Source organism: Myxocyprinus asiaticus, chromosome 7 (assembly GCF_019703515.2).
Source record: "Myxocyprinus asiaticus isolate MX2 ecotype Aquarium Trade chromosome 7, UBuf_Myxa_2, whole genome shotgun sequence".
NCBI classification, from domain to species: domain Eukaryota; kingdom Metazoa; phylum Chordata; class Actinopteri; order Cypriniformes; family Catostomidae; genus Myxocyprinus; species Myxocyprinus asiaticus.
This window is the reverse complement of record NC_059350.1, coordinates 43800681-43872769: the sequence shown is the minus strand read 5'-3', so window position 1 is coordinate 43872769 and position 72089 is coordinate 43800681. Positions and strand designations below refer to the sequence as shown.

The following is a 72089-nucleotide window of genomic DNA, read 5'->3' as shown; positions in this document are numbered from 1 at the left end:
GGATTGTATTCAACTGTTCTTTCCAGTATCAGGATCAATCATTAAATGAGCTCCTCATTCCTGGACCCATACTTGGTCCATCTTTGCTTGGTGTTCTGCTTCGGTTCAGACAACACACTGTAGCTGTAAGCGGAGATGTGAAAGGTATGTTTCACCAAGTTTGCCTACTGCCAGACGACAAGGCGATCCTGCGCTTCCTCTGGAGAAACACGCAAAAGACTGAGCAGCCAAAGATTTATGAGTGGCAAGTCCTACCCTTTGGCACAACATGCAGTCCTTGCTGTGCTATATATGCACTGCAAAAAATAGCCCATGACAATGGCGAAATTGATCCCATTCTTGTAGAATCAGTTACCCAGTTGTTCTATGTAGACAACTGTCTTCAAAGTATAGAATCAACTGAAAAGGCTAGAGCTCTTGTAGATGGCCTACAGCAATTGCTGCTTACTTCGAGGGTTCAATCTCTGCCAATGGGCCAGCAACAAACCAGAAGTCATTGAACACCTTCCTTCAGAAGCAAGGTCACAAAGCAGTGAGCTATGGTTATCCCAAAAGAGTCCAGATCTTTTAGAGGGCACACTTGGATTGCGATGGAACTGTCTCGCCAAGTGGAATGCCTCAAACCAACCTTGAAAAATATCTACAATGTACTGGCCGCACAGTATGACCCTCTCGGGTACCTATTTCCATTCACCACCCAAGCCAAGATACTTATTCAGGATCTGTGGAAAATTCATGTTGGATGGGATGATTTCATTGAGTCTGACAGTCTAAGAAATAGCTGGCAAACCTGGGTACAGGAACTACCTGATTTAGAGCAGCTAGAGATTTCCAGATGCTACACTCCATTTCAAGTGCACAATGAAACATTCACCAGAGACCTACACATCTTCTGTGATGCCTCTGAAAGAGCGTACAGCTCAGTATCTTAAAGATGGCCATGTACACATTTCATTCGTGCTGGCCCATTCACGAGTAGCACCCAGGAAACAAATGTCAATGCCACGACTTGAACTGATTGCAGTACTTGCTGGAATGCAAATAGCTAAAGTCCTCCAAACAGAACTCACAGTCACCATCAGGCAAGTCATTCTCTGGTTAGATTCCACCACCGTCCTTCGCTGGCTGCAGTCTGACTCCTTCAGGTATAAGGTCTATGTAGGAACTCGAGTTGCTGAAATTCAGTCCCTCACAGATGTTAGTTCCTGGAGATATGTGGATTCGGGGAATAACCCAGCAGACGACATAACCCATGGCAAATCCTTAAAGGAGTTGACACAGTCATGTCACTGGACTAATGGAGCAGACTTCTTGTATCAATCAGAAGCATCCTGGCCAACCATGCCAGCTGCTGATCCTGAACCAGATACCGAATTAAAGAAGTCAGCACTCTGCCTGCACCTATGCACTAGTCCTGATGTACAACTCCCAGATGCAAATCAGTATAACACCTGGAAAGACATGGTAATGGCCACAGTGACATACCTACATGGGGCGCTCAATCTTCCACATCGCAAATAGATGTAGCTGAGCATTATGTTGCTGCAGAGAGTCTCCTTCTCCAACAAACCCAAAGGGATTCATTTCCAGAGGAGGTTAAGGCTCTTTCATTAAACCGACCCTTACCATCCAATAGCCGGTTAGTGTCCCTGTCTCCTGAAGGCACATCAAGCCTCAGAGAGGCATTTATTGGAAACAACAATAAATGTAAAAAATGTCCAAAAGGGCTAATAAAGTGTCAAGGGGGAATAGTGTTCATAATAATGGGGGAATATGGCATCCTCGCGGTGAAACGGGGCTCCGTGAAAGGGCGGGGTAGGGTCCATAGGATAGCCCAGGCACAAGCTGGGTCAGTCGGCCGCTCACGCTCCCCTCCAAAGTCCATGGCGTGAGGGGCGGCGGCGTCACAGGCCCGCGGCAAGCATGAGGGGAAGGCAGCCCGGCATCTAGCCCGTCGCCATCAACATGAGCTGTACCCCCGGCGACTCAGTAACACATCCGGGGTCCGAGGAACCGGTCCAGAAGCGTGTCCATCTCGTCCAGCTCCGAACGCTCCCAGCTCTAGTCCTGGGCGTGCGAGGATGCCAGTGTGTGCACACGTGGAGATTTGAAGTCAGCTCCCCGAGAAGAGGTGCGCTCTGCGTTTTAAAGACAGCGGTGATGAAGCATTATTTCCATCTGGTGTGCTTCATTCACCACTGACTTAACGAGGCTTATTAATTATGCACCTCTTTTCGATCTCCCGCCCAACTCCCGTCGTGAGCCTGGCTGAAGGGCGGCCCTAAGAGGCGGGGCGACGATGAGGGGTGGAGGGGTGGATCATTCCACCACATCCACCCAGAAAAGTAATCCCACTTCAAATTGACGATTTAGAAAATGTTCTCAAATATCACATTCTCTTTCTAGAGAGCATTTAATTGGATGAAAATCTTTGTATGAGTCATCAATATTTTTGGTCTGTTTTCTCAAAACAGAAAGACTGTCAGCTTTTAAGAGTACACAAGGATGCACTCTGCTCTATCCTCCTGTATCTCTGGAGCACTCAGGTGCATGTGTGTCAACCAGGCTTCCCTCAGTATGTGAGCTCAGGTGGCATGATAGTGCTGAGGAAATCACATGTGTGATTAAACAGGGCTTTCCTCAATATGGTGTTGCAGACCACAAAACTTATGTGAACAATTTTAATTCCACATGATTTTAGGGATGCATCATTTTTGGCCGATACTTATACAAATTTAAACAAAAAACTATAGGCCGATACTGATATTTTTCAAAATGATTTAAGAATGCTTACATTTTTTTTTGCAAAGAAGTACAAAAAAATTTTCACTGTTGTATCAAGAGGTAAAACACATGACTGTCCAAAATTTTAAAGACAGCCACAGAGAAAAATACATACAAGATAAAAAGGTAAAAAACATTAAAAAAAAAAAATGACTAAATATGATAACATGATGATTGATATGAAAGGTTATTTTGTACTTCTAAAACATTTTTTCACTTCTGTTGTTGCAGTTTAAAACACAGCCTTTTAAGGTTTAGTCATCACGCAAGGCCTTACTAATTGCAATTTTTAATCTTAATTCAATCAATCATGCAGCATTAATGGATATCATACCGAGATCTCTGAAGTGTAAGTCTGCTTGTTTCAAAGAGTTTTGGATGGTTTCATCATGTAGCCAAAAAGTAATTGTCACATTTTCATAGTTATAACCGATATGCTGATGGTTTTAATTTGGTCAATAATTGGCTGATAAATATCAGCAGCCGATACATCGGTGCATCCCTTATAATTTCAATTTTAAAGCGCTATGCAGCAATTTAACTATTTCAAATGGCTAGATAGTCCAGACATTCTGAAAAACATTGGGAAAGAGAAAACACTGTGCCCTGCACCAGCATCAGTTACAAAGTCTTTTCACTTCTACACATCAACCCCCTTTCTTACATTACACTATGTAACACAATTTTTGTTCCTGGGTAGTAAGTGTTATTTCCTAATTGCTTATGCCTCAAAAGTATAGAAAATGGCTATTATTCCCCACAAACTTTGCTTTTGTGAAAAGGACTGTGATATTTTGAAAGTTACCAATTTCCAATGAGAAAACAGGCGAATTTGTCTTTTCGTTCACATAAAGTAAAAACAAATAAAAAATGAATCCAAATTAACATGTTTTTATAATGAAGTAATACAAAAATGACTACAAAAGATTTAGCAGTGAGTAGTTTTTTGAGATTTATGATTATAGTGTAAATCACTTTCACGAATCAGCCCCCAAATGTACTCATCATACTTCAAGGCGTCCAGCAAGTTCTTGATGCTGTTGTAATCCTCTTTGAGGTGCACCAAGTGAGCCAGGGGAAGAGATGGGTACTTGTTACCATTATGGAGCAGCACAGCTTTGAGGCTTCTGGATGAGCTGTCAATGAAGAGGCGCCACTCATGTGAACAGACTGGTCACATTGTGGCAGAAGCAGAGCCCATTTTGACATGTGAAGAAGCTGGAAAAAGGTTGGTGACGCTTCCTCTGATCTGCGACTTGCGCACTTTCAATAAACAAGTTCCACTGCTTGTGCCTAGATGTCAAAAGCTCGGCACTGGACTTGGTGAGACCAAGATCTCTAATCGAGTCGTTGAGGTCTTTTTGGTTGGGGTAGTATGGGTTTCTCTCCTCAGCTCCACCTCTGAAATTGTCATCTGGATCTACAACATATTCCTCTCTCTCTGACTTGCTGCTCTCTTCTAAAGACAGCTGCTCTCTCTCCAGAGTAGTGGGTATGGGGAGCTCATGGCAGTGTGACACCGGGGCGATGGATGAAAGAAGGTCCGGATTGGTGCATTCTTGCCTGTCCGACGTTTGGAGGGGTCCACCATGCAGAAGTAGCAGTTGCTTGAGTGGTCAGTGGGTTCCCGCAAAATTCTTGGGGAACTTCATGGCTCTCTTTTCCCCTGTGTACCATCCTACAAAAATACATTTATTTCACCCATGACTAATGTGTAAGAGATTCTTGCAACATTTTTCATATATGATATATTTTTTCAATAACATTGAAAATTGTAAAACATTTTACATTTAAAAACTTTTACAATTTTAAAAATTAACAAATTTTATAACATAAAATTCCGAGCAACAATTGTCCAACTTACCTTCCAGAGTTTTTTTGCAGTGTTCGCAGGTGAAATGAGGTGCCAAGGGTTTGTCTTGATCCCCGACAGGCATGCCGAAATATGCCTTGTAGGCCTCACACATCTTAGCAGATGCTTCCACGGAGTACTTTTTCGCTCTTGTCTTGATAAATTGGCCGCAGACATAGCAAAATGCGTCTGCCGGATGCTTGCAGCCTCTTGATGCCATCTCAGAAAAATGCAGATATGTATCAACTTAGGCAGCTGTAACTAAACTGAACTGGTGGGCTTAAGGCCCCTGTGTTTATACTAGTATTTATATTACTGGAAAGTTCTAGAAAGTTCTAGAAGTTACTCCAAGTTTACTCAGCACTGAATCTATCTGGAATGTTCTGGAAAATAGGTACATTTCAAAATATCACTGTCCTGGTCACAAAAGCAAAGTATGTGGGGAATAATAGCCATATTCTATACTTTTGAGGCATAAGCAATTAGGAAATAACATTTACTACCCAGGAGCGAAAAAAATAAGAAATAATTTGTTACACGGTGCGATCACAGTAAATTGTAACATAATTTTTAATTACAACTATGGCAGTTGTTGTTAAAAAAAGTTATGTTTTTAAAAGTGTTTAGGCTACTATTTTTTTCCATAACAAATCAGCAGTTTATTTTTAAGAAAGACTAACTGCCTAGCCACTGTAATGAGGAGCCAGCCATACATGGTCTTCCCTGTGATTATGGCATTACAGATGCAACTTTTAAACAATAGAACTAGGGTAAACATAAGGACAAATACAATTTAGAATAAAAGTCTGGACCTTTATAAATTATGAACAAATTCATGTGTAATATTGTAATATATTGTATTTCCTGTTCTAATGATTTTTGATATTAAGAAACATACTGGCCTGGTTTGCCTTCAGATATTCCTAGAATCAAAACGATCCCTAAATCATAAAGAGTCTGATAAAAGGAAAACAATATCTGTTATGGAGTAGGAAACAAACATTTTCACTATGGATGCAAGGTCCCAAATAAGTAAAGTGGTTTACTTATTACTATTATAACTAGCCCTAAAAAAATAAGGTGTTAAGTTTGTTTGATTTCCCACAGCACCTTGAAGTAAACAAAAAAACAAAACAAAAAAAAACTCTGTTGCTTGATGATCAGATTATCAAAAATAAGTCATCAATACAAACACGAAATGCAACTAAATATCGTAAATATTAATTTATTGCAATTATGTTAAAAAAAACAAAAAAAACAACTACATCACATATGTGGATGACCGTGTACCATTTTTGACCCTGGAAGAACCCTGGCATGTTAAACGGAACGCTCTCCATGCTTCTTTTCATCATAAAATAACCATAGCACAACGTAAAACCTAAAGGAGAATTGTTTAATTTCTATATCACTAACAGCAAGAAATGGAATTGTAAAAATATTGATTGTTTCCAAACAAGTTTCCTAAACACTCTTACTTCTCCTTCCATCATGCCCCTGACATACAGCTAAGTCCTGCATCAAACTCACACCATTGGTTGAGCATGAGTTGACATGTTGGTCTGCATAATCAAACACAGCAGTGTTGGAAGCTCTGTAGAATCACAGGGTGACACTTTTTGGAAAGTCAACTAACAAAAGGCTCCTTATAGTTGTCTCTGCACATGGAATAGGAGTATTAAGTATTTTAACATCGGAAACAGTACACCTTAAATGTGTTGATATTGTGCAACACTTTGTTAATAAATAATGTTTGTTTGGTTTTTCATTTTTATTAGTTTATTTGTAAATGTTGTATTTATAACTTGTGTGTGTGTTGCTTTGTGGCTTTATTGATAATGTTAAAGTGGTGAAACGCTCTCTGGATGTGTGGGGCAGTGAGGAGGATCTGGAGGAAGCCAAGGAGAGCAGAGAGGAGAACAAGGAGGTGCAGAAGCAAAAATGCTTCAACAAGAAAGTTAAAGGTATGAAAGCCAAACGATCTCATGCCATTACTCATCGGTGGCTGGATAGACAGTTGTTGAAGGTGAACCCAAGCATTTATTCCAGTTATAAAAGCTCATAAACGAATAATACTCTTTGTCAAATATATTTATAATGACTGGATGAAGACTTTCTAGTGTCTAGAAAAAGAACGATTTAGTGTAAATAGCAACAAAAAGCACATTCTATGCACTAAGTGCAAATAGTGTTAGATGCTATTTGCACCCCTAATTAAATACTAACATACAGTATCACTGCACTGTGTTTGTGTTTATTTAGAGTCCCACAGAAACCCTAAACCAACCCCTACCCCTAAACCTAACCTTCCTTTACAAAACTGTACCATAATTTTACTACAGTAACCATAGTATCACCCTGGTATTTTGTAGTAAAATCATAGTAGCTACAAAATTAAACATGGTTACTCCAATATTGCTATAGTAAAATCATGGTAATTTTATCCAGAACAAATCACTGTGAGACAATCAACCTTTATATTAATATGTATTTATTATTATTATAAATATAATTAAAGAAAATTTTAAGAGTGGAAACAGGATGAGAAAAAGTGGGAATAGAACCCAGGTCATCCACATGAATAAAGCACATCCACACAGTCTAGGTGCTATTTCACTTAGTTCAAAGAATCACTCCTAAAAACTAAACTAAAAACTGTGAGTAAATATTCCATTCATTTCTTCCATAGGGGAATTGATTATTAATGATAAAGATAACTTACAAGACAGACTGACCTACCATGAGCTCCGCTATTGTTAATTAGAACAGAATTTTTGATGAAGAATGTCATTACTCATGATCCAGCAGAGAAAGATCCACCAATCCCAGTGGCAGCTGCCCAATCTCATGACGCACTGTGAATGATGCAAATGTATCATTCTCCCGAAACTCTCAAACTATTTATATATTTTTATATTATATATATATATATATAAAGTGTGAAAATAGTTGTAAAAATGTACACAGCAAGGAACAAAACTACCAGTTCATGCACAGCAAAAACTTTTATTAAATTATTTGGGCGTGGGGGTGGGGGTGATCTTTTTAAGATTGTACTCCATCTTTTTTTATGGTTACGGCATCTTTTTAAGATTGCTCTCCCATCTTTTTTTATTGTTGCACTCTTTCTGGTTCATGCAATTCTATGCTGACCATTTTCTCAAGGACATGGTTTCACTTGGCATCTATTTTTTTCTCCTGAAGATTTTGGATAGGGAGGCTCGGATACGAGAAAGCAAAGAGCGACCTCTCTTTGCTTTAGGTGTTTCTTCTCTGGGAGCCGGACTGGGAGATCTTCTCTCCTCACTGAGATCTTCATCTATCTCTCCCTGATCCAAATCTTCTCGCTCAACCAGGTAAGTTCCAGGCCTCATTTCAATAGGTGAATCGTCACTGTCAGTTATTGAAGCACAAGCCTGGATCAGTTCTTTCTCACTGTTTACGGGACTGCAGGACTCAGCCCTTGACCCACATGGTGTACAGTCATTCTTCTGTGCCTTCACACGCACCATGGTGTAGTCAAAGACGACTGCTGACAGAATAACTGTCATATAGGCAACAGCCATCTCATCCTCATACCATGCTGCCCTCAAATACCTCTTTTGCGCCAGGATGTCATGGGCTTCATTTACAATGTTTGAAATAGTAGTATTCTCGTTGGTAGACCAGTGTTGTCTAGACCTGCAATGAGTAATACTCTTTTCTGTCAGCTTTTCCAGTCCCTTTACCAGATTATCGACAAGTTTGTCACACAGGTAGATGCCAGGGATGTTCACATCAAATGTAGTCTCAAGCCGTGAAACAAGTCCATCAACAATGCCCTCTATAAGGTGGTATGGCAAAATGAAAGAGGCATCAGTGATTTCTTCCATTGATGTTTCAGGTCTCGTTGTGGAAGTTCTGTTTTCCTCAGCTGCCCAATACTGCCAGTCTGGCTGACAGTCAAGACCCTGGTCAACATTACTGTGTAGTCTACTTTCTTGGGCATGTTGACTGCTTCTCTCAGTGGGAGCTGGAGATTCATCCTTCCCAAGCAATTCCTCAAGGTCCATCTCTTCCTCTTTTTCTTCAGCTTCGTCCTTCCTTCCAGCACTTGGACTGAGCATATCATTCTCAGGCATCACATTAGGTTCGGGAGTTCTTCTTCCCAACAGTTCTGCCTCATCCAGCTGCTCAAAGCAGTTGGAAGCAACATCACTGGATTGCATACCTGCTTTCATCCCTAAAACAACATCATGAATTGATAAACAAGTCATTTTAGATTACAATTTACTTAATAAATTATACACAATGACATCAAGTGGATGAAAAGTATAGTACATGTACCTTGCCTGACTATCTCTGCAGTCCGTAGAGGATTGTCTGTGACTTCATTGATGATATCCATCACTGTGCCTGTCACTATTTTGCTGAGGGCATTCAGTGTAGTCTTCTCAGCTTTTGTGATGGTTGTGGAGCCAGCAGAGTCCCAGATCAATTCCAAGGTGCTGGAGCCATCCAATTTTAGGAATATTTTCAGGTTGTTCTTTGCGGTGCACTGAGAGAAGTGATGAAGCACGTCCATGTAGAATTCCTGGCGTACAAACATTTGAGTGGGCCCTTCAAACATCAAAAGCTCAGATAACAAGTAATCTTCATGTAGTGCCTTGCCCATGTTGTTAGCTAGGAGTTCACTGTAAACACAGTTCACCAGATCTTTAGTAAACCTGATGATTATCTCCTGATTGAGGCACTGCTCTGATGCTCTAAAGTTGTCTGATAGCCCAAGTACTTCCATAGAGCGTCCTCGAGGCATCATTGACTCATCTTTGCTGTGCAAGAACTGCATCATACAGGCAAAAATTTTCTTCCCGATGATGCGTGCCTGTTCCGCAGAGCTCACATCTGAGATTGCATGATTGTCAATAGAATCAGTGTTAAGATTGATGCCACTGTTGAACTTCCACTCTTCAGCTCTCTTTTGAAGTACCTGAGCTTTCTCAAGCAGACTTTTTTCCTCTACCATGCAGATGGAAAAAGCTGGAAGGACCACATCCATGGAAACTGTTTTTATGCACTCAACAGTTTCCTGTATCACACTGTACAATTGTGATTTGCTAATGCGTTTTTCTTTCAGGGTCTTCTTAACAATTTTGCGGTATCTGGAAGACAAGAAAATTGGTTTATGCTTAAAATTACAATTATAGTTATTCTATTCTATACATTGTAATTGAACTTACTTGTTGGGCAGCACCAAGTATGGGTCAATCACTTCCCATGATGCTGGTAGTTGAAGCCGTGTGTTTGAATCGAGTGTCCTTAAAGTGCTTTTTCCACGGAGAGGTACTTGGTGTGAGGCGAGAGCTGACACCTAAGCAGACAATGGCATAATAGAGAGTTAAACTTGTACTGTCAACATATTACAGGGTTCTCACACCTTTTGACCCAGGAAATATGAAAACCCAATTAAAATGACATTTCCATGATTTTTCCAGTTGTTTGTGATTACTTTTTAAGTATTTTTAAAAATCTTTTAATAGAGATTATACTGACAAAGAGCAATTTCTAGCCAATTAAATATTTAGATATTTACAAGTTATCCATGACCATAGGAGCTGTGATATCAGAAACTAACAAAAAAATATATATGTACAAAACTATTAAATTAGTCGTATTAGTGACATTATATATAACTCTGGGACTCACTGTACTTGCAGATAGTTATCATACACTACTATTTCTAATATTTATATATAACCTATCTATCTATCTATCTACAAAAATAATCTTGTTTTATATATAATTATGTATTGATATATATTTATAAACAATTATATTACGTGATATATATTTTGTTTATATATATTCTAACTCTTACCGGAGCTGTAATCGGTGGAAGCATGGAATTTCTTTCGAAATCCAGCGGGGTTAGAACCTCTTTGATTGGGGCCATTGACCCATGAAATGTTGTCTTGAAAGTTTTATTCATACTGTCTGAAGAGCGATAAAAATCCATCACTGTAAAAATACAGACTGAAGCGGCGCATCACTCTCTACTGCTTTTATTGGCTTAATGCGTCAGCGAGTTCTAAATCATTATGACGTAATAATGCGAGTTCGCAAACATCAGCACGCTGCTTAGCATCCTTTCGTCCCTTTCATTGCCTATTAAATCAGTTGCTTTAGAATTAACTCATTTAAAAATGTCTGAAACTGTGCTTGAAGTATTTATAGATTGTATAAATGTTATGAATCCAAGAATGTACAATATTGTTACATAACTATTTGATTTCTTTTACTGATTAATGCTATAATTTTGCACTTTGTGGCCAATGGCGCTTCACCGTGTGTCATTTAGTAGTTGTTTTGGTGAAATAAACAGAATAGTATTTTGCAATGACTTTGGGATAGAAAGAGAATAGTATTAGCCTATTAATAATATTTACACAACAATGAATGACGAAGTTCCACATTTATAAAATGAAAAGGTCTGTCTCCATGTCTTTTTTGTTTTATTTTTAAACAATACTGTAGTATTTTGTAAAAATGTAAAAGCAAACAGGCTATCAGAGCCTGTATAATGAAGTATTATATGGAAAGATGAATAAATATCACACTTTCCTCTCTTTGTTTCGTTTCGTTTTTTTTTTGTTTTTTTTTATTATTATTATACTCTAGCACTTTTTCTTTGCCTGTATGTTATTGTTTGCGCAATTTAAGCCATGTAAACATGGTAACATGTTGTTCGTTGTAGACAATGAATGAAAAAAAAATTATTATTATGCAAATTTGTAACGTAAATGCGCTCAATCTCAATGTTTTCCACAAAATAACAAATAGATGGCGATGTTGATCTTGTGCCAAATTTCCAGAGAAGAAAAGCAGAAACACAACATTTCATTCACAGTTAATCTCTTGGTTCATTGCATCACTCGTAAACATCAAACTAAAAATCCTGACTAACAAATTTCAGTCACATTAGATCAACCATAAGAAAACAGTTTCGAGGTGTGAGGTTTCGAACTCTTTTCTTTATTACAATAGTGGCCAATGATATTTTCTGACAAAATACACAGTCACTATAATTATTGTTACCACTGTGAAATCATTTTAAACTCAAATTAATATGAAATATTATTCAAAACGTGTAAGAAGCCTTCAGAATTGCTCTGTTCGTTTGTATAACAAGTTACCACCATTTTATTGTAGAAACAATGACTGTAGTTAAGAATTTTCGCTTAAACTTTAGCTAGCGTTGGTTGTTGACTAGTCAGATCACAGTTTGCTGTCAGTAACCAAGACTTTTTCTTATGATGTGTACAGTCAGTCAAAGGTTTGGCACACTTGACTGTATTTATTTTCTTGTTTAGGCATTTTATCTAAAGGCTTGTGCTTAAATGCTTGAAATCAGTTTTGTAGACAAATAAAATTTGCACTTAAAGGTGCACTTTAGTCTTTGTAACTTTTGTCTTTGTGTCATCTTGGACTTACTGACACCTAGTTACTTGGATGTAGCATCATTTAAAATCAATAGTTTTCCGTTTTAGATGCCATTGTAGAAATATTCACAGTCAGCCATGATTACTTGAATCAATGAGTGAAAGTGTCAAATAACAGGATGGTTACTGAGATTAAGCCAGTAGTATTCAGCTGGTCATGTGATTCTAACATGGCAGCCCCCATGTGCGGACCCTCTCTATGTACAATAAAACAGCTTTTATAAGGTTACTGATATGACTGGAGTCTTCATTTAATGTGAGTGGTCATGATTTCCTACATATATTGCAAAATGACAATTCATGTCTTTAGGAGTTACACTTTTTAATGAGAAAAAAATGACTGAGTGCACCTTTAAAAGTAAAAGCTGTCAATCCTTTCATTTAGTTTTAAAAGCATCCCAGTTGGCACCTTATGGAGTTAGTTGAAAGATTACAAATCTCAGAGATTAAAAGAAGCTAAAATATTAGATTGTTGATTTGCTTTATTTTTCTGGTCACTACATAATTCCCATACTTCTACTTGTGTTGTTTCATATCTTTGATGATGTCATGTGTAATATTGTAATATATTGTATTTCCTGTTCTAATGATTTTTGATATTAAGAAACAAACTGGCCTGGTTTGCTTTCAGATATTCCTAGAAACAAAATGATCCCTAAACCATAAAGAGTCTGATAAAAGGAAAACAATATCTGTTATGGAGTAGGAAACAAACATTTTCACTATGGATGCAAGGTCCCAAATAAGTAAAGTGGTTTACTTATTAATATTATAACTAGCCCTAAAAAAACAAGGTGTTAAGTTTGTTTGATTTCCCACAGCACCTTGAAGTAAAAAAAAAAAAAAACTCTGTTGCTTGATGATCAGATTATCAAAAATAAGTTTTTAATACAAACACGAAATGCAACTAAATATCGTAAATATTAATTTATTGCAATTTTATAAAAAATAAATAAATAAATAAAACACACACACACACACACACACACACACATACACACACACACAAAACTACATCACATATGTGGGTGACCGTGTACCGTTTTTAACCTGGGAAGAACCCTGGCATGTTAAACAAGTCAGAATGCTCTCAATGCTTCTATTTAACCATAGCACAATGTAAACACTAAAGGAGAATTGTTTAATTTCGATATCACTAACAGCAAGAAATGGAATTGTAAAAATATTGATTGTTTCCAAACAGGTTTCCTAAACACTCTTACTTCTCCTTCCATCATGCCCCTGACATACAGGTAAGTCCTGCATCAAACTCACACCATTGGTTGAGCATGAGTTGACATGTTGGTCTGCATAATCAAACACAGCAGTGTTGGAAGCTCTGTAGAACCACAGGGTGACACTTTTTGGAAAGTCAGCTAACAAATGGCTCCTTATAGTTGTCTCTGCACATGGAATAGGAGTATTAAGTATTTTAACATCGGAAACATTACACCTTAAATGTGTTGATATTGTGCAACACTTTGTTAATAAATAATGTTTGTTTGGTTTTTAATTTTTATTAGTTTATTTGTAAATGTTGTATTTATAACTTGTGTGTGTGTTGCTTTGTGGCTTTATTGATAATGTTAAAGTGGTGAAACGCTCTCTGGATGTGTGGGGCAGTGAGGAGGCTCTGGAGGAAGCCAAGGAGAGCAGAGAGGAGAACAAGGAGGTGCAGAAGCAAAAACTCTTCAACAAGAAAGTTAAAGGTATGAAAGCCAAACAATCTCATGCCATTACTCACTAGTGGCTGGATAGACAGTTGTTGAAAGTGAACCCAAGCATTTTTTCCAGTTATAAAAGCTCATAAACGAATAATACTCTTTGTCATATATGTTTATAATGACTGGATGAAGACTTCCTAGTGGTCTAGAAAAAGAATGATTTAGTGTAAATAGCAACAAAAAGCACATTCTTTGCACTAAGTGCAAATAGTGTTAGATGCTATTTGCACCCCTAATTAAATACTAACATACAGTATCACTGCACTGTGTTTTTGTTTATTTAGAGTCCCACAGACACCCTAAACCATCCCCTACCCCTAAACCTAACCTTCCTTTGCAAAAATGTTCCATAGTTTTACTACAGTAACTATAGTATCACTCTGGTATTTTGTAGTAAAATCAAAGTATCCACAAAATTAAACATGGTTACTATTTTAACACCATATTACTTAAGTAACACCATGGTTAATTGCATTAAATCTATGGCTTCTGCCAAAATGGTTACTCCAATATTGCTATAGTAAAATCATGGTTAATTTGACCCAGATCAAACCTTTCTCTCAACTCCCCGACCTTCATTGCGAACAAATCACTGCGAGGCAATCAACCTTTATATTAATTTGTATTTATTATTATTATAAATATAATTAAAGGAAATATTAAGAGTGGAAACAGGATGCGAAAAAGTGGGACTAAAGGGGGAATTGAACCCAGGTCATCCACATGAATAAAGCACATCCACACAGTCTAGGTGCTATTTCACTTAGTTCAAAGAATCACTCCTAAAAACTAAACTAAAAACTGTGAGTAAATATTCCATTCATTTCTTCCATAGGGGAATTGATTATTAATGATAAAGATAACCTATAAGACAGACTGTCCTACCATGAGCTCCGCGATTGTTAATTAGAACAGAATTTTTGATGAAGAATGTCACTACCCATGATCCAGCAGAGAAAGATCCACCAATCCCAGCGGCTGCCACCCAATCTCATGACGCAATTGTGTTATTCTCCCGAAACTCTCAAACTATTTATATATATATATGCATGATTTGTTTTTCCATCAACATGCCAGCCAATATGAATAATGAAGAATAACCACTGTCTTACCTAAAGCAGCAAAGTCCAACACTTGAACCTGTATCAAATGTCATCATGTGATAAGTCTGATGAATAATTTAATATTTTTCTCTTAAGTCATCTCAGTGCAAACTTGATTTGAATTGATCCAAGGTGCGTACAGACACCACAACTTCAAAGGTGCATTCTGATACAACTTGAATGGAATTGTTTTTATTGCTACCAAAATGTCATAAAAACGGTTTGTTTCATGAATCAAACAACTTTATTATAAAACAAAAATGTAGAATATTTTTAGAAACTAAGACATGTTCTCTGCGTACACAGTCGATGTAGAACATTGCTCGGAGCCACTGATCCAGAGTCAGATTTTCTCATCCCATTCTCACAGATACAGGGGAGCTGTAACACGGAGCAGTTCGGCTGCATAAGTTAATGAATTGAGTGAGTATTTCATACTGTGTATCATGTCATGGCCAGTGAAAAGTCTTATAATCTCTCTGCTTAAACGCGTTTACTGATTTTTTAATGCAATGTGCATTAACACATGAATCAATCGCGTTTCGCTCAACCGAATGTTGACCTCATATTATGCTAAAACACGAAATGCGCATGCACGCTAGCGAGTTGATTGACAGGCGATGTCTGTATCTAAAACGTGATTGGCTCTTTTACCTGCAAGGCAGGACTTCCTTTCTACATTGACTGTTGGATGCTAGAGCTTCTTGGTTGGGCGTTCCAATTTCTCCCATTAATTTAAATAGAAGTGACTCGTCTCTGCTAAATAGTCTCTGGCCTTACACTCTATAGAAATACAATGCCCATCATGCAATACATCTCCTCCCCGAAGTTTGCACAATTTTACTTCTGATTTCTCACATTACAGGGACAGTAGAGCTGTACAAAAGCATCGAGTTACTTTATTTAAAAAGTAACTCCGATATTATGGTCTAAAATAAAATAGATTGCGTTACTTTAATCTTGACTCGAAAAAGTAATCTGATTGCATAACGCGCGTTACTTTTATCGTGTTACCCCCAACACTTTGTGTGTGTGTGTGTGTGTGTGTGTATATATATATATATATATATATATATATATATATATATATATATATATATATATATATATACACTACCGGTCAAAAGTTTTGAAACACTCATTCTTTATTATAAATTTTTTTTTCTTCACATTTAGAATAATAGTAAAGTCATCAAAACTATGGAATAACATAAATGGAACTATGGGAATTATGTTGTGACTAAACAAAATCCAAAATAAATCAAAACTGTGTTATATTTTAGCATCTTCAAAGTAGTCACCCTTTGCCTAGAATTTGCAGACATGTACTCTTGACATTTTCTCAACCAACTTCTTGAGGTATCACCCTGGGATGCTTTTTAAACAGTATTGAAGGAGTTCCCATCTATGTTGGGCAAGTGGCTGCTTTTCTTTATTATTTGCTCCAAGTCATCAATTTCAAAAACTTTTTTTTTAATTAATTTTAGTTTTATAATGAAATAAATTAATATGGTGGCACAATTATATTTTTGTCTACAAAACTAATTTCAAACATTTAAGCATACGCCTTCAGATCAAAAGATTTTTAAGATCATGAGAAACATTTCAGTCAAGTGTTTCAAAACTTTTGACCGATTGTGTGTGTGTGTGTGTGTGTGTGTGTGTGTGTGTGTATATATATATATATATATATATATATATATATATATATATATATATATATGAATATTTTGCAATAAATCTAAAATAGATTGTTTCTTTATTTATCAACAACTTTAGATCAATTATTTACAATTTTCTTTAGTTTTTTATTTGATTACGTCATTCCCAACGCTTCATGGGATTGTAGCTGATACCCTCATGTAAGATGGTGTACGGTCTTGTTCCTTCTCTTTTTATCTGATTTTTAAAAACTTTTTTGCATCAAATCAAAGTTTGCATTGTTTTGATTCACCTAAGATCTGGTTGGTTTAGTTTAGAACTCTTTTATGATATCCCTGTGGAAAAATGAATGGGAAAAATACCTCTGGATTCTGGAACCAAGACAACTGAAAGAGTGGGCGGACTCTGTAAACAAAGCAACTTAGCACACCATTAAAAGGATGAATATGATGAGACCGTATTTGGTCACATTTTTGATTTATGCATTGCACTCAATCTGCATCTGGCTTTCAGAGCTGAGGCTGGCGGTGAGGAGCAGTATGTTAAAGAAGGATATCAGCATTCACCAGCATGAGTACGGCCCTGAGGAGCTAGGTTTGTCGCACCTGTGGATATGAACTCACTTTTGAGAAAATGTAAATCTGTCTTTAACTCCTTGCTGCCGTGGTGGCTACTGCTCAGGGAAGACGAAGGGTCCATTTTGAAGTTGAAGAGTAAACCTGATGACCATCTTCTTGTTTCTGGTCCTCCTTCCAACAGTAACATTCTCTTGGCTCTCAATCCAGTAATCAAGGGTTTGCATCTGTTTCCATGAATGGATGGCTTGAACTTCTGAACTTCGATAAAGAGACGTTTTTGTGAACCAAGTAGTAGCCTCTTGTTAGCTGTTGCCTTTTTTGGCTTCTGGACAAGTTGAGAACTGTCAGCATTATAGTAGTGTTTTGGAGATTAGAGTATGCTGCCATGAATTTCATCACAAGAGGTCACCGTAGAGCTGCTATATTCAGAAAACGGTCATCAAAAACTAGAAAAGGTGTATGGTTGTGTTCTTGGACAGAATTTAAGGAGAACACCTTAATATTGTTAGAATGTTGAGCATACTCTATACCCGTGAAATCATATAGGAAAAAAACAAATGAAATATATTGTACCCGATCAACTGCATATTTAACATAAAGAACACAACTACTATTTATCAGACATTATCACACCATAATGTTAATGTCAGCTGCACCAAACTGTTCCAGAGTTAAAACTGGAAACATAATCTAATTTCTCAGTCTTCTACCTCATGAAGTTCAGTGCCTGTTTGTTCGCCGAGGGATACTGATGATTTCATTTGTGGGGTGATGCAGCTACTGAGAAATTCTCTCACAGAGTTCTGTTTCAGTCTGTCTGTGTGACCACTTAAAGTATCAATCCTCCCATACTCACTAAGAGCACAAACACACTCATTCCTTCATTGTCACTCTTTTTCACAACTCACCTTCAACAAAGCATGCCAGATGTGGAGTAGATCATTTCTGTTGGATAAAAAGTAATGAACTTAGTCTATAAAAGTTGTGTAAAAAGGACCTCTTGTATTTGAAATAAACTTTAGACATATAAGCAAAAGCTATTTTTCTACTCTGTTCTATGTTTATATTGAATGGTTATTATCAGCTTTTATAATTTAATGTCAGAATGACCACAAACACGCATATAATTCTTCAGTGACTGACCCCATATGTTAAGAGACCAGACCAGTGACCACATTCCCACTTTTATCACTTTGCTGTTGGAATCTTGTGTGTATGTAAGAGAGTGAATGTGTTGTGTTCATTTTGTCATATAATGTCCACAGGGGCAGGGTTACAGATGCCTTGCATTGCTGACATTATTGATGTTAGCCCTATATCTTGTTTGCTGCTTTTTTTTTTTTTTTTTTTGGTTGTTTTTTTTTTTTAAGTGTCGACCAACCAAAGGATATTGTGACTACAACTAAGAAAATACATAGTAGAATTTTCCTATAACCACCCTTTTAGTTTACTGTTAAAATACTAAAAATACATATGTGCTATATGTATTATATGTAAGCATATGTACATGCATCTATGTAAAGTACATGCAATCTCATGAAACCTATCAAGAATTTGTCTTGGTCATGTTTCACACCTAAAGAATACATAAGAAATAAGAAATATTTATATTTTGCTTAAAGAAAATTAAGCCTATTTTAGGACCATTAATATTTTTTGTATTGTGACATTATATTCATTACAATTAACTATCCACCCCTCCCCCGCCCATTCTCAATGCCCTTACGCAAGAAAGATACAGTATATTATTTCAATGGTAAAGTATTTATACATCATAGTAGTAGTACTTGTTGTACTGCCTTTAAAGGAATAGTTCACCCAAAAATGAAAATTCTCTCATCATTTACTCGCCCTTATGCCATCCCAGATGTGTATCTATTTCTTCTGCTGAACACAAACAAAGATTTTAGAAGAATATTTTAGCTCTGTAGGTCCATTCAATGCAAGTCAACAGGAACCAAAACTTTTAAGCTAAAAAAAGCACATAGAGGCAGCATAAAAGTAATCCATATGTCTCCAGTGGTTAAATACAGGTCTTCAGAGGTGATATGATAAGTGTAGGTGAGAAACCGATCAATATTTATGTCCTTTATTTACTATTAATTCTCCTCCATGCGCAGTAGGTGGCGATATGCACGAAGAATGCAAATCGCCAAAAACAAAAGAAAAGAATGTGGACATGAAAGTGAAAGTGGAGATTTATAGTAAACAAAGGACTTAAATGTTGATCTGTTTCCCACCAACACCTATAATATCACTTCAAAAGACATGGATTTGATCCCTGTCGACATGCATTGTATGGACCTATAGCTGAGATATTCTTCTAAAAATCTTTGTTTGTGTTCAGCAGAAGAAAGTCTTACACATCTGAGATGGCATTAGTGTGAGTAAATGATAAGAGAATTTTCATTTTTGGGTAAACTATTGGAATTAAAATTTATTATGTAAATTACAGTAATTAAAATGTAAGGAGAATCACTACTGGGAATAAAATAAAATAAAAACTCCAAAGTAAAATGTCAAAATTATGTCAACATGCAAAAAACTTAATTCATGCAAATTTAATAATGGAAAATTCGTGCAAAACTGTTTTTTTGATTGAAAATTGACCTGGACATGTTTTCATGAGATGCACCCACAGAGCTGTTCATTTATAAGCCACATGTTTAGACCATAAATGTTCTGCTTCAGACCGTAAATTTAACTCTTATTGAGTATATGAAGTGCATAATAATTTTTATCAAGTTTTATCCAGTGTCCTCAAACTTATGTAAACTATGGACATACTAAGAATGTGAAGTTATTTGACAGTTTTTACATCACAATGGCTAATGAATTTATTGGTTAAAGTTTGATAAGCTTCTTAAATGAAGGTGAATTTTATTCCTGTTCTTATGCCAAGTGCATTCTTATGACCTGATTGTGAAGTCTCAGCATAGCGGTTTTGAAATCAAACCCTCCGCACTCTAATCATCACTGACACTGACCCAACTAATGCACACAGGGACATGTGGCAAGCTGCCTGCTAAATTGTGCAGTTGGAATCACAACCATAATAATAGACCAGAAGGCCTTTCTACACACACTTACATTACTTTATAGTTCATCTACAGTCAAAGGCAATAGACATTTTGTCATTGCCTGATTTGTGCACCTTACAGTAGCTTAATATTATCATGAGCACAGCTTATTACATTTTACATGCATGGTCTACATGCAGGGTTGGGGAGTAACGGAATACATGTAACGGTATTACGTATTTAAAATACAAAATATAAGTATCTGTATTCCAGTACAGTTACAATTTATATCATTGGTAATTAGAATACAGTTACATTCAAAAAGTATTTTGATTACTGAAGAGATTACTTTGCATTTTATTGTCATTTGTTTCATGTAATATTTAGTCCTTTCAGATGGAAAACATTTATACATATAAATGATGCGATCCAAAGTGCATTTGAACAGCAGTGAAATATTTTTATGATGTGTTACTTCAAACTTATTTCTCTGTCTGCTCGTATGAATGTAAGTTTGGAGCAGAAGAAATAGAAATAAACCTTGTGTAAATTGTCAGCTTTATGCTAAGCTAAAATGCTATTTCTAGCCATTTTACATGCACATGTTACCAGGCACGATCATAATTTTTTATCAAGAAAATTAATGTTCGATCATAATTTCTTTTTTTCTAGGAAGACCTTTGATATTAGGGCAAAAATCGTATTCTTGATAATAATTTTTTTATTGTTTTCCTGTAAAAATATCTAAAAATCCTTAAAACAGGATCAATTTGATTTATCTTGTTTTAGAAACAACACTGCATAAGATATTTTGGTTTTTCAGAGAATGTATTTTTAACATGTGTATTTTGTCTTACTGTACTGGCAGAGTTTTTATAGTCAAAACAAGTGAAAAAATCTACCAGTGCTGAAGAAGTAATCCAAAGTATTTAGAAGACGTTACTGACCTTGAGTAATCTAATGGAATACGTTACAAATTACACTTTACAGCATGTATTCTGTAATCTGTAGTGGAATACATTTCAGAAGTAACCCCCCCAACCCTGTCTACATGTACCTTGTGCTGTACCACTGCTGCTTTTTGGTTGATCAGTGGTTTACTGTCTGTGCTGCTTTAACCCAGCTGATAATGTCCTATAACATGTATTGACCTTTGGGGTCAACGGAAGGGTGAAAGACCAGCACAGCAGAGTGAGTGAGAAAGAGAGAAGGACATACCACGATAATGTCTGTGTTTTGATTAATGGCACTCATGATTTGCCACCTGCTGTTTTATATGGCCCTCTGTGAGTAACTGATCTGGAGGTGCTTGCGTGAGTGGCGTCCACATTTTAAATAGCTGCCTAAATTTATCTGCTTTGTGGAGGTCGTTAAAAATTCGGACACCTACAAGTTTGTAAGCAGTTTGCAAGCTGGTGTGAATACGACCACTCAAAACCATTACCATTGTGCATTAGATAAACAACTGTCAGACCCATCTCTCAGCTTTTCTAACACATGATGGTAATACATGAGATGAGGGCGGGCCCATTTACTCCGTATACAAGTGCTTTGGGTTATAACAGCGGGTGTCCTAAATAGCCCTGTACCCGGCTCCTCCACAGCTCCCTGTAGGATAGATTTACTGCTGACTGGGGTGGTGCACATGCAGCTTGGAGCACTTTTGAATATTCACCTCTTTCCCCGTGTTGATAGGCTTACATTTTTCCATGAACTTCTCAACTCTTAAAATTCTCACATTTCTCAACTATTATTCTGCAACTATTCTTCAATCTAAACAGTGAAAATACATCAGTTCTATTGGCCTATTAATGCACCAATCATGTAGGTTATTATATTAATATATTATATTATCTACCGTACAGTTAGAACTGATCAAAATTGCTTATTGTTGTAATTATTATTAAAAGGATAATTCACCCCAAAAAAAAAAAAAAAAAAGATTCTCATAATTTACTCACCCTCATTCCATCCCAGATGTGTATGACTTTCTTCTGCTGAACACAAATGAAGATTTTTAGAAGAATATTTCAGATCTGTAGGTCCATACAATGCAAGTGAATGGTGGCCAGAACTTTGAAGGTCCAAAAAGCACATAAAAGCAGAATAAAAATCTTCAGAAGTAATATGATAGGTGAGGGTAAGAAAAAGATCAATATTTAAGTCCTTTTTTAATATGAATTCTCCTCCCTGCCCATTAAGTGGTGATATGCACAAAGAATCTGAATCACCAAAAACAAAAGAATGTGAAAGTGAAATTGGAGATTTATCCTAAAAAAAGTCCATTCACTTGCATTGTATGAACCTACAGAGCTGAGATATTCTTCTAAAAATCTTTGTTTGTGTTCAGCAGAAGAAAGAAAGTCATACACATCTGTGATGCATGATGGTGAGTAAATGATGAGAGAATTTTCATTTTAGGGTGAACTATCCCTTTAAGCAATATGCAAATCAGAAAAAAATACAAAGATAAGACGATGTAAATGTATTTTATAAGGAAGAAAGAAAGTCATACACATCTGGGATGACATGAGGGTGAGTAAATGGTGAGAGAATTTTCATTTTGGGGTTAACTATTCATTTAATATTAAATTAAATTGCTTATTTGGCGATTGGTTTCTTTTCTTTTTGGTTTATCGTATTGCTGTTGCATCCATTTACTAATAAGTAATAGCCACTCATCGCCGTGGTAAAATCACTGTAAAGAACTTAATGTCTTATTGAGGCCTAGTGATATCTGGAAGTCATAAATCATTATTAGTGCCTCTTCTCAGTTATTGCAAAAGTTTGTATTTTCTGTTCGATTTAATTACTTTGTTTGTACATTCTGCTTACAAACAAAAATGCTTAACCATTTATGTACATACAGATATGAGTAACCTATATATATATATATATATATATATATATATATATATATATATATATATATATATATATATATAGAATAAAGGCTAAATTAAAGTGTTGGCATTTCAAATTATTTAAATGCACATGAACTAATGACGTATGTTTTATTTATTATGCAGGGTAGCCCAGGGCTGGTGTACTCCAGAATATTTCTGAATATTTCACAGGTTAAGTTTATTTTTAAGAAATTCAGTTTTTGTGTAGGAACCTTCATTAACAAGTCTCAGCTACATAAAAGCTATAATGCATTAAAAATGATATATAAAATGTAAAATAAAATTCTATATAATAAAATGTGTGTGTGTGTGTGTGTGTGTGTGTGTATATATATATATATATATATATATATATATATATATATATATATATATATATATATATATATTTCTTTTTATTTTATGTTTTACCTATAGACTATTACACATCTGTTATTGCCCTGGAAAAAAAGAATACAATTCCTTTTACACTGCACCCTATAGTGGATGATGTTGTTATGGGGTAAGTTTTCACAATGAGAACCTATTTATTGACACTGATTTGAGAAGAATAGACATAGGCTACCTATATATATATATATATATATATATATATATATATATATATATATATATATATATATATATATATAGAAAATATGAGATACAATCTAAAGTAAAGAAGAATCTTCCACAACATATGTGAATTTAAAAAGTATTAATATTCCAACAGTAATAATTAAACAAAACAGCATAAACGCAAACGGTATGCAAATATATATATATATATATATATATATATATATATATATATATATATATATATATATATATATATGTATATACTGGTTTTGGCAACAGAAATTGTAATTAATGAATTACGTCAAATTGTAAAACTTGCCCTAAAATGCAACCTAACTTTTATGAAAAAAATACTGCCTTGTCCAATTCGGTTAAAAATTCATTAAAGGCTAGTTGACTATGCCTATAGGCCTATCCCAGTGTGGTTTTATTATACTCGCTTACTTACCTAAAAGTTACTACAAACATAGGATAATATTGGAATAATGGAATAAAATTTACAAAAAAATATGTATTAAATGTAAAATATATATATATAATAATTATATGTGCTATAGATAAAACAAGCATTTATGCAATTGGTCTTTTGACTCAATGTGGCCTGTTTATTTAATATTTATTTATCAGAATTTAAATTGTCATAATTATTATACGTTTCTAAATTGTCCCGAATCACAATGCGTTTTGAAGGCTATATGCACAGCGTGAAAGAGCTGGACATCACCATCCTCTTCCTTGCCAGCTTCTTCCAGCTGTTGAAAAGATTATTTCAATAAGTTATTAAAAGTTAGTATAGTTATTAAAATACTTTACAGCCTTTTTTCTTATTGGATGGCATCTTGATTTCCGTCTGGACAGTGGCGGTGCGTTCAGACGTACTCATGTCCCTCACACCTCCGCAGTTGTTCTGCTCTCTCTTTCTTTGTTGGCCTGCGGTTCTCATGTCTCTTGTCCAGGGCCAACTGGCCTTCTGTGTGGTTGGCAGCAAGGCATTCGCTCTAATACTAGCGTGCAGCTGTCGCGGGCCAGAGGCGGACATTGATAACATTCAGTTGACAACAAATGTTTCGAAAGCGTTATGTGTATGTTTATGCGCTTCTGGGAGGCGCGCTTACAATAGACCGGTGTGTTTTGTACAGTATGACATCATGTCTATTCATGCTTGAATAGGCCTACACCATATTAATTCAAATGGCAATTAGATCTAGTCATCATGAATTACGATGTAAAACCATGTTGATTGTCATTATTATGAGTGTGATTAGTGATACGCATAATTGTAGCGTACCAATTACACTATAGATATCCGGGGGTTAGCAAGAGGTCGTGCCTGTGTTTAGGTAGAGCACCCCCCCCCCCCCCCCCCACTCTCTCTCTCTCTCTCTCTCTCTCTCTCTCTCTCTCTCTCTCCCCTCCCTCTATCATCACAGTGTCTTCCCTCGCTCACAGTTCCAGTGCACTCACTCGTGCAATCCGTACTGCGGTCCGGTGTCATAGACAACACCATTGATCTCCGTGCGGAACGCCGTTAAGAGCAGATGGAGACACTTCAAACGGCCATCGCGAGCAGAGAGGACACCGGACCGTTCAAAAAGCCGCTGGAAAACAAGAAAGAGCAATGCAACGGTGGCGATCACAACGAAACAAATTATGTAGACTTGGGCAATCCGGTGGACATGAAGACGGATAGCACAAAGACGGTAAAAGTCACTTTCACAGGCGAAGGAAACCAACTGGCCATATTTAAATGTAAAGGCGATACGTCCGGCTCCGGGATTAAGAGTCCTGGAGAGCGAGTAGGGAACGAATATGCTGATAAAAGTCCATCAAACGAGAGTCGCGCGGATAACGTCGGAATTGAAAAGTGCTATTCTGAGAGACTTCATGGAGAGCGCGCACGCCATATAAATGTTCCTTCGGAGGATGACTTGCCAGGAGATGAGGTTAATAATAAGGATGCCGAAACGAATGCAAAACCCGAAAATCCCAAATATGAAACGGAGGAGTTACAGTACACGGACATGTACTTGAACAGCCGCTGCGAATCAAAAGATGGCACGAGCGCGGCGGACGCAGAGTCCCGCTACATAACAACGCACGAGATTCAGCTAACTGAGTTGGATCACGATGTGGATTACGAGTTTGGCCGCGGATCCTGCTGGGATTTCGAGGATGATAATCTAGTGTATTCATTTGTTGATTACGCGTCATTTGACAGCGACGAGACGACGCTTGGAAGAATTCAAAGCAAGTCAAAGAGCAATAAGGTTCAGCACACCTTACGCGCAGCGAAGCTCTCCGACACTGGTGCGCTGGTCAGCACCGAGAGTGAACTTTACGAATCCGACAAATGCGCCAGCTCGGATGAAGGCGCGAGTAAGATCCAACACGACCGCAGAAATTCGGCAGGACATATTCAGCTATCAATCAAAGCGTCCTCGCGGGCTATCAACGACAATGCCGCTGTCCTAGAAGAGAAGAATGTCCGCTTTCACACCAGACGCGCGGGTGAGCGGGGTCATTATTCGTTCAGAAGCTCTGACTCCAAAAGCGAGACCCCGTATGACCGCTACTTCATCCCACCTCCAGGTCGCCAACACCTAGCGAGCAAACTGAGAGGTAAAGACATTAACGAATATTCCAGTGGCGCGTCCAGTTCCGTTAGTGAACTGGATGACGCCGATAAAGAGGTGCGCAATCTCACCGCCCGGTCCTTCAGGAGTCTGGCGTGTCCTTACTTTGATGCAATAAATTTGAGCAGCTCGAGTGAGTCCTCAATGTCAGAACACGGACTGAGTATTAACAAATGGTCTGCTTTCGTCGACTTGAATTACAGCAGCATGACACAGGGACGCGAGCAGAACAAGCTGGCGCGCAAGAACTCTTCGCCTCTTTTGGAGGGGAATAAAAGCGCCGAGTGTAAAAACGTGAAAGATTTGGGTCATACTAATACGCTACACCCACAAACTAAAATATTGTCGCTGAAAAATAACTTGAACCCTCAGCAGGCGTCCTCTGGGTCGTCTAAGAAAACAGAGATACTAAGCAAACCAGGTGTCAGTGAAACCTTAACACTAACTGAAACCTTGAATTTCAGCTGCAATGTCGGAGCAGGCATACCTGCGCGCGAGAGGCGCGCAAAACGCGCACTGAATGCCATAAGGTCACGTTCCACACCTGACGTCATGGCAAGCAAGTTGGGATGTGAAACAGAAAGTCAGCCCCGTGAAACGGCTGACACCTTGGAAGATTCCCACAAGAAAGCCATCTTTGCCTCTAGTCTTTTGAAAAACGTAATCTCCAAGAAAATGCAGTTTGAGCAAGAGCGTAAAATAGAAAGAGAAATACGCGCACCACTGTGCGCTCAATCTAAGGATCAAGAAGCTAAGAAAGAAAAAGAGATTGTGCAAAGACAGACATCAGAAACCCCAGAGGACCTCAGAGATGACCAGTCACAAGAGAACCCGTGTTCCCAGACTGCTGAGTCACCCTGTGACCCAGGCGACGCCCTAAAAACTCCCCTGACCCCTAGTGAAAAAAGTGCTTTCAAAACCTGGAAAGATGAGGAGGAAGAATCTAAAGCTAACGGTGATGGAGAATGTAAGTGCGCACTGGAGGAGACCCCGCCAAACACCTCAATTACACCCGTGATGGAAAGCAGTGAATGTGTTGAGGGCGAGAATAGTAAGATGATTAAGATGTCTCACTTGTATGTCCCTAGCTCGCAGCTTATGCCTAATGAAAAGGAAGCGGCCGGGATTTCATTACATAATCTGAAAGTGACTGGAGATCTTGACGGGGGAGGGTGCGGACAACTAAACTCAGGCCAGCTTCAGTGCTCTGCGGACAAATATAAAACCTCACAGTGTCAAAAAGCGCCCGAAATCAAAATACGCCTTCGAAGTGTCAAAGAAAACCAAAGCAATCAGTTTAACATCGCCAGCCTATTAACTCCTAACATACATTGCAACGTCAGCCCCAAAAAGGTGACGAACGAGTCTAAAAGCCTAACCATATCTGACAAAGTACCGCATTTTATGGTTAGGGATATCAGAGATAGTAAATGTAAGTTCCAGACTCCTATTCACCAGGTTCGAGACGTGCGTAAATTGGTTAAAAGCTCATACCGGGTTGTAGCGCTGGAAAACACCACGGCAGAAGCGTTACGCGAGGGGAGCAAACCTTTAAAAAGGGGACCGCTTCCTACACCAATGGTCATAAAATGTCAGTCTGTGAACACAAACAGTGCCACAAAACCCAGTGAGCCTGTAAATCTGGCCTCTAAACGCGAGGAGGGCGAGAGTTTGACATCGGAATGTGCTTTTAAAAGAGTCCCGTGCGCAAAGCAGCCTTTGGCTGAACAGCAAGAGTTTAGCTTAAAAATCGATGCCAAAACGGCAAAACAAAAAGCGGAAAAAGTAGTAGCCGCCAGCGAGAAGAAACCGGAATCTAAAGTCAAAAATCAAATAGCGCTTGAAAAGTTAAAGGCAGCTGTGAAAACCATGGAACAGCTGTACGTTTTTGATAGGAACGAATGGAAGCGCAAAACGCAAGCGCCGCGACCAATAACGGACAGTCACGTCCTGTCCCTAATCACGCGAGAGGAGCAAGGAGTGGCGACCAAAACGGACTATGATAACGAATATGGAAAAGCGGACAATGAGAAACTCGCTGGCTCGGCCACAGCCTCTTATGCAGGTGTGGTGATGGATGAGGATAAAATGTGTATTCCAGCAGCTAAATTTGTAGCCCAAAGGGCAGATTCTTTCAACCCCAAAGCACCTACCCATATAAACACAGTGAATGAACATGCTCAACAAATGTTTTCTAGCAAGGACTATTCTTTTAAATCTCATAAAGTGCCTTTGTCATTGAAAATCTGTCCTCCTAAAGTAAAAAGTGAGGACACAGGTAAAGACAGGATTTCTATTTCAGAGCACCAGCAGCCTCCGCACTCAGACTCTGACGATTACCTAACCATCCCTGTTAAAACTCAAGCTTTTGATTCCAAACTTATGCATCACCCAAAACCTCCCCTTCAGCCTTTGCAATGCTCACCAATCGAGTCTTGGTCCCCAGAGAGTCAGACGGCCACGATATATCACCACGCCACGCCCGCTGTACCTGCTGCCCAACCCCAGGTACTCTGCCTCACACCTCCTGCAGAGCCCCCACCCGCCCACATTCAGCGTAAGCTGCTTCTGGACCCCACCACGGGCCAGTATTACTTAGTGGAAACCCCTGTGCTCATGCAGCCAGCCGCTCAGCGGTTTTACCATCCGGAGAGTGGTCAGTACTTGGACATTCCTTTATCAGTCCCCCCAGTGCCCATGTCCATCTCCCCAGTTACCCTCAGTCCTGCGGCAGCTTATCCACCTACCTACCTGGTCTATCCCTCAACCTTGCTGCCACCACACCCAAATCCCCAGTCTCACTCTTCCACCTTCTCAGAGGGCGAGGACATGGTCGAGACGGGCAGCATGTATCTGATACCGCCAGGCCCGGCAGCAACCAACAGCACCAAACCTGTCATTAGTATTACATCACAGCAAGGTGCCCGTATAGTTGCCCCTCCCTCCTTTGATGGGACAACCATGAGCTTTGTGGTGGAGCATAGATAACTGAATGTAAGTAATCACTGCATTATACATCTATGTATAGTAATCTAAGGTTGCCCATATACTGTAGTTCTCAAATTCTCAAAGCACACTGTGTATGGAAGTATATTTATGACAAATGTCTGTGGAACAAAAAGCATGCTGAATTGCACTAATTGAAAAATAAATGCATTGCATTAATAGTGCTTGCATTTTTGGGGAAGCAGCTTCATGTGGTTGTATATTTAAGCTTTGAATATTTCAATTGAAAACATTTTGCACAAAATTTCATCATTACAAATTTAATGCTAAATATTAACCTTCCAAAGTTCAGTTCCAAAATATTCTGTTTTTTCCCCATCATTATTATTCGACAGGTAATATTCTGTTCATTCTATTTCGCTTTGCAAATTTGCCTCTAAAATTTCAGTGGTTAAAATTTGGTAGGAAATTCAACAGTGGTAAAGCATAGTAGCAGCAAGTGAAGATTGTGCATCAGCACGCTGGTCCACCCTCTGCCCATCACCGGGTAAGAATAAATAACCACTTGACCACTGATATATATAGAACTGGATTGCTCATGACGTCATATAAGTGAAGCCACTGCGCCGCCATATTGCTATGCCCAAACGTTCCATTGTCCCTATTAACTTAATAGGAAATCATCTCATTTCAGCGAGTAAACATTAATCATTCAATCACCGATTTTATATCTGAAATCTGCATGCACATCCCTACAACGCAAACGTCCTACACAAACACAGATTTGTTCTGTATCTTGAAAGCTCTAGCGAGTTATGTGTATTTATATCAAACAGTCTACCTCTAACAAACTTCATCAGCGAACAGATCAGCTGAATGTAAACAAGTTCACTGAAACTGAGGTTAGATACAAACAGACATTTTCAGACTTATTTATTGTGAACATCAAAGTGTTTGTTCAGAGTTACTTGTTTTATGTTTTCATCAAAAAGTGCCTTTTTCTCGCGGTCACTTGAATAAGAGCGCGCACTCGCTCTCCCTCACGCGCAGTGCCTGAGGGAGACACGCAAAGCAAAGCTGGTTAAAATTAAACTGATACGCTAGGTTTAAATGGCAATCGAACACGTAATTTAAGGCATGCATCAATTTATGACAACAGTGAGCACTTTAATATGAAAACAGCCAATTCCCGGGCAATTTAGGCGAATTAAAAATTCCGGTTTGACTTTAAGGACCCTCCGAGGCAAACGGACACATTGTCACCCCAAACAAGCAAATATTACAGATTTTCATATTTACATTACAACTTGTGGACAGTTTGCCCATTTCCTTTGGTGATCGCTGTGCTGCATTGATAGGCTGAACACCGGGGCATGTGAATGCTCTGACATCACAATCCGCCTATATCTTCTCCCTTGTAATGAGTAATATCCATAACGAGCAAATTAAAAAATGTAACATGATTGTCACTAAAAAGGGGGCGAAATGCAACTGTCTTATTCACAAGTCGGAGACGGTGAAACGGGGGCGTTTTCGCCTGTCAGTCATTGATGCCAATGGCAGTTTGGGCATACCAAGATGGCCGCTCAAACACTTCCGGTGGCTTCACCTCCTGCTGGCAGTTTAACTCTGCATCAGTGATCCAGTTCTATATATACAGTATATCAGTGCACTTGACTTGACAAAAGCAAACGATTCTCTAGCGAGCAGATCATAAAAATATAACGCATCTCTCTACCAGCTGAAGCAGCAATGACGAGTGTGTTGCTGATTTGCTCAACGAGAAAGAAAACTTTCGAGACATTTCACAATCTATTTCAGTTCATCTGCTGGACAACATGACAGTATTGTCATGAATACACTGTCTGAGGGGTGAGTATAAATAATCGAGTGTAAAAAATGGTGTAATGGTTAAAACGTTATAATTTGGAACAATATTAATTATATGCCACTGTCACGCTTACTGTATATACACTTGTGTTAAGTACATTTGTTTAAAATCATTGCATAATGTACACTAATTATGACTGTTAAAACAAATCTTTGACTGTATCTTATTGCCATATACATCTGTTTGTGTTATATTTGCTCAAAATCCTGCATGTGAAATTTAAATGCTCCAAGAATGCAAGCAATAAATCACAGATCTCACCCAACAAAACCTGTCTTCTGCTGACCCATTATTAGATGCTTTAATGCTGCTAACGACTATTAAAAATAGCACAGCAATAACGATTTGGTATTTGGTATTCAAAGGCACACAGAGTACAGTGCAAGTAACAGCAATAGTATTAATATTATTAATATTTGGCGAAGAAAAACACTTATGAACCGTAAAGTTGTTTATTAAAAAAGTGATACAAAGGCAAAGATGCAGCAATGTTTATTAAAGCTATAAGAGAACTGCAAAAAATAAGATTAAATGCAAAAGAAAAACAATGCAGCTGGAATAAATTATGAAAAAAATCCACATAAGATCAGATCATTTTTAAAAGGGGGATGCAAGGCAGTGATGCAGCAATATCATTTACATGTTAAGAGAACCCATATTAATTATTATTATTATTAGGGGGTCAAGTAAGGAAGCTGCTGGAACCCTCTTGTATTTGTACTGATTTTCTTATTATTAGGGGGCCAAGCAGCGAAGCTGCTGGAACCCTATTGTAATTGTACTGATTTTCTTATTTTTCTTCTTATTTTCTTTTCTGCCCTAAAAGTGTCTGGGCATCAGAGACCGTTAGTCATGGAGACACCAAACTTGGCAGGAAGGTTCCAAATCCCCCCCACTACTCAGGCACACAAACGCACACCCATCTGACCCTAGGTGATGCTATTATACACTTTTACGTTTTGGCTCATATCTCTGCAATCGTAACGGCTAGAATAAAAATATTTTTTTCCTCTGATTCCTCCGATTTCACTTCCTTCTTAATTTTTTCTGCCATTTTGAATTTGTTAAAAAACCTACTTTTTCTAACTCCTCCTAGACCGTTTGTCCGATCGGCACAAAATTTGGTATACATCATCCCCCTGACAAAAAGTTATAAAAATAATTTTGATACGTCAAATTATTCTGAAGATATTAATGATACAATTCCTTCGGTTTAACTCGATTTGAGTAATTGATCAATATCTACTCAACGCAAACTCCAAACGTATCCAAACTCGGTACACGTAGTCAATAGGATATTTAGAAAATGTCAGCAAAGTTTCGTACAACAACTAAAAAATTGTGGTAACTTTGCAGCCGTTTGATCGACAAAGTTCAAACTAAATATGCATCTTCTTTGGTTCAAATGCTAACATATTCTAAAAAAATGTATTCGACAAATGAACAAAAATGGCCAAATGCCGCCAATGGCCAATAAAATTTCAACACCGTATAACTTGTATTGGGAATGGCCAAGGGTTACGGAAATTACTATATACAAGCAGGGTGTCAATTTGAAGCCGCATATCACATTTTGTGACAATCGGCCACACGGTGGCGGTAAAATTAGCTAATTTGCATTTTTGCTCATAACTCCGGAACCGTATAGGCTACAATACAAATTTGTAGCTTCTCTGAATCCACCAGTACCCCACAATTATATGGTTACTTGAATTTCCATTTCCGCAAGAAACTTCTTTTTACAATTTCAATTTATTCAAAAAATAAAACAATTTCGAACTTGTCCTAGGCCGTTTGCTGGATTCTCACGAAACATGGTATATATCATCTACAGACCCTCCTGACAAAAAGTAATCAAAAGAATTTTGATGCATCGAATCGTTCCAAAGATATAAGCAAATATGTTTTGGGTGTGGCCTATGATGACTAATTAGCCTACATCTTGTGAGCACAATTTTCAAACTTAACAAAATTTGTACACATGGACAAGAGAACACTCTGAGGTAACATGCCGAGTTTTATTCATTTTTGATGCTAGGGGGCGCTATAACTTAAGAAAATCCTATTTTTGCAACTGCTCAAAGCAGGTAAAATATCATACCAAAATAGCTGTCCACAGCATCCACAGGATCTTTTCTGTCAAATTTGATTATTTTGGTCATCTCGCCATATGTGCTTGCCCCCGACAATAGTCGCTTGCGGCTAAATTTTTTTATTATCAATATTTATTTATTTATTTTTGAGTTTTTAAGGCATTTAATGCAAAAGAAATATACATCCTCACTGCTGGTTCAGGATTTCGGTGTTTAATGTCAGTGGTGAATAGCTTTCTGTGTTTTAGCCCCATCAGTTGTGATGGTTCTGGTAACAGCAATGGCTTCTGACACGTGATCTAAAGCTTATATATTATTGGTCAGGGCTTTTCTTCACTGAACAAAGAAAAAAAAACAACACACTCACCGTAAATAAAAGATTCGCTTTGTCGCTGCGCGATTCGGCGCGAATGTTCACTCCAGGTGAGAATGGCATTAGGAATCCATCAGGAAATTGCACTGAACATTAACGTTTGGTGCAAAGGCCTTAATACTGTTGAATTTCCAACTTAATTTTAAACACTGAAATTTAAGAGGCAAAAAAAATTATATATTTTGGAAACTTTGGAAGGTGAATATTTATTATTGGATTTTTAATGATGAAATTTGTGAAATGTTTTCAGTTGAAATATTCACAGCTTATATATCCAGAAATATTAAATTGCAATTTAATGTTAATGCACTGTTAATGCACTGTTAATGCTTTTTCTTTTTCAAAGACGTTTGTCTTCAAAATACTTCCAAAGTTTTTCATGTTGGTTTCAAAGACTTTGTTCAAAACCATCCTAAATTTGAATATTTTTTGTGAATTCTACCCTCCAAAGTACATTGTTACTATCACCATATTTTTGTTATAGATCTTTGGTAAACAAGTGAACATAATCAGAACACATTGGCATACATTCAGGCCTTTGTGTCTGTTTATCTATGGGTGTTTCTAAGGGTCTGTTGTATTCTGCACATTTCAGGAAATGTAGTAGATTGTCTGGTTACTCCATGCATACAGAATATTTGAATACTGTGCACATTATGCATACTATATACCACAAAAATAGTACGAGTTTGGTATTATGCTTTTCCGAACATAGCTCAAAAGTGTGTGAAAAATGTTCTCACTCAAAGTACTTGTTGTACTGTCTTTAATATGCATGTGTGTGCTTTTGCATGAGCTGATCAATGTGAACATGAATGGCCATTTGAGATTAGTTAGTTCTGAGGTTTTTGTGTAGTTATTGTATGTGTTTAAACATGACATTTATTCACATTTGCATTTTTAACAGGAACACATTGGCTAAGGCAGAGTGTAGAAGGAGTAATACCATCCGTTTAAATGTCATATAATTACTGTTATGGAAATAAAACATACTGACAGTGTATAGTATTTTCAATGTAAACGTTCTGCATTACATTAAAGTATATTAACTAAAATTGCATGGCTTTTTGAGCTTGATTTTTGCCTCCTCACACAGACAAAAAGTAAACGACAAAGGTGTGTTAAACACGACATTGACAGAATCATAGAAAATACCAAGCATTGCCGGCACTTGACTGTATGCATCTGTGTGAATGTGAGCTGGACTGTGCGAATGTCCATGTGTGTGGAAAGGTCAGTAGGCGAGTGAAGTATTTGTTGTGCTGAGGCAGTAGGATGACAGCTGCTGGGGCCGATCAGAAGACTAACGAGCTGCAGCAGGGTCAAATCTTTTTATAGAGAGAGACAGAGCGAGAGAGGGACTTTGTATGTGAACATTACAGATATTAGACTATTGCATTGCTATCACCACCAATGAAAGAAATTTGGCCATAAAATTCCATAGCGATTTTGGGAGCGAATTCTTTTTTACATTTACATTTAGTCATTTAGCAGATGCTTTTATCCAATGTGACTTACAAATGAGGAACTTAGCAAACAATTTGTCATACAAACATAATCAAACTACACTGGTATAAGGTTTTAGGTTGATCTTATAGGAGAAAGTATTTTTGATGAAAGTCAGATTGGGTCATATTGTCACATTTTTGGTAGTGCAGGCTGTTTTAAATGTCATGAATTCATACAGTTTATCAATTACAATATTTGTTGGCCAAACAATATTTTGATATAATATATAACATTATAACAAATATAATGGTCCTCTTTGGCCCTTTAATATAGAAAAAGGTGCTGAATGCAATAATGTTCTGAATAAAGGCTTGATTTTTGGTTTTAAAAGATACATGCATTTTTAAAGTTCACACAGTACAAGACAAACACTGTGTCTGCACTTATAGCAATTTGCCTGTTTCAGTCATCTTTTCTTTCTTTTTTGTGCAGTCTCAAAGAAAAGATGAATATAATTTGAATTTCTTTTCATCATTGATGTATCTGTAAAATGACATGACTGTGTCAGCTGGCTAGCAAAAAGAAAATACACAAAATTATTTACTGCCCTCAAGTTGTCCCTCATTGTTTTTTCCTCCCAGTAGAACCTTAACACAATATTTTCAAGAATCCTAACGCTGGGGGCCTGGGTAGCTCAGCGAGTATTGATGCTAACTACCACCCCTGGAGTCGTGAGTTTGAATCCATGGTGTGCTGAGTGACTCCAGCCAGGTCTCCTAAGCAACCAAATTGGCCCGGTTGCTAGGAAGGGTAGAGTAACATGGGGTAACCCCCTGTGGTCGCCATTAGTGGTTCTCGCTGTCAATGGGGTGCGTGGTAAGTTGTGCGTGGATCGTGGAGAATAGCATGAGCCTCCACATGCTGTGAGTCTCCACGGTGTCATGCACAGCAAGCCACATGATAAGATGTGCAGATTGACTATCACAGAAGCGGAGGCAACTGAGACTTGTCCTCCGCCACCCGGATTGAGGTGAGTAACCGTGCCACCACAAGGACCTAGTAAGTGAGTAAAAGTACATTTTCCATTTTTAGGTGAACCACTCCTTTAACTGGTGGCTCATTTTTTGAGCACAAGCCTGACAAGACGTACTCAAAATAAAATGGTCTCTTTTAAAAGTAGATTCTTAGGAGATGCTGTACAAAATTCAGAATTAAAGACATAAAGAAATTATTTTAAAAGTCTTAAATTGATTTTAAATTATTACCTAATAATATTTGCATTAAGAATATATGACACTGTCCTTGCCAAAATCTAAAATCACAATAGAAGTCACAAGTCACAGGTCTTACCATGTTCTAGTTCTAATCTGAGGGTGATGACACTCTGTGTGTGTGTGTTTTTTTATAGATAATTTTCTTAGACAATGTCAAGAGAATTTTAATGTTAATGTTTTCACATTCACAGTAATGAATGACATACAAATCACACAGTGTACATGACATATTTTAAATTCAAAATGGCGAATTTCGCCAAATGGTGAATAGTTTGCACCCTTGGAAATTAATGTCGGTCGGTACAACATTTCAATCATAAAACAGTGGTCAAAATATTGCAAGTTTAGTTAGATACTTACGTACATCTCACATGACACTAACACTCTTAACCTGAACTGCTTGATTATGCGCGGCACTGGAATAATCCACGAGATTCCCGCTTAGCATCTTAAACTTGAGTCCTACATTCATCGATTTGATTGGCTATCTCATATGACACTGACGAGCGGTGTTAGACTACTGAGCATGGTAAAAATGAAACTTTTTTAAACCATTATGTTATTCCTGCAACAACTTAATGACAATTAGACAGCGGTGCATAATGAACTGCAGCAGAACAGCAACAAGGATATCAAATATTGCGGGGACAATCTGGCCATATCTGATTATTGTCAGGGACCAATTGTCCCCCTCAAAGTATATTGTGGTTACAGCTCTGCTCAAAACAATAAAACAGGTTACTTAAAAGGTGTAAGTTTCATGAACTCAAAACAGAGAGAAAGTTCTAAATACTCATCAAGGTTCATTTATTTGAACTAATGTTAATGATTTTAATTTTTCCCTACTCAAAACAATTAATTATTTTGAGCTTTAGGGTTTACAGTGAATCCGTCTGAATGAATGATTAGCGAATCAGTCTGAATCAAAAGGATTTTTACAAATCCAAACATTTCCAGAAATTGCAAATCACTGGAAGAATGACTGACATTCATTGATCAAAAGGGTGGGAACTTTTATTGATACATTTCTAGTATTATATTTAATATTTTTATGATGTATTCGAGTTTCTGACTCTCATATTTAACTTCCTAGCTTGTTGTTTTGAGATATATAGTAGCAAAATGTGCTTTCAATAGCTAGTGTCTGATATACAGTAAATTATCAAATGCAGTATTAAACAATATATAAAATGCTGTCCACTCTAGGCTTCTAGTAATTTTACACACTCTAAACATTTATTTTATTGCATTTTGAAAAAATACATTTTTCTTTAGATTATGTTTTTGACATTAGTTCTTGATCTTTATTGTTTCTCTGATTAGTTTCTTCTCTCTCTTTTTCCTTCTCAGGATGGTCTGTGTGTACAGTATGTAGGACTGTGTCCTTTTCCCTTCCACTTCATCAGAAATTCCTCTCACGTTTCAGTTTCCCACACTTGTCTTCATCAATTCCTACCTGCTGTTGTCTCCTGATCCGTGGCTTTTGCAATGTTTCCACTGAAGATGAATAACTGTAACTGAAGCAGTTTTACAAACTTTTTGAAAGAACATTTGCTTTTAATGTATTAGGCTATAGTCTGTAGACATTATGAGACAACTGTTTTTGCTGCCCATTCAACCTTCTTGAAACACTACATAATTAAGGGATATTATGTTCATTATATATTTCATTTTATATATAGTGTTTTTATTCTTGCATTTTAAGCAATTGTTATAATTATACAGTACATGAATGGGAAAATGGCCAATTCTGTACAATGTCAATGTGCAATGATTGTCATATTATCATAATGGAATTTAGGAAGCAATTCAAAATTGTTGCTGAATCTTCATGCTGCAGATTACCTCAGTTTGTAGTGCTGGCATGGTGCTATCTAGTGGTATACTTTTTTCCCCCCCATCTGTCCTCCCTTTCATTTTTTTCTATTTGTCTTTTTTGTAACATTGATTATACATTAAATGTATATGGATCTGCAGGCCAATCTATGTACCACTTCTAGAAGGAATGGATTGTTATTTTTGTCAGTGCTGGCAAATATTTTGTATTATAAATGTGTTATTTAAATTAATTCCATAAAGATGATGACATCTTTATCTTATATAATAATGAAAAATTCTAAAGTCTAAACGTACTGGGATTTTTTGATGTACTTTTTGTTCTAACACAAGGATACAATTACAAATAGGATTTAGGACACAAATAAAATGTAATACAAATTACATCCTGCTACATCAGAAGTAATAAATTATAATTAGTGCTGTTATATATTCGATACATTTTTTAAATTGTGATTAATCAAAAAATATTTGTAGTTAATCGTGATTAATCACAGATTTTGAAAGTGCTGAAATTTGACACTATACAGTATACATTTTCTTTTCCTGTCAAAATGCATTTATTTCACTCTTAGGAAAGAAAACTAAACAATATGTAACAATATTATTCCTTAACATTTTCCAAACAAAGCCTTCCACAGTATAAAGATAGAAATGCACTAAAATAGCACCAATTCAAGTAACATTAAATGTTTCCCAAAGTCTAAGTGGGAGTTTGAGTAATTAAAAGAACTAATCTCCCCATAGGTTGCATATTCATTGCAATGGACATTAAATCTCTTAAACTCTCATCATCCACAATATTAATACGCCGGTAGACTGTGGCTATCTGCTTTGTTACAGCAATCATGAAGCCGCATTTATGATTCGAGTCAGGGCATCAACCCCAGCATCACAAGGCGCTTTCAACTCCACATGAAAAGAGCTTGCAGACAAAAACGTCTCATTCTGCATTTTGGTGATAGTTAAGAATTGCTGTGCTTCTGTGGTAATTAAAATGCACCTCACTTAGGCAAAAAAATACTTGACTTCTATCACAATTCCCATCTGGGCTGGTTTTGTACATCAAATAGCGTTAAGAGCTCCTTTCCTCATCACTTTGTCTCTGACATTGAATCACTGCTGTGTTTTTTGTGGTGTGTAACGATGGACACGTCGCAAAGGTTCCACCCTTCCAACAAGTGTCTATGCTGGTTTATACTTTACTAACAGTAAATCAAATACGTTAATCGTCTTAAAGAAAATTCTGCACGTTAAACATATTTAATTAATCACATGCGTTAACATGTTAATTCTGACAGCTCTACTTATTCATAAATTCTTATGTTAAATATATTATATTGCTTAAGTTATGTTAAATAGTTTGATATGCACTTCTCATGTTAGATTGAGTATTTAGTTGTATCTTGTATTTTGAGGAAAAATACATAGTTTGATCAAAAATAAAAACTCTCAAATTTACATATGCACTATGAATATATAATAGGAGTATCTCACTAAGTATGTAAATTACCTTAAATATGACACCAACTCATGTCAAATTATTGGCACAACAGATTAACTGTATTAGCAGTTTTGATTTTCACTAACCAGATCAGACCAGTTTTTCACACAAAGTAGTATGCTGAACAGTAAAAGTTGACGTACTTCGATATTTAGAGAACACTTTGCAAAATCACTTTGAAAAATTATTGTATGAATATGATTCATTAATAATGAATCATATTCATTAAAATAACAACAAAGATAAATCAAGTAGCCTCCTCAACAACAGTATGCATTGTTTAAAACACTTCTGGCTTGCATGTATGATGGGTACAACCTGAAACTCGACTACTTATAATTTAAAACACATTCAGTGGAACATGTACATCATTGCACTATTAAAATCTGATATATGTCCATTTCCCAGTGATGTTATTAGCACACCAGTACTAGTGTAGGAAACTACTGGCCCACTCAGCTGCCTGTTGTTATAGAATTTGAGGGCAGCTGAAAGGGCAGTGTAAATAAGCTGGCATTTGGATGTCCTGTTACAGGTTGAGAATTGCATGTTGAGAGAGTTAGTAAATATTTCTGATTTCATTATTTCAGCATTTATTCAATCAGCTTCTGACACCTACAGTATAATTTGCTTGTGTTTGTTTACAGGTGTCTTTGCAGGACTTTTAGAGGTAAATAACCATTAGGCCCATTGCTCCTATGAAAGTTTTATGAACCAACAAAAAATATGTAAATATTTTAATGCAATGATTGTTTCAACTTATTTAGAGACTTAAAGGGATAGTTCACCCAAAAATGAAAATTATCTCATCATTTAATCACACTCATGCCATCCCAGATTGTGTGACTTGCTTTCTTCTGAATAACACAAAGTTTTTTTTAGAAGAATATCTCAGCTCTGAAGGTCCACACAATGCAGGTGACCAACATTTTGAAGCTCCAAAAAGCACATAAAGGCAGCATACTGCTGGTTTAATCCATGTCCTCTGAAGCTATCTGACCGGTTTTGGGTGAGAACAGACCAAAATGTAACTAATTTTCACTGTCCATCTTGCCATTGCAGTCACTAGGCATGAACATGATTTCAAACTCATTTACACCAGTGCTTGATGCTAGGAAGTGTAATTGTGCTTGAAATCATGATCAACAACTACTGCAGATGCCAAGATTTATAGTCAAAAAGGAGTTATTTTGTGGATTGTTCTCACCCCAAACCGACTGGATTGCTTCAAAAGATGTGGATTAAACCACTGGAGTTTTATGGATTACTTTTATGCTGTCTTTGTGTGCTTTTTGGAGCTTTCATTATATGGACCTACAAAGCTGAGATATTCTTCTAAAAATCTTTGTTTGTGTTCTGTAGAACAAAGAAAGTCATACACATCCAAGATGGCAGGAGGGTGAGTAAATGTTGAGAGAATTTTCATTTTTTGTTGAACTATTCCTTTAATGTAGTTTAGTGTGTTAAAGGTGAACTCAGTAATTTTTCCTCATTTTTACTCCTAAATACGCAAACTGTAATTTTGCAATATATGTACAAAATCATGACCACTCACATTAAATGAAGACTCCAGTCATATAAGTAACCTTATAAAAGCTGTTTTATTGTACATGGAGAGGGTCCGCACATGGGGGCTGCCATGTTAGAATCACATGACCAGTTGAATACTACTCTCTTAATCTCAGTAACCGTCCTGTTATTTGATTCTTTCACTCATTGATTAAAGTAATCATGGCTGACTGTGAATACTAAATTTCTACAATGGCATCTGAAATGGAAAACTATTGATTTTAAATTATGCTACATCCACGACAAAAAGACAAAAGTTACTGAGTGCACCTTTAAAGCTTATTTCTTGCATAAATTCTGAGTGGAATCAAAGTGTCTCTAACAAGCCAGTCCACTGTCGGCCATTTTTGGAACGCTCTCGGGAGGCTATTTCCTGTCAGTGCAGCTCCTATCTACTTGAATGGGGGAACACCGAAATCTCAAAAACGGTTAGTCAAGATTACGATGAAAGAACATATTTTAAATAATCAGTAAAATCAAATAACATTTGTATCTTAAATTGTGCTTCTTTACCTCAAAAACGATATTCTATCGGTTTGTTTTGCTAATGCGCATGCGCATTCTCGAGTTGAATGACAGGCGATGTCTGTATCTAAAAGGCGATTTCCAATTTCTTCTTTTCATTTTAATAGAAGTGGCCCGTCATTGCTAAATAATATCTGGTGGAATCTCTTCAGAATGTATGATGGTCGTGATTCCCTCTCTAATTTTAAAACACATCATGTACTTTTTCTCACACCCTCACAAGGCGCTATCGACCTCATAAAAGGCCCGAAGTCTTTAACAGAGACACATAGTTGTTGTGGGGCCCGTTTGATTTACACAGCTGGCAGAGGGTCGTTTGACTTGCTGCCAGCGTGCTAGGTACGTTTTCCGTGAGCTCCTGAAACTTCACCCGCCAAAGGCATTAGCTCGAGATGACAGTTTGCGCGTTTATTTACGCGGTCGCCATGACAGCAACGCCAGTGACAGACACGCGCGCTCAGCTGCATTAGGCCTCGCGATAGGAATGTCCGTGAGAGCGCAGTTGTTGGTTTTCAGTTGCCAACTGCCCCCAAGCGGAACTCACATTATTCGAAACGTTTGACCTAAATAAAAAAAGAAAAAAAAAAAAAAAAAAAAAAAAAGAAAAGTGAAATAAACTTTTCCAACAAGGAGTTATTTTGTCGTCTTTTAGAGGAGACCGTGTAAAGTTGTCACAATTTTAACTCCAGTAAATTTCTTAGGGTAAATTTATTTATGAAAGCTAATTTCTGTATAGACAAATACCTTTAAGTCTTAGCTACACAAAAGCTTTGAACATTTCTACCATTATTGCCCAGGAAAATAAGTAGTTCAGTTAACAAACGTTAATGTATGTTTTTGTACTATGGGGTAAGTTGTCACAGCAGGCACCTACCATTAAAATACCTATTATAGGTTTTTCAGCCAAATTTAAACAGTAAAACAATTATGAAACAGCAAAAACACATACCAAAGAAATATCAAACTATTGTTTGACCTGATCAAATTTTCTGAGAACACAGTTCAACCTTTGAATCTACCTTCATTATATTTTTGACCCTTGGTTTTATTATAGTTTTGTTGTGTTCACTTGTTTAGTCAGAGCTATAACAAAAATATGATGATATTAACAAACTTATTCTAATTTAAGAACGTTTTTAATTAAGTGTTTAAAACTATACAACATACAAAACCACTGCTAGAGAAAACAAGCATTTTTATACTCACAACCTTATGTATCCTTGTGTGACAACTTGCCCCAGTCTCCCATACATACTTTTCTTTGCAAATTAATTGCGTGTAATTTGCATATAATTTAATCCCTACGTACGTTATGCATTTTTGTTTTTATAAACCTTTGCATGCAACATTTCTACCGTCTCACAAATTTCATATATTAAAGCTTCATCAAAGGTTCAAAATGTAGCTTTATTCAAAGCCATGTTTTTAAAATACATTTAGACACACTGTTGAAAGGACTAACCATGTTAATTAGCCTACTTACATCCCCATTATGGGTTAATGAAGCCTTAAAGGTACTATATATTGTGATGCATCAGTTTTATATATCAATATTATTAAAAGTTACCCCTTCAATATTTACACCATCCCATACAAAAAGATGGTGACAGAAAATAACTTTTCTTCCCCCTGAAAAACAACAACAAAAAACCCTTTATGCATGGTTGATTATGTTCCCATGTACAAGACTGCCATAAATATTTGCAAGAATGTAAACATCTGATGTAATCATGGAAACCAGGCAGTCTGAACTCCCTGAAGAGGGGATAATGTGTGTCTTAAAACTCTCTGATTAAATAAATAACACAGTAGCACCTCAAATACACATTCTTTCAATGTATCAGTCATAATGCATTTATAAATATTTTATAACAGCAGATGCCATTTTTTGTTTTGTTTTATGGGTTGAATAAAACCATCAGATGAGGAGAGTGCCATTGGTTATACAGAAAATTTGATCAAACTTATAAAAATGTATTCGGGTGTCTATAGACCAAAAAAAAAAAAAAAATATGAATTGAATTTGTGCTAATCATTCATATAGATATGTATATGCCCTCAACATGCCAGATTGACTCAAGGTTTTAACACATATGCCCAACCCAAAACACACTTATGCAAAATGTATATCGGTTGTTTGTGTAAAAACCTTTTACGTTTGCTAAAGCGTCCGGTGCAGGCGCAGCAGGTCTACCAGTCTTGCTCAAAGACCTTTTTGCACATGTTAGAGTTCTCCTGGTGTAGAGGGAATTCTGAGCCTGGCACCAGCTGCTCTCTACTCCTTCTTGAGGAGAAATTCTGTCCAGAGGGCAACTTCTCCTGCTTGGACACTGTCTCTCTATAGTGCATGTGAGACAACAACAGGTTAGTTTTCTAAAACAAGAAATATGGAAGTATGGAATATAATTTTCTGTGCAGAATTTGTAAATGGAGATTTTCCCCTGTTTTCTTGTTATTTGACACCAGTATGGATTGACAATGTTTTATATATTATTTTTAATAATATACATATATTTACAAAGTAAGCCTGGGTGAGAATAAAGGAACCATACCTGAAGGGGAAAGTAGTTTTGTCCATCTGCATGCAGACGAGGAAGGGGTACTCAGAAAACTGCACAGTGGTGATGAAGTCCAAGGCGGCTTCTGTCTCAAAACTCACCTCCACCCCAGCGCTTACAAAGTCCATATCCACTGTCATGTTACCGATGACAACCAGTGCTCCCCTGTACATACAATCAAGGATGAGCTTAGTTAAGATGTTTTTAAGGTTAATGCTCTATTGAGTTTTAAATAAACAAAACCTGACTCCCTACCCCAAACCTTAAGCCTAAACCTAACCAATAGTGTCATAAAAGCAAATGTGAGATGAAAAACAGAAGATGTTTTTAAGATTAATACTCTATTGAGTTTTAAATAAAAAAAATGTGACTTCCTACCCCAAACCTTAAGTCTAAACCTAACCGATAGTGTCATAACAGCAAATGTGACATGAAAAACAAAAGATGTTTTTTAAGGTTAATGCTCTGTTGAGTTTAAATCAACAAAACCGACCTCCCTACTCTAAACCTTAAACCTAAACCTAACCGATACTGTCGACTATGGGACAATTTGTGGTAGTTCTATGACAGTTTAATTTCACGTCATCTTATGTGCTCTTCAGTTGTTGTACCCTTTGCAATGGAAGTGCAGCACTCTTTCAGTTGACGTACTGCAGCTTGGTTGTGCTCATAAAAGCTTGTAAATGTAGTTTGTTATGTAATGCAAACGTTCAAATGTATTGCCTTAAAAGTCATACGTTAAGTGATTTGATGTGATAACAGCATTGTGTGTGGAACAGGGCAAAAAGTAAGTGTTTATGAACTGATAATCTGCCCTTTTAGTCGTGATTTGTGTGAAAGCGAATAGAAGTCATTGTTGTCGTAGTGCCTCTAGTGTTAATTTCACCAGGAAACTGTTGCGATACGTACAAGGAGCCATGTAAAAGCTGCTTTGTAAAAATAGTAGTTATAGTAATGTGATTCTATGAGACTGGGTTAGATAAAGATTTATCACCATTTCAGTCTCTGCTCAGTCACATAAGACATGGCTCCATGCTTTTATCCTCCACCTTAAATTATCTATTAAACATGGCTGCCCCTGATGAGTGGGCTGAGTGGAGGCATGCTAATCTTGTGTGCCTGAGAGAGCTGTGGTTTATACTGATCCTATACATAGACTGCCTCTCTGTCTGACTGTGTGTGTCTGTGTGTGTAACTATCTGTTTGTCTGATTCAGTGTGCCCAAACGCACGTGTTTACGTATTAGGTTGTGTGTCTGTCAGTGTGTCTTTGTCCATCTACTTGTGTATGCATTTTCATAGAAGGTAAAGCTTGCCCCCCTGATCCATACACCTGTCTCTGCCTGTCCTGAGGATTGGCAGATGTAGAAAACCAGATGCCGCCCAGAAATACCCGTCGTAAAACAAAGACCAGCAAACCCATAACGCAATATGCAAAACTAAGAGACGTCCACACATAAAGCTTCACAATGGTGGTGTAGATATAAAGCTATATTTAACATCATTGAGTCATGTTCCTCGCTTAGCGCTTCAGCTGTAAAGATGAAATATAGAATCTTGGACATATTAAAATCTTTTTCTTGAAGAGGATTTGTAAGTAGTCATTTAGACTTTTTTATTCAAAGGGACTTACAGTACACTTCAAACAGGGTCAGACTCCCTTAAGGAATCTGGGGTTACTGACTGAAAACACTGTCCAATCGCCAGTAGATCGACAGTAGATTTGCTGCTGAAATCGGCCTGTTCTTTCTGAAATTCGAATCACTGCCCTCCAATTGCCGAAACTGGAATCGTTCAACATATTGGCACGTGTGAGCTCCAGTTTCCATGTGAAATGTCCACAGAGGGGCGCCAAAAGCGAGTTCTACATTTAGTTGTAAATGATGTATCAAGTCAACAGGAATGCATATTTTATTAACAGGAATTTATAAACCTTAACCCAAACCCCAACCCTAAACCTAACTGTCAGTGGAATAAAAGTGTAATTTTGGAGCAAAAATGCAACATCTGAATCGCGCTTATCATTGTTTATGTGAACGTGATTATATCCTGGTTTGCATAGGACAAGAACCTGTGCGTTGGAGGTTGCTTATGCTACATGCTATTAGTAACGCTAGAGCAAAATGTGATCACAATGTGAATTGATGCAAAAATGTCTGATGGGGGATGGTGCTCATCAGTAATTCGGCTAAAAGGGTTTGGTTTCAGGGTACATTAATTTTTGGAATGTTGATTTCCTGTGTGATCATGCTGGGGGTTAAAGGAATAGTTCACCCAAAAATGAAAATTCTCTCAACATTTACTTACTCTCATGTCATCCCAGATGTGTATGACTTTCTTTCTTCTGCTGAACACAAACAAAGATTTTTTTAGAAAATTCTCATCTCTGTTGTTCCATTTAATGCAAGTGAATGGTGGCCAGAACTTAATATAAATCTCCCTTTTCAATCTTAAGAGTTCTTCTTATTTTGTTTTTGGCAATTCTCATTCTATGTGCATATCATCAACTACTGGGCAGGAGGAGAAGTTATAGTAAAAAAGGACTTAAATATTCTCACCCACACCTATCATATTGCTTCTGAAGAAATGGATTTAAACACTGGAGTCGTATGGATTACTTTTATGCTGACTTTATGTGCTTTTTTTGAGCTTAAAAATTTTGGACCCCATTGACTTGTATTGTGTGGACCTACAGAGCTGAGAGATTCTTCTATAAATCTTTGTTTGTGTTCAGCTGAAGAAATAAAGTCATACACATCTGGGATGGAATGAGGGTGAATAAAAGATGAGAGAATTTTTATCTTTGGGGGAACTATTCCTTTAAGTGCTTCACTCAAGGTTAGCTCCTTGTAAGGATTGAACCAGCAACCTTCTGATTACAAGCCCTGAGCTTTAACAACTATGTCAATCCTATGATTCTGCCAGCATACACTAATTTTACCCTCAACCCCTGATATTTACTCCTACCCCACCATTTTTCCATTGCTCTCTTTTCCCGCCTGTCTCATTTCAGCCAAGGTGCCGTTGCTAGCATCCACAAACGAACAGTAAGCAAGCAGGTGCAGATGTGGCTAAAGATGAGGATTAGCAGCATCAAATCTCTTGGAAGAACTAGTGATGTTATATTAAGATGTACGGTCTCATATTTAAGACTGGTATTTTGAAAAGCTAGTAGAAAAACATCTGGCTGTGGGTTCTACTTTACGTTCACCCCACACATTGTAAATATGAACCTCATTTCAGATATAAGTGACAGAAAAGCTTTAATGTAGTAAAAAACATTAGTGTTCAATTTGGGATGATACTACGCTTTGAAAAATGTATACACTACATGGCAGAGTGTATAGTGAATAATTTAGGACACAGCTTATACAATTTTAGTCCCTACACAAGTCTATGGCAGTTTTTTCACCTATTTATTTGTCCAGCTAGCGTAAATCAGATTGTTTCTTTTAAAGAAAATAGCATACCTCTGCCAAACAATTAATAAGCCAAATGTTTTTATGTATTATTCATGTCTTTAGGCAATATGTGCAGTAAATGAATGAATCCTTGTGGTCAGTAGACTGTTCAAATCCCTTACCCTAAGCAAGAGCATTACTAATAGTGATTCTTGCTTTACCTGTTGTTGACGCTGGTCTTAGACTCTCTGTACCACAAGCTGAACTCCATTCCTCCAGAGATATCGATGGCAAGGCCACCTTGGAACTCAGCACTGACTCTTAGACCAGACTGCAGTGGAATAACCTTAGAGAAAAGATTATCAAATTATCAGTTACTAGGGCTGTCACCCATCTAGGATTTTCCAGAATTGTCACGGTTTTTGGCCATCTGTCCTTGAAAAATTGAATTCCATTCCAGGATACAAAATGTCCCGGAATCGTAATATTTTGAACCTTGGTTTATAAGCACACAATGCAAGGAGGAGAATCAAACGCATGCTTATATGAATCATAAGAAAGTCCAATTAAATTTAGTGAACTGGTTTGTTCGGATGATTGAGATTTTTAACTTTTGTGTGAACAATCTATAAGCGTTAGTCTTCTTAATATAATGCTTTAATGTTCTGGAAAACATGTCTAAAAAAGGAAGGTCCTTCCTTTTACTGTAAGATTTCTTGAGGTTCTTCTTCCTCAACACACACACACACACACACACACACATGTTGGTGCGGCTATCCTTATGAGGACTGTCCATAGACATAATGATTTTTATACTGTACGAACTATAGATTCTATCCCCTAACCCTAACCCTACCCCTAAACTTAACCCTCATGTTCAAAAAAACATAGTTTAGTGTGTTTTTTAAGCGATTTGAATTATTGGGACACTAGAAATGTCCTCATAAACCACATTTATAGCATAATACCCTTGTAATTGCCAGTTTGTAACCTAAAAATAAGTCCTCGTAAACCACCCAAACCCGCCCACACACACACACTCTATTTTTAAGATTTAAGAATTTTAGTTTCATAACAAATTTCCATCAAATGGAATTTTGTGATCTTAAAGGAATAGTTCACCCAAAAATGAAAATTCTCTCATCATTTACTCACCCTCATGCCATCCCAGATGTATATGACTTCCTTTCTTCAGGAGGACACATTTGAAGAAAAATGGAAAAATATCTCTGCTCAGTAGGTCCTTATATTGCAAGTGGATGGTAACATGATTTTTGATGCTCCAAAAAGCACAGACAATCAGCATAAACGTCATCCATATGACTCCAGGGGTTAAATGAATGTCTTATAAAGCAATACGATTGCTTTTGGTGTAAAAAGATCAATATTTAAGTACTTTTTAACTTCCAACTTCAATTTTGTCAGATAAGCTCAATTTTAAAAGTTGAACTGAATGTCGAAAACAGTGAGTTTACTTAATCAATAAAGTCAACTTTTATGCTATTTAAGTCAGAGCAACTTACATTTTTAAACATTTAGCTCATACAATGTCAAGTTTGGTGGTGAAGGTAGAACATGCAGGCTTTTGAGCAGGCTCAGTTTGAAAACATACTTGAAAATAATGTTTTTATATAATTTTCAAGAATATTGAAAATTATGGTCAGCGATACTTAAAAATGCTTTATTTAACTTAATAATCATTTATATTTTTGAGTTTGCTGAACTCATTGTATTAAGCTCATGGAACTTACGTTCCAACTTGAATTGTTAAGTTGGTCAAACTAATTTGTCTGAAGTTGTGTAAACTCAAAAATGCTTTGCAGCTGGTTGCCTTATTTCTTTAAGTTTACTTAACTTTTTATTTTTTACAGTACAGCAGTATGTGCATTCACGAGAGGGCTGAAATCACGCGGTCTCTCGTGTGGCGTATTGGCATTGGCATGTTCACGTGAGAAGTGATGCATGCACGACACACAGCGCTGTTTACAAATGAGTAGAAGGAACGCTGTACAAATCGAACGCCGTAAACAAATTTAAACAAAGATGTCAGAAGATCTTGATTTAAGAGGAGAAGAGGAGATACAAGTTTTTGCACAGCCATATTTATTTGAACTGGAGTACTCTGACCAGGAGCACAATGAGATGGAGGAGGCTGGACCAACAGCAGCACAACAACAAGCCTCAGAAAGACAGAGAGCTTAGGAGACGTGGTGGTGCACATGTAGGCAATGCCAGGCAATGCCAACAGAGGTAGAGAGCGTCTACTGCAATGAATGGAATGTTGCCATGCCATCGCTGGAAAGACCTCGTGACCTCAGCCCTCTTGTGAACGTGCATACTGCTGCTAACTGGAGGCGATGATTTATAGTTAAAAAGTACTTAAATATTGATCTTTTTAGCACCAAAAGCTATCGTATCGCTTTATAAGATATTGTATGGATGACGTTTATGCTGATTGTCTGTGCTTTTTGGAGGATCAAAAATTGTTACCATACACTTGCATTATAAGGACCTACTGAGCCGAGATATTTTTCTATTTTTCTGAAAATGTGTTCTGCTGAAGAAAGGAAGTCATATACATCTGGGATGGCATGAGGGTGAGTAAATGATGAGAGAATTTTCTATCCTTTTAAACAAAATAAATTAGTAAAACTTTAAATATCCAATATTTTTTTGCTTAATTTTTTTAAAGATTACTCATCAAATTGATAGAAATTTGTTATGAAACTGAAATGCATACATTTTGAAATGCATACTGTAAATCTTGAATAAATAAATAAATAAATAAATAAATATATAAATATATATATATATATATATATATATATATATATATATATATATATATATATATTTTTTTTATTATTATTTATTTATTTATTTTGAGTAAATGTTTATGTACATTTATTTGATTTTCTTTGGTTGAAATGTACAACTGTTTTCTTAAACTTTATACATAATAACTACATACATATAAAACATTAAAACATTTAATGTTCAGTGTGAACCATAAACTCAAGAAAAATGGTTAGGGCCAGAAGTAAAACATATGTTAAACCTGTACACAAATGTTTTACACACAAAATTAAATTTCATAACAAAATTCCATCAAATTGAATTTAGTAATATTTTTTTAAATAAAATAAACAAAATATTTTAAGTTTTATTTAATTTTACATTTCTAAATATTGAATATTTAATTAAAAAAAATACACAATTAATTTTGATGGAATTTTGTAATTCAACTGAAATGCATATCTTTAAATTAGGCTAATAGGCTAAAATATATTTTTGTAGTGTATTGATGTTATAGTTTGATTTAATTATATGCTATACTTTTCATGTCAAACAAGGAGTAAACAATCATAAATAATATATATATATATATATATATATATATATATATATATATATATATATATATATATATATATATATATATATATTTTTTTTTTTTTTTTTTTCTTTTTTTTTTTTTTCTTGTATGATAGCCAGCAATACATTAATTTTACAGGGCCAAGGTGGCAACCCTATCAGTTAAAGGAGATCTTTCCTTTAGATGGTGAACTATACTGAACTACACTAAAAATGTCAGGAAACCTTTAAATGCCACCTCTGTAAACCTAATATGGAATTTGATTAGTACATTGAGGTGAACGCCACACCTGTGAGTGATCTGACAGCAGAATAAGGCCCTTCACCACATTTATTGGGTCACCAGACATGGAGAACATCTTGGACATGAGGTCACTGTAGCCTTTGAAGAAGGTCACTGGGTGGAGCTGCACGTCAAACAGCAGAGCAGACATTCCAGCGAAGGACTCGAGATCTTCTTCCCCCTCATCCGCAGTGGCTGCAATCAGAGACTCCAGACCCTGGGCTTCAATTGTCACCTGAGATTAGCACGCAAGAAAGTAAGTAGAGGTGATGGTTAGTCCTCAAGGCTTGAGATTTTATGATTGCATTGTATGTGTATATGCTGTATAACATTGTGTTATGCTGATGGTTACCTGGAGGCCATGAAGGAGAGCATCTTTGTTCTGAGCATAAATGTTCATGTTGCTTCTCCTCAGTGCGCCAGAGCCAGAGTACAAGATGTCCAAATTGTAGGTGGAAGTGACATCAACAGTTTCTGTTGGAAGATACAATTTGGACTTCAGAATACTCTTCATACATGTAAAAAGTCCATTTGCTTTAAAAAGTAATAGGATACCTCTTTTCAACAAATTGCACCATTTGAAATATTAATATCTACACCACAAAGGGTGGTTGAGTTACGCGCCAGACTTTAACACTTAGGGTTAGGGGTTTTGACTACATTTAAATCAAACTACATCTGTAATACTCCCACGCAGTGTTTAAATCAAGTATCTTATAAAATAGTAGCATAGTAGGTCAAAGTTTAAAGGTCAGGAGCAGGGGAGTCACTTACGTGCCATGAAGCCTGAATAAGCAGAGGAAGAGCCAGTCTTTGAGAATCTGTCATAGTTGTGGGAAACCATGTCCTTCATAACTTGCTGTACCATTTTACTGCAAACCAGAAAATAGTTCAGAAAATGTGAATAACTTTTTTACTGAATAAGCTAAAGCCACTTACATGAATGTTTTCAAGAATATTGGCCATCTGTGTATATTACATAATAAAAGATGTATTTGGGTAGTTAAATGTCCTCCTATGCTCTTCTAAAGCTATTTTAAACAGTATTTTGCTAATTATTTTATAATTATTATAAATTCAGCTTTTGTTATATTAATGCATACCTCGGGTCTTACGTTAAGTGACCTGGGACCTCATTCCACCTCCTGTACCTCATCAATTTTTTGGAGTTATGCCCACACCTCTTTAGTATTCCTAAACCTTTCTCTTCTGAATAGTGTAAATAAATAAATAAATATATAAATATATAGCTGCTTATTTATCAAAAGTGTATAGGATCATTAAAGACCCTAGATATGTAATAGTGTCATTTTTCTTATTCTTTTTGCTTCCATAATTCATATTTTTATGAATATTTCATATCTATTGAAGTTCACTATCACAGGATATATATTTCTTTATTTATTACAAGACAAAAGAGTACTATATTCATACAAATGACTACTATATCACATTGATTTTCTGTGAGACAACGGTGAATTATCAGTATTCCATATGTGTGTACACATACTGTACATATTATACATGCTATTTCTTACTCAAGGTGGCGCTGATGTATCAGTGACTGACTTGAATTACATTTGATGAATAAGAAACATGGAAGTAATTTTTGAGTTAAACTAGAGCTGTGTCAGAAATTGCCCTCTATCCACTATATAGTGCACTATTTTGGGTGTCAGCCATTTTGTAGTAGTGTCCGAATTCGTTCCCTACATCTTGTTCCCTACATTTGTTCACTCATTCTTACCCACAATGCAATCTGATTTCGAGTGTACCATTGATGTACACTCGCCAACGCTGTCTTGCGTCCATAATCCAACACGATTATGGAACCATTATGGAAATAATTGGCTAAACATGACAAACAGAATCAAGATTAATTGTATATACCATTTTATAAGAATAAAAAGTATTATTATTGTTATTATGATTATTATTATCCTACATGTAAGATAAAAGTTAATATGTGACAAAGTAGTTTCTGCGTCAACTCCAGTGCTCTCTCCGATGCTCTGTGTATACGTGAGCGTCCGAATTCACTCACTCATTTCATTCACTCCTTGCATGATATAGGGCACTCACAGACATCCACTATATAGGAAATAGTGAATGAGTGAACAAGTGAGTCATTTCGGACATAGCTTAGGGCGTCGCCATTATCAATCTTGAAGGTGGACCACTTCTGGTATAAGCCACTTCCAGCTATTTTAGCTATACAAAAATACTACATTATGCTGTTTATATTACAGGCTCGCAATAAATGTTGACCTATTATTATCATTAATTAAGATTTTCATAAACTCACTCACTTTGAACACATATAGTTTTACTGTTTGTCGCATTTTTCCATCATTTTATCACACACTGTTGCACAGGCAGAATGAATGAGAATCAGGCGCTGACCGGACAGTTCTCCATGCCACCTGACACACTGCCCTCCACAAACTTTACACAACCAGCAAAGAGAAGAAATATGCCGGGAAAATGCTGCTTCAACTTTTTTTGCACCAAAACTGCATCTTGTTTGTCTTGGCAAAATAATAAAACACATTTTACTTTCTCTCTTTCTTAGCAGTGTATAATAAACAGACACGCAGATCTCGCATTCAGCCTGGCTTATGAAACCTTTGGAAAGAAATAAGGCATCATTGGGGCCTTCACTGGGTTGCTCAGTGGTAAAAGATGCTGGCTACCACCCCTGGAGTTCGCTAGTTCGCTAGTTCGAATCCCAGGGCATGCTGAGTGACTCCAGCCAGGTCTCCTAAGCAACCAAATTGGCCCGGTTGCTAAGGAGGGTAGAGTCAAATGGGATAACCTCCTCGTGGTCGCTATAATGTGGTTCGTTCTTGGTGTGCCCGATATTTAATAATGTTTGGCGAAACACTCATGCATTTTAGGGTTAAGAGACTTAATGGAATATTTGTACTTTTAAAAATATTTAGTTATTAGAAGTATTTATCACACCCCACCCCAGGACCTAGTGATATTAAATGATCTAGTGAAGGCCAAAAACATATTAAAAGTAGTGAAAAACTTGAACTAGTAAAAGGACAGAAGATATACCCTTTTCTTTATAGATTCAATATTACATTTTAACCTAAAATCTTAATGTTGACAAAAAAAAAGTTTATGTACATGTTATGTGTCAACTACCCGTTGTGTGTGATGAGTAAAGTGATATACGTGTGTGCATGAGACCCACCAGGCTGGCATCTCAAAGCGCAGTATGTCCTGGACTTTAGACAGCATGTACTTATTCATCTCATGTGGCAGGTGTCCGATGGACAGCAGAAGGTTCTTTACTTCCATATATGATGGATTATTGCTCATAATCACATCAGCAGCTGCGGCACGAACGTTCTTTTCGTATATGCGTTGGTTCTGATGGTAAATCCGGTTTAATGTCTTTTTCACCTGTGGGAAAGATGCCATTAAATGTTTTATGCAAGCTAAAGGTATACCTGTAGTTCACCCAAAAATGAAAATTATAATTTACTCACCCTCATGTAATTCCAAATCCATATAACTAACCTGCTTTTGACGAACACAAAAATATATATTTTTTTAAGACTGTTTCTCTTTTCGATGCAATTACTATGTATTTATAAATGATCATACTATAATTACTATCAAGGGGGACTGAAGCTTTCAAACTTGTGGTATGGATTTAGAAGACTTGGAATAAAGCATGCAAATCTTATCAGTCCCTATTCATTATAACTGCATGGAAATGAAAGACCAGTACAGTCTTCAGCATTTCTCCTTTTGTGTTCCACGGAAGAAATAAAATCATACAGGTTTGGAACATCATGAGTGTGCGTAAATGATGACAGAATTTTCAATTTTGCATGAATTATTCCCTTGAAGAGTTTTTTTTTTATTTTATTTTTATTGTTAATTTACCTCTGTTGTGATAAGGTTAGGATCATATCTCTGCAGAGCTGTGATGGCGATGGTGCTAAACCCTCCCACCTCCGACTCTGCGTATTTGGTTAGCAGAGGAATGGCTTCTGGCAGGAGAGCGTTCTTCAGTGCTAACAAGTACATCTGAACCTCTGACTCCACCTGAGTGCTGTCAGGCCCTGCCAACAACAGCTCCTTCACTTTCAGCACCGGCTGCACATCAGAAACAAGAGACACAGTCAGTTATCTTGAATGATTCAACAGAGTATGATTCATTTGGGATTAAGTTAAAGGGATAGTTCGCCCGAACATATATTCTTCCTCCTCATATTGTTCCAAACCTGTATGACTTTCTTTCTTTAGTAGAATACAAAAGGAGATGTTAGGCAGAATGTTAGGGTCTGACAGCCTCAGTCACCGTTTACTTTCATTGCATTTTTCACCATTTAATGACAGGAGATGGTGACTGAGGCTGTCTTTCTACCTATCATCTCCTTTTGTGTTGCACAGAAGAAAATAAGTCATGTTTGAATCAAAATGAGGGTGAATAAATTATGACAGAATTAAAAATTTTGTGTGAATAATCTCTTTATTGTTGATTTAGAGGGCCATAGATGCATGTCTCTTTGAGTAGCAATTTCATGATCTGAATCCAATAGAAATTTGAATAAAAATATACAGTAATGCATGTGGACTCACTGGTAGTTCACATCCTCCTTTGAGACAAAGTTTCCTGATCAGAGCCCCCATGATGATCACAACTGACTCCTTAATGTCTGTACTGCCAATCTTCCCTTGAGAGATATCCTACAGGGGGAATACAGCACAGATATAAAGATATTTCATTAAATAATAAACATAAAAAATCAAAACACATTTAAAACATTTATAACAATTGTTTATTGCACACTACAATAAGGCTGTATTTGTTAACATTTACTGCATTAGTAGATAGTATAATTTTTTAACATTAAAAGTCATATATGTCAACATTACTTAATGCATTATGAACTAACATGAACAAACAATGAACAATTGTACATTTATACAGTGTCTATTAACCACACATAATAAATAAAAGCTGTGACAAAAAAAACAAAAAAAAACATTGTTCATATTTTTCATTTTTAGTTGATGATACCTAAAGCATTTACGAATGTAAATGAATAGAACCTTACTGTAAAATGTTATCATTGCATTTGTACATAGCTCAGCATTTGTCTCCATGTTCATAAAAACTTTAAATCTGTGACTAACACTAACATTTCAAAAACGATTTCAGGTATAAATCAGACTCTTTAATTCATAGAATTGAAATGTGGAAATCTGACCGCAGATTAAATGGCAGTAATTACATGAACGTACCATATATAATGAAAAAAAAATATTCAATGGTATTACTATTTTTGGGCACCACAGATCTGAGTGCAGTAATCTTACCAGCAGGGACTGCAACATGGTTTCTGTAGGGTGGGAGGCAAAGCCGCATGCGTACAGGAAGCGCTCTTGCAGAACTAAACCTTCCTTCTTACTGAAGTCCAAGAACTCCAGAATGGCTGAGAGAGATGCTGGAGTCTGAGCTGATGTCACTGCGTCCACCAGCTGAGGCCTAGAGAGAGAGAGAGAAAGAAAAAAGGAGTTCAGGAAAAGAACAACAACAATGGTTACTTCCCAATTTGCATACTTATACTATGCACTATTTAAGTTTGTACTTGGCCAGTGATGGAAAAGTACATACTGTTGAGTATGTTTAAGAAAGTACATCAGAATAGTTACATAGTATTACATCATAAAATTGCATCTTGATAGTACAGACACCCTTGTCACATACTTTTTTTTTCATTTCCATGAAGCATTAGCATCTAGCTAAATTGGAAACTATGGAAATGGAAACTATAATGGCCCCTGTGCATCTCTACTGGTAATGTGTTGGCTTCCACCGGTGTCATGTTATGTCTAGTGGATACTATTATGGACCAATACATATCTGTAATGAAATATGGCCCAAAACACACTATACTCTTAAAGGGATAGTTCACCCAAAAATGAAAATTCTCTCATCATTTTCTCACTCTCATGCCATCCCAGATTTATATCAGTTTGTTTCTTCTGCAGGACACAAAGAGTTTTAGAAGATTATTTCAGCTCTGTAGGCCCTCGCAATGCAAGTGAATGGGTACCAACATTTTGAAGCTCCAAAAAGCACATAAAAGCAGCATAAAAGAAATCCATAAGACTCTAGTGGTTAAATATATATCTTCATCATATATATCTGCAACATAAAAGGGATGGGTGAGAAAGAGATCAATATTTAATTCAGTTTTTACAATAAATTCTTCTCCCTGCCCAGTTGGTGGTGATATGCACGAAGAATACAAATTGCAAAAAACAAGAGAAGAACAATGTAAAAGTGAAAGTGGAGACTTAAATATTGATCCGTTTCTCACCCACACCTATCATATCGCTTCTGAAGATGGATTTAACCACTGGAGTAATATGGATTACTTTTATGCTGCCTTTATGTGCTTTTGGAGCTTCAAAATTTTGGTCCCCATTCACTTGCATTGTATGAACCTAAAAATCCTTGTTTGTGTTCTGCAGAAGAAAGAAAGTCATAAACATCTGGGATGTCATGAGGGTGAGTAACTGATGAGAGAATTTTCATTTTTGGGTGAACTATTCCTTTAATGGTATTTGTAGTGGAAGCCATTAGATTTTCTATTGTTTTTAAAGCATGAATAGTTAACCATCCAAGAACCTTTGACATAATTGTTTTTTTAGCATTCTATGCTTTTGGACACTACTAACTCACTCTACTTTCACATACTTTTTTGGATGGGATGTATGCAACTAGGAAGTTTATGAAGAGGAAATGGAGAAGAACAGGGCGAGAAAACTAACCCAAGTGATGAGTTTTCAAATGAGAAAGAGGGAGATGAAAATAAATTGGCACAATGAAAAGTGTGGTCTTACAGCGCAGTCTTACTGCAGTTGCGCAGTACAGTCAGGATCTCTGCCTTGCTGGCTTTGCGCAGGCTGTGTAGGAGTGAGAGGAAGCTCCTTGGGGCTGTCGCTTTAGAGAGTGAGTCCGGCTCAAGCTGAGACCTCAAAGCCTTCCATGTGTCCATCAGCTATTGTATAACACAACAAAAAGTCAATACCAATACAAATCAGTATGACTATAAACACATACCTGGCCTTAAAGGGATAGTTCACCCCAAAATGAAAATTCTCTCATCATTTACTTACCCCCATGCCATCCCAGATATGTATGACTTTCTTTCTTCTGCTCAACACAAATTAAGATTTTTAGAAGAAAATTTCAGCTCTGTAGGTCCACACTTGCAAGTAAATGGGTACCAAAAGTTTGAAATTCCAAAAAGAATATAAAGGCAGCATAATAGTAATCCACAGGACTCTAGTGGTTAAATCCATGTCTTCAGAAGCAATATAATAGGTGTGGGTGAGAAGCAGATAAATATTTAAGTCATTTTTTTACTATAAACTCCCCTCCTTGCCCAGTAGGTGGTGATATGCACGAAGAATCCGAATCGGTAAAAACAAAAGAAGAAGAATGTGAAAGTGAAACTGGAGATTTATAGTTTAAAAAATCTTTAATATTGATCTGTTTCTCTCCCACACTTATCACATCGCTTCTGAAGATATGGATTTAACCACTGGAGTCATATGGATTACTTTTATGCTGCCTTTATGTCCATTTGGAGCTTCAACATTTTGGTACCCATGCCAAAATGAGCTGAAATATTCTTCTAAAAATCTTCATTTGTGTTCAGCAGAAGAAAGAAAGTCATACACATGAGGGTGAGTAAATGATAAGAGAATTTTCATTTATGGGTGAATTATCCCTTTAAAGGTGCACTCACTTAAATGTTTGCAAATTGCTGAACTTTGAAACAGAAAGACATAGTAGAATATAGAATAGTAGATATATATATATATATATATATATATATATATATATATATATATATATATATATATATATATATATATATATTTCACTCACAGAATAAATTTAACATGGCTAACTGCACATAGGGCATTTTTACAATGACATTGTTAACTATGACCTTCTGTTTTTGATTATTCTGCATCAACGCTACTATGTCAGTGCACCTTTAAAAACCAATTTCACACATTTCTGTTTGTGATCATACACAACAACATGATCAAGCAGTCATGTTACTGTTATCATCAGCATGCACAGTATGAGTGCAAACGAAATAGTTGATGAAGCTTACGTTTGGGCATCCTTTGCATTTGGCTTTTACTTTCTCCCCTATGACTCCGACTGAGATGAGTTTGTCATCCAGAGATTTTACCACGCTTGCAGCATCCTTACCAGCCATTTCTCTTGGGCCAACCTCAGTCTTTTTAAGTGTCAGTGACTGCCTGTGGGGAGCCAGGAGGCAGTTTAGTTTCATTGATTAATTCTTTAATTCATTCATCTGTTTTCTTATTTCCTTCCTTATTTCTACAGTACCTGGACAGGACTTTTGTTGCGGTCGTATGCTGAGCATTGACAGACAAAATGTGTGATTCCTCCACATCAGCAGACTTAATGATGCCATTTTCCAGAGTGATGACTGTAACTGAAGCACACTTTCCACTAACCCCCAACACCTGTAAATAGAGGAGTGGGAAGGTGAGGGAAGGCCATAAAGTGTGAATAAAATTATGTTTAATGAGGGCAGAAGAGAAAAGAGTGTAACTTATTACTGGGCTGTGGGTAGTGAATCCCGTCTCCTGTGTTTTGCAGGTCTCCAAGTGTTTTGTGCGGATCACCTGATCTTTAGAGGCCTTGTACTCAACTAAACATTTCCCTGAAGTATCAGCCTGCAGAAGAAATGCATACGTGCATTACAGATCAAAATCTCAATCAACCCATCAGTATCTACTCAATGCACACCCAAAGCGTATCTTGCATCTATTTGCAAATATCCCTCACATCTATCGAAAAAACCTTTAAAGGGAGAGTTCACCTAAAAATTACAATTCTGTCATTCTGTCATTTACATCCTCATTTTGTTCCATACCATTATGACTTTCTTTCTTCACTGAAACAAAAAAAAGGACATGTTAGGTAGAATGTTAGCCTTAGTCACCATTCACTTTCATTGCATCTATTTTTCCATACAATCAAAGTGAATAACTGAGGCTTTCATTCTGCCTTACATCTCCTCATATGGGTTTGGATCAACATGAGATCATGGATCACCTCTTTGAATTTGGTTTTGACTGGTGGAGAATTTTAAAGTATTTTAAGTCAGACTTTACCTCCATCATTTTCCCAGACTTTAGCTGCATCATTAGCATACTGGCCACGCCTCTCTTCAAGTTTTTGATCGTGGCAGGCTCCCCCTTATAGACATACATGCTTCTCAGCTGAAGGTGAGTAACATCACACACAAGTCAAATCACAATGAAAAAAATATTTTGTAAGTTGGAAAAAGTGGATATTTCTATGTAAGGACAAACACATAAGACATAATGAAGTGGCAATCGATGCATCTTATATGTTTGCCTTAGATGTTTGATTGGTAGTTAATATGATCTATATGAAACTAGAAATTCTTCATTACCTTGCCCATCTTCCAAAGCAATATAAAAGGACTATGAAGTGCGTCAAGCCTGTCTTTCCCCATAATGCTTTCTGTTGAGCTGCCATGGAAGATGTTGTTTTTGCGGGAGCGCTTTGCAGCACTCTCAATTTGAACATTTGAGATCTGAGAACAGGACAGGAAAACATGATTTATAAAGAGTCACATTTATTAACTTAAGTGATGTTTATTAACCACTGAATCATGAAGATTAAGAAATATTGGCTGTGTTCAAAATGAAATTCTTGCTTACTACTTACTGAATACTGTGCAGTATACACTGTATACAGTCTACTATTTTTTTTTTTTATTATGGTAAATGAACAGTAGGCATTAGTACACAAAAAAGTTTAAACAGTAAACAGTAGAATACAAGAATGTTATCACATGAACTCAACACATTGCATGCACAGTATATGGTGTCCAGTTATCAAAATTGACTTTTTTTTTTTTTTTTTGGTCTAAAAATGACTTGGCAGTCTGATCAAAAATAGTGTAAAAAATAAATAAATAAATAAATAAATAAAATATATAAAATGTTAAAAATGACTGTAAATCCAGTTCATTCATCATACAGTATTCCCTGCAGTGTGTTCTGGTTGTATACTGCACATTCTGACAAATATAGTTGGCCAACTGCGTATATTCTATGCATACAGAAAATCTGCATACTGTGCATGGTACACATGTTATTTACTGCAGAAATGGAAAGAGTAGTGTGTTAGTCTGCTAATCCGAACACAGCCATTGTCATTTTCATCTGAGATGCTCAATTTAAAGGAATATTCTGGGTTCAAAACAAGTTAAGCTCAATCGACAGCATGTGTGGCATAATATTGATTACCACAAAAATGTATTTTGACTTTGCTTTTCTTTAAAAAAAGCACAAATCTGGGTTCCACTGAAGCACTTACAATGGAAGTGAATGGGGCCAATTCGTAAACGTTAAAATACTCACTGTTTAAAAAGTATAGCCACAAGACATAAACAATATGCGTGTTAACATGATTTTTTTATTTTTTATTTATGATTTATTTATCATTTTTATGATATCTACAGGGAGGAAAATGGGGAAAAAAAATACAGTAAAATAAATGTGTAAATTAAAAAAACAATAAATGAACAAAAGGGAGACAAAGGTAATAATAATAATAATAATAATAAATATAAATAAATAATCAGATTAGTACATGATACTAAATACTTCATTGTACAAACATAGATAAACAAACTTGTAGGTGCACTATGCAACATATTGTCCCGATGATGATGTAGCAGCAAAGCATTCTGTGCCTGGGGTGGGGAAGGTTAATCAACAAAATCAAGTTGCAGGGTTTGTACATATGCTAAAAAAGGCTTCGTGATTATAGAGAATGATGTATTGGGTCGATGGAAGGAATATAATTTATTTTTAGTCTAATGAAATACAAGGCATCCTTTATCCATCGAGAATGTGATGGTGGATGAGGATTTTTCTAATTAAGTAAAATTTGTCATCTAGCCAGCAATGTGAGAAAAGCTATAAAGTCCATGAAATAACGGGGTAGTGAGTGACCAGCGGGCAGGACAACAAACAGGCCAGTGATAGGCGAGGGCAGAATATTAGAGGATATGACTGAGAGATTGTTGAAGACAGAACAGCAAAACATAACATATGTATTAGCGTGGCTGGGCCAAAATGACAACTATCGCAGACAGGGTTGATGGCAGGGTTAATACGAGCCAGTCTGCTCTTAGACCAATGTGCTCTATGAACAGCCTTACCTTACATTGCAACACTCCGTGTCTAGCACAAATAGAAGAGGAGTGGACCCGGTTAAGAATTTCTGCCCAGGTCTCTTCGTCTATTTCTGTGCTAAGGTCTTGGGACCAAATAATACGGAGAGAGTCACTGGTTATAGACTGAAGAGAGGAAATTGCACTATATACCATAATCTTGAAATAGACCCTCTAGAACAAGGGTTGACACTAAGGATAGTGTCTGTTTCAGAGAGTGGAGGTTTATCAGGGAAATTAGGAAAATATTTACGCATAAAATCTCCTATCTGTAGATATCTAAAGAAGTGATTTTTAGGAATGTTGAATGAATGGGTTAGCTGGATAAAGGAGGCAAAAGTCCCATCAATATACAGTTCAGCAAAGGAAACAAGCCCATGCTCCATCCAAGAGGCGAACGCAGCATCCAGGGTGGAGGGAGGGAATAAAGGGTTGGAGTATATAGGAGATGACAAAGGGGTGGCCTGAAGTCCAAAGTGGTGCAAAAACTGGGCCCAAATCTTGAGACTGTATGTCACTAATACATTATTTGAGTATTTCAGTGCAGAGAGTGTGGTCGGGAGACAATGTTAACATGATTTAAGTGTGATAAAATCGCTTACTAACCTTTTCTGTGTAAAGTTAAATCCAATTTTACAACGTCGTTGCCATAACAACGTAATACTATAAACCCTGAAACGACTTTAAATATGATGATTTAAACAACTTTACAGCTCACATAATACATGAGTTTTATCAGAAGAATTAATGTAAGTGCTTTAAAAAAATTATAAGCTTCACATTTCTATCTTTAAACCCTCCAAAAATTGGCCCCATTCTCTTCCATTGTAAGTGCCTCACTGTAACATCGATTTTTGCTTTTTTTTTTTTTTTTTAAGAATAGGAGGGACCAGTTGAAATTATTTTTTGTGGTAATCGACATTAGCCTATGCCACAAATGCTGTCAACTGAGCTTAACTTGTATTAAAACATGAATATTACTTTCATTTTTATTCCCCTCACCTGCACTTGAAGTAGCTGTTCATCCTGGTTCTCTGGGTTCCTCCAGATGAGGCTGATTTCCACATCACTGTTGATCCTGAATCCAGCATTCCCTTTTGTGGATCCCATCGGCCTGTTCAGTCCGACCTCAGCGCTGTAGCTGTATCTGTAGAGTTTGTCATTATCCAGCCGAGGTCCAGCGTTCGCACCTGAAAAAACACAAAAAACCCATGCTGTGATGCATTCTAGACCTTCAGTGGCTGACTTCAGGTCAGTGCACATTGTTTACCCTTATTAGAGTAACTGAAGGCTGAGTAAAACACAGCTGGTCCAGGACCATTGAGGAATGTGAAAGGAGAAAGGCATGCAGGAAGTGGATTGAGCGTCCTCTAAAAACCACAAAGGCTTCAAACCCAGTTACAAAGAGGGCTGCACTTACTCTTTTGGATATCTGATTTTGAATATAATCAACGGGTTTCACTGATTTAATGCACAGGGTTTACATCCATATGTACCCAATGCATTCAAATGCATATGTAGGTGAGAAAGCAAGTTAAACAGGCACCCCTGAGGCACCGCTGAATGATCAGATTAGTAATACAGTAGGAAAAGGCATGCAGCTCTGTCTGTAATTGTAGGTGGGTCTCAGACAACAGCACATAGTGTGCTATGAGCTATTAATCCTCTGGACAGTTATTTGTATCATATTCAACACTTAGCCTCATTTCCTGACTCACCCTCAGTTCCTTAAGTCTGAAAGTTTTAGACTAGAGTCAGGACACATTCAAGGTCAATTTTGCATAAATCAAGGTAATTCATAAAGTTAGGGGCCAAAAATTTGAACAAATCAAAAAGTGGCATGTTGGTTAATCAAACATTTGTTTTAGTCCACATTTTAGACTAGAGTCAGGACACTTTCATGTTGTTTGGGTAAATCAAGGTAATTCTTGATGTTAGGGGCACAAAAATTAGCAAATCAAAAAGATAATAGCATGTTGTGATTTAAAGGTGTACTCAGTAACTTTTGTCTTCGTGTCATCTTGGACTTACACTGACACCTAGAGGCTTGGATGCAGCATCATTTAAAATTAATATTTTTCCGTTTCAGATGCCATTGTAGAAATATAATAATCACAGTCAGCCATGATTACTTTAATCAGTGAGTGAAAGAATCAAATAACAGGACAGTTACTGTGATTAAGTGAGTAGTATTCGGCTGGTCATGTGATCCTAACATGGCATCCCCCATGTGCGGACCCTCTCCATGTAGAATAAAACAGCTTTTATAAGGTTATTGATATGATTGGAGTCTTCATTTTAATGTGAGTGGTCATGATTTCCTACATACTATTGCAAAATTACAATTCATGTCATGTCAAGTGTTACACTTTTTTAATGAGGAAAAATTTGAGGAATGTGTGTACCTTTAATGATATGCACAGACATTGTTGTCCGAATATGTGCTTTTAGGATAATTGTTTCATTAAGCAATCTAAAATGACCACTCTCCACTGTGAAATCTAATTAGTTGCAATCGGTTTGCATGTTTTTTTTTTAAGTTAACAATTTACAAGTAAACTGAAATCATATGTGATTAAAGTATCATTGTTTTTATTTAAACATTTAAATTGATTTATAGCACATCTTATAGACCATTTCAAGGACTGTTTGTTGGTGACGTCAAGTGACGTCATTGTTCCATGAACATTTCCTGCTTGTCAAAACAGAGACTATTTAGCAGAGATGGACCAATTCTATTAAAATGAATGGGAGAAATTGGGACACCCAACGGCTGCCAATGGTCAACCTGCCTTACAGGTAAAATAGCCAATCACCTTTTAGATACAGAAATCGCCTGTCAATCAACTCGAGAACACGCATGTGCATTAGCTATACAAGACGGTATAATTGCATTTTTAGCGCAATCTGAGATAAAGAAACACAATTTATTATACTAGCTGTGATGGAATGACACGCCCTTCCCCTGGATCATCGTCGCCCCACCTCGCATGATCCCAATGAAGAGCCTCATCACTGCTGCCTTTAAACAATGAGCACGCCTCTCCTCAGGAGACTGGTCTCTACCCACTGGCATCTTAGCAGGTCCAGGAACAGAGCGGGGAGGGTCCGGTGTGAGTTAGATGCATCGCCGGACCCGCACCCCGGAAACCCGGTGCAAGTTGGAGCACGCGTCACGACCGACAGGCTAGGATGCCAGGCAGCAATTCCCCTTAAACACTGAGGCCCAGGGAAGCCAGATCGCTCGAGTGAAGCCGCACAGTGTTGTCAGATTTGAATGCTTATTTGAAATATGTTCTTTCATCGTAATCTTGACGAACCGTTTTGGAGATTTCAGTCTTTCAAGTAGATAGGAGCTGCACTTTCATGCCGCTTGTTTACATAGAAAAATAGCTGCCAAAACTGCCCAAGAACATTCCAAAAACGTCCGCCAAGTGGACTGACTTACCTTGAAAAAGAGACTTTGATAAAAGGATCCAGAAATACGTCTGGACCGTTCTAATTCCTTTGTTTTTGTTTACATTCTTGAAATGGTCTGTACAGTATAAGGGAAATTATGACTGGACTCTAGGTTAGCCATATGGCACATTGGATTCTCCTCAGCACTTATTAGTGCACATAAATCTGCACTTTTGTAAAGTACAACTGAGTAAAGAAGAATGGCTTAATTTTAACAGGCTTTAAGTTCACCAGAGTTAACACTAATGCCCCTCATTGTGACAAATCACTACTGTCAACCAGCTTCATCAAAACAAGAACAATAGTAATAAAAATAAAAACTATATACATTTTTAAATAATAACTTTTATTTTCATAAGTTCCCTTGTTTTGACCAAACATACATAATTTATTCAAGTGCAAGAGCTTATGGGTATTCCTCACAGCCTTTTGATAATTTTGAGTTAGTAGTATTCGAAAGTTTAAAGAACGTATATATTTTGTTATGATTCCAAAATGTGACATTACAAGTACTGTTTAATTAGGACCACTTAAATGTTTTTATTAATGACAACTTTAGGATTTAGAGAGTAACTGTAACTTAATTAAAACTAGAAATAGAATAGAATAGTAAAAACGTAAGCTTCAGCTGAGTAAACAATTTTTTTCTTACAATTTGAGATAACTATTAGTGTTTACAGTGGGATCCTTTCTAGCAGTACAGTTCAGGCCTGATCTGTAAAAACTGACGTGTCACATTCAGATTGCATCAACTCGACTGATTCAAAGATTATACTCTGATTTTATCTCCTGCAACAACTAAATGGTACATTTTTTCATTCAAACTAATATGAGCAGGAAAAAAAAAAGTGAAATACTTTGATGCCAGACATACAGATGAGTATTGGTTTGCAATGATTAACTCAAGCTGGGCACAGAATGAATGAAAAGTAGGCCTAAACCCTATGCTTTGTAAATGGTAAATTATGTAAATTAATTTTGTAGCCATTCCAGTGCACCAACTAAGTCATTATACACTATAATATTTGCCTAAACCTCAAATATGATCATTAATTATTTTTTTAAGCCTTTTAACAAATTTGCAAGCTTCAAACAAGCAATTCTGTTGAAATAACCTAAATAGAAATCATTAATATATATATATATATATATATATATATATATATATATATATTACTTTTTAGACTTAATATAATCACTTACCCAGAGACGAGGTACTTAAAAAGGAGGTCGCACATAGTAAAAATCCAGCAAGCTGCCGCAGCATGGTTGGCTCGCTGTGTAGTCTGTGCGTTAGAGGTCTGCGGGCCAAAGAAAGGATGGGTGCCTGGATCCTTCAGCTCTGTCTGTGTTTATCTGGATACGGGGGGCAGACTCCAAACTCCAAGCTCCAGTACTAAATACGAGATAACAGCTAATAATTAACCGGCAGAGTTGACTGAGATTTGTCAAATTAACGCTGCACGAGTAAGACGCTGTTTGATTTGTATAGTAGTAAAGGGTCCGAATATAGTTGTATCTCGGTATCCCTCTTCCTAGAGCGCATCAATCAGTGCACAATGAAAGCGTTTGGTATCTCCGATGGTGTGAATGGAGTGTTTCTTTCTTAATCACAATGATCAAACGCTTGTGACAAGATTTGGCCTCATTTCACAGTATTTAAATGTAAATGCTACGATCGTTGAGTCTTTAAACAGTTTGAGTTTGGTTGAGCATTGCTTGGATTTCCATAGATTACCATGAAAAGCAAATGGAGGAAAATTGAGTCATTAATAGATGATGTGGTGGATGATCTTTGATGCATGATGTGATGGCACGCGTAATTATCGGCGAGTAATTTTCATTTTACTGCAGCACCTTTCACCTTGTTCTCAGTTAAAGCTTATTTATCTGATCACAGCTAGCATAACTTTATCTCACAGAGCTCAAACATGGGGAATTCCTTTTAACATTACAGTCCTTTCAATAGTGCAGAATGATGGTTTATTAGTTAGGCTATTCTGTTTTTCGGACAAGCGCTGACAGCGACAAAAGAGGGATTGATTAAATCAGGTTAAACTAAACGCGACTGTTTGATTCTTTCCTGTAAATGAACCACTGTCCGGAAATGATCAGATTACAGAATTGAGTAATAGCTCATCAGTTGTTGTTGTATGGAGTAGGCCTACTAACTTTATCCAGCACTTAAGGATATTTTTAAACTTCAATTTAACTTTTAACCAAGCACTAAAAACGGTTCAAGGAACGAAAACCGAAAACAAGCTAACATTTTTGGCAGAACGTTTCGTTCTGATAATTTTTCCATGAAACCAAAGTGTTTATTACAGTATATTTTCGGAACTCCCCCACTTCCTGTTGCCTGAAAAAAAATGGTGCTTTTCTCTTTTTAACTAGAAAATGTTCATGGGCTTTGATGGGCTTAGGTCCATTTTTATTTCAGTGGTTATTAAAGTTTTTCAGTATCATTAATCAGATGTAAATTATTGTGCAGAGGTCCGGCCCACTACTGAAAAGAAGCTGTCACGTGGTACCTGTTCCTTTTCTCAGCGCTGGCTAGAATGAGCCAATTAGAGTTGGTTATTGTTACTGGATTAGGATTTTAATTTTTATTAAAAAAATAAATAAAATAAAAAATAAAAAGGCTTTTAGCGATTCTGCTGAGGTAGATTTTCATTATGAATCCTTGCAATTATCAGTTTTTATTAAAAAAAAATGTCTATCCATGTAAAAATGTCTCCAATGAGATACAAAACGTTCTTAGATTTAAATGCGGATGAACAGAGGATTTGGTTTTCTGATCAGTCAAGCACTCCATGCAGAAAGAAAACTTCGGGGGCAATTCACTAAACAGTTGCGCCACTTTTGCATGTGGTGTTTCAGCGCAAAAACCTGAGTCTTATTCACTAACCACCCGCAATATATTTTAGCAGTCGCAGTCAGCGCTGCGTAATGAAGTCATTGTCATTCTTTCACACGCAAGCACGCCTCCTCCTTTCTGTGTGAATTAGGCTCATTGTAGATTGCACTTAATTCACAAAAATGTCCCGGCACAATTTACATCATGCAATTACTGCGAAATGAAACCAGGCGGTAAAGCAAATTTTGTTTTAAAGAGATGTGGTCTGCTGCATCTTCCGCATTATAACGCTCAGAATCGGCCCGCAAGGTCGGAATTGCGAGGCAAATTGTGTTCAGCACACATTTTGTTGCCACATTTACACTGTTGGCTGATCTGCATAATTACTTTAATGAATGTGGGGCTAAACCAGCACAGCGAGCATGTGCTAATAAATAGTGAATTCCCTTTTTTGTGTCTCATAGGAAACAGTCAGTGGCTGACAACATTTGCAATTTCTGTCTGTTCCTCACACAAAACTATCTTATGAATGAAGAAAACATGCATGAGTCATATGGAGTTTGGATTGAAGGTGATTAAATGATGTCACAATTTTTGGTGAGCAATCCCTTTTCATATTTTATTGTGTACTTTGTTTATATTTCACCCTGTAAAAGATGGTACTATTATAGTATACTATTTTAACTATTAGTACTTTATTAGCAACTACAGTAGTGTTTAGGGCTGCACACTTGTAGAGCGTTCTTCTGAAAATTGTGTATAAAATTACTTGATATTGTGGTCCTGTGTGCACCCTGCATTACTCCAGTGTCCATGTCAGGTCAGGAGTTATTTTTGTTGTGTATGTGTGTGTTTGGGGCGGGGCGGGCACTAAATGTGTTCATGCCCAGGGGCACTAAGGAGTCTTAATCCGGCCCTGTTCTTTGCCTTACTGCACGTTATGGATGAAACCTTCCATGACATGTTGAAAACCTTTTTGCCAACTATTTATAAAAACTACTATGTACATGCATGTTTAATATAATTCATTCCCTCACATGGGAAAAAAAAATCTTATCACTTATTTTAGCTTATTTTGGGTAAGGAAAGTCCCTTATTTTGGGCTTGTTTTTTTTTTTTTTCAGACCAGGTTGCTTGTTTCTCTTGCGAGATCTGGCAACACTGCAACTGGTTTTTCACTCACTCTTAGCACTGAGTACTGTCATTTAAAAAAAAAAAAAAAACTTTATTAACCGCTCTTTTATTTCCTTCTAACTGGTTATCATTTGGAAAGAAGGCTGTGGAACACCGAAACCAGAGCCGGAATGAAAAAGTACCACTTCTGCTGAGAACAAACCGAAATGAAAAACATTTTGTTTTTAGTCCCTGCTTTTAACATGTAACACAGGCTGCACATTGCCTATAAACACTTCTATAATGTGTACCCTTGTGTTGAAATACAACTCAAAGTTAAATAATTTTGTTCAAAATAATTCTAATAATTATTTACAAATATTTATTGAAAATAATAATTATATAAATAATACATATATAATATAATAATTATGAACAAATTTATAATATAATAATTAGACAACATCACAAGTAATTAAACATGGCTCTAAAATAGATTTAATGTACACATTGAATTATAAGCCTACAGCTTTTTAATGCATAGCCTACTTAGACAAAAATGATTTATTATTATTATTATTAATTTTAACAAAAATCTACAAACACAATAATAATCATTGTTTTGTTTTTTCTTCTCTCTTTAAAAAAATATTTGTTTATTAGAAGATATGACATCAGATTTTCAGTAGGTGTAACATAGTTTGCAAATAGAAAAACCACTAAAGGAATAGTTCTCTCATTGTTTACTCATCATCATGCCATCCTAGATGTTTATGACTTTCTTTCTTCTGCAGAATATATCAGCTCTGCAGGTCCTTACAATACAAGTAAATGGTGAAATCACGTAAAGGCAGCATAAATGTAATCCATAAAACTCCAGTGGTTACATATATGTCTTCAGAAGTGATTTGATAGGTGTGGGTGAGAAACAGATTAATATTGAAGTCCTTTTTTTTTTTTTTTTTTTTTACAATAAATGATCCTCCCTGCCAGTAGGTGGTGATATGCACAAAGAATGTGAATCACCAAAAACAAAAGAAAAAGAACTCTTAGGGGAGAAGAGTGCTTAGGAAAGTGAAAGTGGAGAATCTACAGTAAAAAGGACTTAAATATTGATATGTTTCTCACCAACACTTATCATATCGGTTCTGATTATATGGATTTAACCACTACTTTTATGTGACCTTTTTGTGATTTTTGGAGCTTCAAAAGTTTGATGATGTTTCACTTGCATTGTGAGGACCTACAGAGTGAAATATTCCTCTAAAAATCATCATTTGTGTTCAACAGAAGAAAAACATACACATCTGGGATGGCATGAGGGTGAGTAAATGATGAGAGAATTTTCATTTTTGGGTGAACTATCCCTTTAACTTCAATCAGTAGTAAGAAAACAGTAGTTCGGCACCACCTTTTGGCCCAGATTATGAATTACAGTAGCTTACTCCTTCAAAGACATTATTAATCTTTGACTGTGTTAATCTTTAGTAGCTCTTCATATTAAATATTAAAATCAACATTATTATCATATTTACTTTTTCTAGTTTACATTTACATTTATTCATTTTTTGAAGATGTGGTGGTCATATGAGGAAAACATTTCTTTATTATACTGATTAAAATGTGTTGCTGGTTATACAAAAATATTTCTGTTCAAACAGGTATAAAATAATCATTTTATGTTATTGATAATTATTTGATTATTCCTGTTCAGAATTGTCCAATGGAGTAACTGATTGCTTTTCCATTGGGAGTGTTCACCGGTAGGGGGAGGAGGCGCACTGTTCACTGTTCAGACAATACAGAGACTGGCAGAGAAGCAGCAGATCTGTATCTTATGTCTTTTTATTTAACACTTTATATGTCCCTTCATCAGGTATGAAACACACATAAATGAAATATATTCATACTTGTGAATTTTTGAAATTATTAAGTCGGCAAATGTCATTATTTAGAGTGTTTAAGAAGTTATTTTATCAGAGT

The 72089-nt window shown here is 36.6% G+C and overlaps 2 protein-coding genes across 2 annotated transcripts; one reads left to right on the top strand and one right to left on the bottom strand.

The window, feature by feature from the left end:
• Window positions 1-25206: 25206 nt before the first annotated feature.
• On the top strand, window positions 25207-41222 carry LOC127443582 (uncharacterized protein C4orf54-like). Its single transcript, XM_051702258.1, has 2 exons — window positions 25207-29295; window positions 37678-41222. Exon 1 carries the CDS (start codon window positions 25207-25209, stop codon window positions 29287-29289), a length of 4083 nt encoding a protein of 1360 aa, XP_051558218.1. The 3' UTR covers window positions 29290-29295; window positions 37678-41222.
• A 1927-nt stretch (window positions 41223-43149) lies between these two features.
• Window positions 43150-67476, bottom strand: LOC127444228 (microsomal triglyceride transfer protein). Its single transcript, XM_051703503.1, has 18 exons — window positions 67340-67476; window positions 63680-63867; window positions 60884-61027; window positions 60579-60686; window positions 60021-60137; window positions 59785-59924; window positions 59543-59693; window positions 58254-58411; window positions 56721-56889; window positions 55980-56087; window positions 55281-55493; window positions 54580-54791; window positions 52152-52249; window positions 51730-51851; window positions 51385-51612; window positions 47941-48065; window positions 44314-44484; window positions 43150-44099 (listed from the first exon to the last, which is right to left on the bottom strand). The coding sequence occupies exons 1-18, from the start codon at window positions 67401-67403 to the stop codon at window positions 43952-43954; spliced, it is 2664 nt and encodes an 887-aa protein (XP_051559463.1). The 5' UTR covers window positions 67404-67476; the 3' UTR covers window positions 43150-43951.
• Between the last annotated feature and the right edge of the window lie 4613 nt (window positions 67477-72089).

What these genes read in the sequence shown, in the direction of transcription:
- LOC127443582 (XM_051702258.1), top strand. Translation starts at nt 25,207, where the DNA reads ATGGAGACACTTCAAACGGCCATCGCGAGCAGAGAGGACACCGGACCG.
- LOC127444228 (XM_051703503.1), bottom strand. Translation starts at nt 67,403, where the DNA reads ATGCTGCGGCAGCTTGCTGGATTTTTACTATGTGCGACCTCCTTTTTA. An exon ending in CTCTCCTTCATGGCCTCCAG is followed by an intron (nt 51,613 to 51,729) that starts GTAACCATCAGC and finishes TGCTAATCTCAG; the next exon opens with GTGACAATTGAAGCCCAGGG. An exon ending in AAGACCAGCGTCAACAACAG is followed by an intron (nt 44,485 to 47,940) that starts GTAAAGCAAGAA and finishes TTGTATGTACAG; the next exon opens with GGGAGCACTGGTTGTCATCG.